Source organism: Alligator mississippiensis, chromosome 10 (assembly GCF_030867095.1).
Source record: "Alligator mississippiensis isolate rAllMis1 chromosome 10, rAllMis1, whole genome shotgun sequence".
Taxonomy (NCBI): domain Eukaryota; kingdom Metazoa; phylum Chordata; order Crocodylia; family Alligatoridae; genus Alligator; species Alligator mississippiensis.
In genome coordinates this window covers 49,868,794-49,940,882 of record NC_081833.1, presented here as the reverse complement: position 1 = coordinate 49,940,882, position 72,089 = coordinate 49,868,794, and the positions used below count along the sequence as shown (strand labels likewise).

Genomic DNA, 72,089 nt, shown 5'->3' with positions numbered 1-72,089 from the left:
CCAGGAAATAGGAATGTCTACAGGCATTTGAATGAAGTGAAGAAAATTATAGTTACTAAAGAGGATCATACTGTCTTTAGAAGAGTGCAAGTGAGTCACAGTGATATAAGGAATATATCAAAGAGATCTGGGAAGAGCTTGGCAATACTGAATAAACATGCTGTACATGATTATAACCAAAAGGGTTAAAAATGTGTAATCTTGCAACTGTATGAAAAAAACTTGAACATATACTGAGGAACTGAGTAAGGATGCTCAGGTAGGTTGATGATAAATGTCTTCTCAGTCAAATGCTTTGTACATTTTATTGTAATGTCTGAAATTTTAAAATTACCCAACTATAAAACTTCAACAAATACAGAGTTCACTATATTTGAAATCTATATAAAAATACAAAACTTCCACCCATAATCAGCAAAATTATGAACAAAATGTATTCAGATGAACCATTTTCATTCAAAAAGAATACACAGGGAGTTATGCCACTCTGAATAATTTTTATTCAAATAAGTATTTGATCTGAATATTAAAGTTACAATGTATTACTGTGTATAACCAGCTGCAAATTGCATATTAACTTAGTATTTATTGCAGCATACATCTTCAAAAAAAATTCTGTTTATTCCCATGGCTTCATGCTATAGGTCTTTGTTAAAATAATACCAGAAACTGAAGTCTGATTGCAATCTCATTTATTAAAGACCCAAAAGTGAACCCCTTATTCACACTGAGGAAGTTAATGACACATTTAAGTCAGGATCTGGCCTGGTTGCTTGAAAAATTCATAGATATATGCATACAATTGCTACAAATTCTAGCCCTAGGGTTTGCAACCCTGGTGGCATCAAAGACATTAATATACTTTGTTCATGTTGTCATTAAATATGAAAGTGCTTTTTTTACATATATATTTCTTTGGCAAGAATGATCAAATATTTAAGAACAAGCAAACCTGTGAGAAGGAACTACACATCACAACTATTATACTAGATCACACTGAATATTAGGAGGACACAATTCATTTTCACCCTCCAGGTTATTTAGTTCTTGCTCTAGGGTATGGGGTTTTGGTTTGTTTTTTGATGGAACACAGGCACCCTCCTAAATATACCAGCCAAAATCCCCAACAGGATAGATTTTCTATTTATGAATATGTAAGGTACCCATCAAGAAAATAGGAAAGAAACCAAGAACCAAGTTAACTTGTCATGATTGTTTCATGGCAAATTCCACTATTGGCTCTTGTAGATGCAACACCTCCTTGGATGACCTGCTAGCAGGAACTGAATCTTGGACTTCCACATAGAAGCATATGAGCTTCTACTGTGACAGTTAAAGGTCACTAGCTCAACAGCAGCAGATTCATAAGCTTCTTTTTAACATGATCCACTAGGGGGAGAAGAGAGCTACACTGTTATAATACAAGTTGCATGAACAATGGAGAATAGCCTCTTCATTGTCTTGGAGAATGTACTTATAGTTATTGAAATCAAAATTGAGACTTTAATTTTTAGCCTAGGAAGAAGCTTATAACATTCTTCCTTGACAACTCTTTCCTTTGCTGAGGCCAGATTCTATTCTCTGTTTCCAAAGAAAAAGAGTCCTAGATGCCAACAGTCTGAAGCAGCGTGATCGTTAAGTACACTAATATCTTCCAAACCTTGGGTTAGAATCATGACAGAGATACATAAACCAAATATCACAAAGGAGGCCACCTGGCTATCTCTGTTTATTTTCCCTACATCCAAGAGCAAGGGGAGACAGTGACTTAAAACAAATAGAAATAAATGCTAGTTATCTATAAATAATCTGTGACAGTCATTCTTAGGGGATAGGATTCAGGTCAGAAGAATAAAGGCATTCAGAAAAGAAGTGTATAACTAAATGCATAATGTAGACATATATGGGGCCATACTTTCTATTTGTTTAAGGATTACTATGTGTAAAAATCCATACATTAACAAGAATAACTCATGCTGAAATCAAGTGATTCTTTGGAGAATCCCAGCTTATATTTGATTTTTTTTCTGACCCTCGTGGTTGTAGAGAAAAGCTTGCAAATGTGAAGAGTGCACCCCAGAGGCTCTGAAATCATAGTAAAAAAGAGCCCAAAACATGTATTATTCTAAAAACACCTCAGAATATTGGAGGGCCTGAGTAATGATTTTTGAATTCTTGGTGGTGGCAATACTACATCATCTCTTTGTTTCCCATGAGATCAATCCTGCAGGTGCCGAGCCCTCTGGCCTTAGTCCAGCAACATGCTTGAGTGGTTTGCTGGATCAAAACCAAAGACTTCAGCATCTTGCAGGATTGAATCCTATGTTGTTATATATATAGTTATTATTCTTTTTGTATATATCATAATAAATAATAGATCATTAAGGTGCCCTTTCCAAACTTCTAGGGAGCTTTATAATAGAGCACATACAAACTAACAGAAACATAATGAAATATCAGTCCCTTAAAATACAAAAATAAAAGAACAGTACATGAGGGGCTGATTTTAAAACAGGAATGTTAGGTACCGAAAATAAATGCAATAAATGTAGATTATATAATTTTCAGTCTAAAAATACTTTGGAAAGGAAAAATAGTGTGTGGAGTGGAAGGCATGGTGGGACTGTGGTTGGAAGTTGGAGTTATTTTTTTTTATGTAGGGAGATAAATTTTACTAAGAGAAAAGACTGCATTTGACCACTGAATTGCAGCAGAAGTACAACTGACTAGCGGCTTAATAATAGAAGGAGCCTTTCAAGGAGGACAGCATAAGTGCACAGGGACCCAACAGCATAACTCCATGAACAGATACTGAGTCTGCCCAAGTCCAACATCACAATCAAGTCAATCTCAAATGAAAGTATATGTTTATTTAATTTAGCCACAAAACCTGAACATTTTTCTATTTCTGTTCAACCTGAACCAATTGGGGGTGTTGTTTGTTTATCTGATGGGGGTTTTTTTGGTGTTTTGTTTTGCTTTTGTTTAGGCATTAAATCAAAAAACAAACTATTCACCAAGCTGTACATGTTTTGAAGAAGGTGAAAATAATAGGACAACATTAAAAATAGAGAATTAAGATAATCAAGCCTCTCTGAATATGGCACTATTGCTAGAGCATTATGGGATAAAGTCAGAGCCAGTGGAAATCATACAAATGAAGAAAAAATGCTATTTACTATTAGCATTCAAGTAAAGGTCACTTTGTGTCTCTTACTTTGAAGCTTTCCTGCTAACAAGAATCTTAGAGAAACCTGGTACCCTGGTTCATATTTTTTATGAAATTAAAATATTCTCATTCCAAAACTTATTCCTCTAAAATCTTCCACCAAATATCTTGGTAAACACAGACTCTCCTTGAAGACTGATAGATTGCCTGGGACAGAAGCAGCTACATCTTCCAAGTAGAGTTTCACTTATCCTGAACAAATACTATTTAATCAAACTTTATGACACTGTGATCAGAAACCATTCCCAAGTCTCTCCAAAGAATTACCACAATCAGCATACAAGAACATACCCTAAAGTGTTTGTTTTCTTCCAGTTATTACTGTATTACAGCCTTTGCCATTATCTTAGTCTAATACTCCTGCTCTTGTATTTTGTTTGGCTTTCTATCCTTTTAGTCCATTTTTCAGGTACAGCTGTAAATAAAAAACACCAAAGATAGCTGTGTTTGTAGCGTGAATAAGAGATGAGTTCCTTGCTTGTATTTCTGGTGGTGGCTGTCCACAAGGATCATCGTGTTGGTGGAGAGGGAAAACTGCAAAAGGCATAGGCTACATCTGAGAGTATTTTTTATGTGATAAGACCAGCCTCAGAAATAATGAAAGCTGGTAAACCTTGATAGTTTACTCCAAAACGAAAATTAGTACTGTTTTAAAAAATAAAATAAAAATGAGATGTAAAAGAAGCCCACTGACTCATTCTTACCTCAAAGAAGACATTATTTTAAAGATATAAAATTCAAAATTCAATGTTCAATGTAAAACTCAATGTTTTTTCAATGTAAAACTTCAATTACCCAGACATAGATTGGGAGGAACACTCGGCTAGGTCAGATCGGTCATGTAGTTTCTTAACTGTAAGCAAGGAGCTCTTTCTGACCTAGGAAGTGCAAGGGCCAACCAGAGGTACCACTCTCCTAGACTTGGTCTTTGCCAAAGGCAATGATCTGGTGTGTGGCTTGAACATTGAGGGTAGCCTGGGTTATAGCAAACATGAGCTCATCAGGTTCACTGTCCACTGCAAGGTTGACAAATCAACTAGCAGGACTGAAGTCCTGGACTTCAAAAATGCTGACTTCAACAGGCTCAGGGCATTAGTAAGGGGAGGTGATGTGGGACCAGGGACAGAAGGTGAATGGGGTGCATGAAGAGTGGTCATTCCTCAAGGATACAGTCCTCAAAGCACAAAAGAAAACTGTTCCCATGAAGAAGAAAGGTAGCAGAAGGGCTGGCAAGCCCTCCTGGCTCAATAGGGACATTGCGGTCCTCTTGAAAAAGAAAAAAGAGGTGTACACAAGTGGTCTGCGCTTGTAGAAAAATTATTAGGAAAGCTAAGGTGGAAACTCAGTTTAACTTAGCCAAGGGAGTCAAGAACAATAAGAGTTCCTTCTTTAGGTACATAGGGAGCAGAAGGAAAACAAACGGAAGCATGAGGCCCCTGCTTAACACCTTGGGACAGCTGGTAATGGACATTCAGGAAAAAAAAATGAACTCCTGAATGTCCACTTCGCTTTGGTATTTCACTGGACAAAGGGGAAAGACTAGCGAGATAAGAATTACAGGGGGCATGTTGGGAATAATAGCCTTCCCACTGTGGATGCTGAGCTTGTGCAAAACCAACTAGAAAAGCTAGACATTTATAAGTCAGCAGGATGAACTTCACCCGAGAGTACTGATGGAACTGGCTGAGGTCATTGAAGAACCCCTAGCAAAACTCTTTCAGAAATCATGGCACACTTGGGAGATCCCTGAGGATTGGAAGAGGGCCAACATTGTGACCATCTTCAAGAAGGGGAAGAGGGAGGGTCCAGGCAAATATAAACCAATCACCCTAACCTCCATCCCAGGGAAAATCCTGGAAAAACTCATTAAAGAATCTATGTACGATACACTCATTGAGGGTAAGATTCTGAACAACAGCCAGCATGGCATCGTCGTGGGTAGGTCTTGTCTTACCAATCTCATCCCCTTCTTTGAACAGGTCTCTCACCACCTGGACACAGGAGAGAAGGTCAACATTATATACCTAGACTTAAAAAAGGTTTTTGATTTAGTATCCTATGATATTCTTGTGGAAAAATTGGAAGATTATGGGCTTAACTGCTCAACAGTTCAGTGGGTAGAAAACTGACTGCATGGTAGGACCCAGAGAGTTCTCACAAATGTATCTGTGTTGTCCTGGGGAGAAGTGGCCAGTGTTGTCCCTCAAGGGTCTATGCTTAAACTGGTGCTTTTCAACATCTCTATCAATGATTTGGATGTGGGGGTGAAAAACTCACTGGCCAAGTTTGTGGATGACACCAAGTTATGGAGGAGTGTGGTCATGCCAGAAGATAGGTTGCAGGTACAAGTGGACCTGGACAGGCTGGAGAGCCGGGCAAACCAGAACCAGATGAAATTCAAAACTCAGAAGTGTAAGGTGCTCCATCTGCGGGCAAACAATCCCCAACATACCTACAGGCTCGGTGGTGATAATTTAACTTGTACCACGGCTGAAAAGGACCTAGGGGTAGTGATCAACCATTGCATGAACATGAGCCAGCAGTGAGATGCTGTAGCCAACAGGGCAAACAATACGCTGGCATGCATTAACCATTGTATTTCATGCAAAACTAAGGAAGTGATACTCCCACTGTACTCCACACTGGTGAGAATGCAGCTGGAGTACTGCATTCAGTTCTGGGTGCTGCACTTCAACAAAGACATGGAAAAACTTGGGAAGGTCCAGAGAAGAACCATCCGTATGATCAGGGACTTGCAAGACAAGTGATATGAGGAGAGGCTGAGGGACTCAGGCTTCTTCAGTCTACAGAAGAGAAGTCTGAGAGGGGACTTGGTAGTGGCTTACCCCTACATGAGGGGAGTACATCAAAAACTTGGTGAACAGCAGTTTACAAGGGTACCCCTGGGGAAGACTAGGAGCAATGGATACAAACTCCTGGAAGGCTGCTTCAGGCTCAATTCCAGGAAAAAGTCTTTCAAGTCAGGGTGTCCAGACTCCCTCCAGTGGTGGTGCAGTCACCTACCCTGGAAATCCTCTAAAGGAGAATGGACAGTCACCTCACTGGGGTCATTTGACCCCAGTTGTCTTTTCCTGCCTAGTGCAGAGGAACTGGACCCAATGATCTACAAGGTCCCTTCCAGCCCCTAACAATCTATGAATCTATGAATATTCTGGGAGGGAAGTCAGGCTCAGCTACCTTGCTATACAACAGAACACAATATAACAGAAAAAATACAACAGAATAAACACAAAATGCAATACAGGTAATATGAAAAGAAGGGTATCCAGAGGCTCCACACAAAATGCACATTAGTCCTGATAAAATGGGAATAAGCTGGTGTGGGTCACACAAACTGAGAGAGCATAGTATACATTTTTCCTCTCCTCTAATGTAGACTGCAGATAATCTTTCCATGCCACCCTTTTTGGACTGTTCCAGCTCAGGTACTTCATAAAGAGCTGCAGAAGGGATAGCTGAGTCAACCCCCCTCTTGTTCCTTACCAGACAGCAATTTGAGTTAAGAATGGATAGATATATGGGAAGCTGTATTATAAACTCTCACCCGCACTACTGTTGTCCCAGGTAGACCTCTCACCAGGGTCCTGAGCCCTGGTTTGTGCTGTTGGAAGCCAATGTAATCCAAGGGTGAATTCAGACCATCAAGAAAAGTGTTTTTAGCATCAAAACATCAGATACAGTAAATGAACTGCTACTGGAAACTTACAGACAGAATCTGATCAGCAAGCCTCTATGAATAAATCTACACAGAATCAACTAAAAAGCTGTAAAGGGTCATAATGTACATCAAGTATGCCCTTTCATAAGGGCACTAGAGATGACCTGGAACAAATATCCACTATTCAAATATAACCACTGGCAGTGGAAAAATACTGGCTTCTCATGTATAATCTGACTTTGTAATTGCTATTCCAGGTAGCAATCATTAAACAAGCAAAATAGCCAACCCACAGTATAGAGATAAATATCTATCATACACAGTACACAAATACATATAATGATATACGGTGTATTATCAGTCATATGCCCTTCAGCAGGGTCAAACATCCTAGAAACTTCTAGTCCAACAGGATCTTAAAGAAATTATCATTTGCAGTCCTAAATGTGGTCACATTATTTTTGACGAGTGTCAGTTTTACTTGGCAATATTGCATTTTCTAACATTTAGTTTTCTAGCATTTTTCCATGACTATCTGTGTAGATTAGAAAGGTTCTTAACTGTTATCTGTAATAGATTTTGCCTGTAGCAAAATTCATGCAGGCATAATAGAAGAACAAAGTGTACTCTGATGAAATTGCAACCATAATTTCCAGATGCCTGACATTTATTGCTTATTGCTATTAGAATTCAAGTGCCTATTTGTTTTGTACTTTGCTTTTATTCTTGCATCACAAATGTATAATGGAAAAAAGATATTTTAAATGCTGGGTTAAGTATCACAGATCAACACCAGGCACCAGCATAATCAATATTACTTAAACACACTCCTAGGCAATTAATTTTTAAGGAATCAAATTGTTGTACCACATCAAAATTTACAACAATACAATAAAGGTTGTTACATTCTTTATTGTTTAATTAAAAGCAACATTTAGCACTCATGCAGCTAACTGTTGAGACATTATGACATAAAATGTCCTGTTTATCAGTTTGAGATATACAAACAGCATTTACAGTACATTTTATATTACACAATTGTAATTAGACTTTATTAAATTTCATATGCTTATCAAATTATCGAGCATAATACTTCAAAACCCCAGAGAATGTACTGTAATGCATCCAACTGTAACCTAAGCATCCATAATTGCTTCAGCATTTCTATTTAATACAAAATTAAGTTCCATATACTGTACTCTAGTGAACTAAATGTAGAATCACTGATAAGCTACATACAGTTTAAGAGAAGGGTCCCTACAGAAGGATCAAATATATATCTTTCATTACCTTTGGAACTAAGGGCCAAGTTCTTTCCTAGTGTAAGTGAGGTTGCAACCTCTTATATGAGCTTTGAATTGGGCTCTGAGCACCTCCTGCCATAAAGCTATTGCCAAGATATCACAGACAATTACCGTATAAAAGGAACAAAACCATGAGAACAAGCATACAAAATAAGTGTGCACCAATCAAACTATAATATGTAAATATGCAAGTGAAGAACTGAGGGGAATACAATATAGCGTGGAGTAGTTGGCAACAATATATAATGCCTAGAACTTTTCACCACCTGTATTTCCAATACACTACCTTTTGTTAACACTCCCTTCTGATTTTCACCTCCTTAATCAAATCTAGCAGTACTGGTTTTTCACAAAGAAAGGTAGTCTGGGCCTCAAATTCTGGCTGTACCTCAAATTTCCTGTGTTCCTAGGGCAAGCCATTCCTCTACCTCTGTGCCTTAGTTTCCTATCTGTAAAATGGAGATGGTGATAATGCTTAGGACTGACACATCACATGGGAGCAGCATGTGCCACCCATGATCTGGCTACCAGACAAGCCCTGAGTAGCAAGATTGCCATGGCTGCAGCTCCCTGAGGCCTCAAGGCTCCCAGGTAAGACTTCTGGGGCCAGCACAGTTGCTGGCCTCAGCCACCCCTGCCCCACCCAGGGTAACTTCCCACATACCAGAAGGCACTTTGCACAGGTGTTTCCTGGGGACAAGTAGCAGCAGCACAAGGTGTGTCTCTACCTCTTGTCCCCAGGGACTCATTAGTATAAGACCCCATTCTGGCTGGGCTCTTCAGGCAGTTCAGGTACAAAAACTAGTGCTTCTAGTTACAAGATAATCCTACAATTTAATATGGTATTTTCAGTATTTTCATCTTTTTAGAACAAGAAATATTGCAAAAACTATTGTATATGTTGCTTTGTTAATGATTTCCAGTTTATGGAAAATTATATTGTCAAATATTTACTAACACCTTAAACACAAGCAGTCTTCATAGATTTCATAGATATTAGGACTGGAAGGGACCTCGTGAGATCATCTGGTCCAGCCCCCTGCCCAAGGGGCAGGAAGTCAGCTGAGGTCAGATCACCCCAGCAAGATAAGTAGCCAAGCATTTCTTAACGGTATCCAGAGTAGGTGCTTGCACCACTTCCGGGGGAAATCTGTTCCAGACCCTGGAGACTTGAACAGTAAAAAAGTTTTCCCTTATGTACAGTCTAAAACGGTCTTCCAGAAGTGTGTGACCATTAGACCTTGTCTTTCCTTGGGGTGCTCTGGTGAACAGACATTCTCACAGATCCTGATGCACACCCCTTATATACTTATAGGCTGCCACCAAGTCATCCCTGAGCCTTCTCTTCTCCAGGCTGAATAGTCCCATGCCTCTCTGCCTCTCCTCATAAGGCTTGCTCTCTTGACCTCTAATTATGCGCATGGCTCTCCTCTGGACTCTCTCAATCTTCTCCACATCCTTTCTAAAGAGCAGAGTCTTTTATTGTAGGAAGCAACTGTGTTGTATTTGAATTAAAATATATTAAAATAAAAACAAAACAAAATCTGACCTGAATTGTAGTTTATTTAAGATCACGCTAACTAAGAAAACCAAGTGAATGACTTTGAAAGCAGTTAATGCAACTGATTAAACAATAGGGTTAAAATGTTAAAAGCAATTTCTAGATACATTTTAGAATATGTAAACTGTGTAAGATTTTCAATTGTGTCTCTTTTATATTGTCTGTTAAAAGGAATGTACTTGCATATACACAGTACGTCACAAGAAATAGATCTTGCAAAATCTATCACATTACGTATGCAAGTGTTATAATATGTATGCATTTGCTTTTATTGTAGAATATAATTCACTTTTCTGCCAGCTTACATTACATACTGGAATACATAATTGTTATCATCTCCTTTATAAGCATCTATCCAATATCAATAGAACTCCAATTCAAAGCAAAAGGTTTGGGGTTTTTATTTCCTTTTTTATTTCCCTAGCTAATGTTATTCAGCTAATGTTATTCAGCAATTCAGAGTTTCAGAGGTAGAAGTCACCTCCTCTCAGTACCTGAAAAATGTTTTAGAGGGGTTACAAACTTTATAAGATCTCAGATCTGAACCATGCATGCCTACCCTTCTGAGCTGGAAGTCTCGTAAGAACAATTTCCCTTGTATGACATTGGGTATTTCCTGTTTGCAGCTGAACTAGAAATACTGCAGGAATAGTATACCTCTTTTGTGCCCCTCTTTTAGAACTGGGGCATGCAGCAAAGTGAAACAAATGAAAATGATGTATCTTTTAAAAGTGACTTCATGCTTTAGGAGCCCTAACAAAGCTTGAGTTTGGCTTCAGATTTCTGATCTGGGCTTCAGTTTGTCTTGTCTCTGACCCATGGTGGAGATACACATAGCTCCAATCTTACTTTTCAGCAAACTACACAAATGCATATATTTATGCACAAATACCCCGTTTCACAGCAAAACATATTCTCTATGGACAGTACCATGACTTCCCAGTATCCACTTAAGATGTGGAAAAGATGAAGGTAGAAACGTTCCTTTCTGTTGAACTGCATCAGAAACAAAGCCTACCCAACATATCACCTTGTGCACGCTAGACAGAGCATGGTCTACTGACCACTTATTTCCTGCTGGGAATAACTCACCAGAGGAGAAGCAAGGAATAGGTAGAGGTAAAGCCTGTCTCATTATACCTCTATGAGCTATAGTTGTAGAACTATGCCTTAAAGGATATAGCAGTTTGTGAGTTTGCCTTACAGAATGTGAGAAGCTCCTGGAATCATTTTTCTCTCTCTTAGATACCCTGAAGCAAAGTCACACTGTTTCTTACTCTATGCTTAGAAGGCAGAGTTTAGGGTTTTAGGAAATAATTAAATGACAAAGACATCTCAAGAGTATTCAGTAAATCAGTCGAGAAGTGGAGTGTTTGCAAAAATGAAATGCTTTAGTGGCCAGATCCTCAGCTGGTGTCAATATGGGTCACTACAGGGTACACTGAAGTGACTTCAAATAGCACTATGATGATTTTCACCAATCAACAACCCAGCTCATGTCTTCTGAAGCATACTTACTCAGTGAATATTCAAAATGGATATTGCTTAAAATGAAGTTTCTTAGTCCTTTGAGTAGCTTGATATTGATTTTTCATCCTTTTGCCTTCAGAGCTTATTTAGGAATGTTTGATGAAAGTAACGTATACAGCATACTAGCAAACAAAGTGCACTCCTCAGAAAATGGGCCTTCTAACACAGAAATGTACCAAACAAGAAGAAAGGAGACAAAAGTTTCCCCCATAGGTCTTTATGTTTCTTTCTTCCTTTCAAAGCCCCTTTGATCATCCTTTTTGTCATGCCACCAGTGTTTTGCTGATGATGTAATATTGGCCTCTCACAAGCAGCAGCAAAATGTGCATTGATCGTTACTTATTAGGAAAGGTTTTTAAACAAGGAAAACAGTTTCTCATACTTATTTATTACTTGTTGAACTGAGTACATATTCAAACAACAGTAAGTAACATTCCCAGATACAATATCATAATCATTCAAAAAAAGACAAGGCTGTGTAGATACAGTAGGCACTAACTTATGCATTCCTAGAATACCTGAATTATTACCAGACCATTGGGCATATCTCTGTTCAATGTACTCTTTGTCTACTCTCTCTTTGTAAAGGGAAACTAGAAACAACCCTATGCTCACTGCATCTATCAGTGATGTGGGGGTGTATCATGGGAGCAAATCTGAAATCCCAATCTGAATCTTTCTCTCCAGAGTTCTGGTATTGTTTCTCATACCAAGGGTCTTCTAGTTTGTGTTGAATTCCATTAAGGGTGTAGAATGTGAATCCCTTTACACAAAATCATGTCTTTTTTATGAGAAAACTTGTCCCAGTTTATTTTGCTTTCTGAGTTGCTACTCTAAAAATTTTACATAGCCCATATTTGAGAAAAAGTCCCACTTAGATCAAAAGGATCCTTCTCTGTGTAACTACTTTCGCTAGAGAGAGATATTGTCTACTGCTAACAAGTGAAATAGCACATCAATTTAGGGAGAAACAGCAATAATAAAATAAATTGTGGAAGTCAACCAGTTTCAGTGGATGAACTTTTAAAAAAAGAGCTTTTCTTCAATTTTGAAATTCCTTCTGTTTGAAAGATATGCTTTATATAATGTAGGATATAATCCCTAGCTGCCTCTCCAGAAGAAATAGAATAGAAAGCATAAATAAAGGAGCAGAGAAGGGAAAGGGGGGCTGTTACTGTATGCCCTCTAAATACTGAGCTCCTGCAGGGACTGAAGCAGCCACCACAAAATAAAGAAACTCTCAGCTATTCTAATTAATGCAGAATGTTACTTTAGGTCTGTGTTACATAATAGTGGGCATGTCTACATGAGACACTTAACTGTGCAATAGTTTACTGCACAGTAAGCACATGTATCTACATGTGTGCACACTTACTGCACAGTAAAATTACCCTAATCATGAGTAAATGCAAATGCAGGTATCAAATTTAGTCATGATTAGTTACTGCACAGTAACGCACATGTAGACATGACCTGGGAGCAAATCTATTCCAAGGTCAGCCCTACCACTAGGGGACCAGCCTTACGCTAGCCCCAGGGTTCTGGGCTGTGAGCCTCTCCTACCCCAGGGCTGGGCTACCTCTATGGCAGCCCCTGCCTCAGGCCTTTAAAAGCCTGCAGGCATTTTGAGCCCTGGGGCACACCAGCAGGCAGCCTAAGGGCACTCCAGACCACGTCCGATTAGCAGGCTGCAGGCTAGCCTCTCCAGCCTGCCTGCACCCTGGCACTGCTGCCTGGTATTGCAGTACTGCACAGCTGCCAAACCCACACCATCAGGCCCACAACTCCAGCCAGGCCTGCCAGCCCTCAGGCCCAGCTGCAGGCAACCTCTGGCTGCCGGGGCCAGATCCACCTGCCTGCAGCCCACCCCCAGGAGCCTTCCTTGAGCTTGCAGATGCTGCAGGGAATTTCCTCAGCCATGCACCTGCCAGTCCCATGCCAGGTCCTTGCACTGGGCACTACAGGCAGCTGCCCAGGCCTAGCAGCACAGGGACAGCCACAGAGAGGCCTGGAGAGCAACTGCAGGACCCACAATGGCCTCATCATTGCTGATGCCCATTCCCACACCCATGCCCACCACCCAAGGCCCCAAATGGTTCCTGCAGGAGACTGGTGACTTCCTGGTGCTGTGGGGTGAAGTGGAGGTGCAGCACCAATTCAAGCAGGGTGGGTGCTCCAACGCCTACATCTATGAGGGGCTGTCAGACAAGATGTGGTAGTGTGGGCACAAGTGGCCAATGCAGCAATGCCACATAGAGGTTAAAGTCTTATGGGCACAGTGGACTGCCATCACTGACCACAACTGTTGGTCAGGGTGTGCCTGTAAGTCCATGCCCTTTATGTGGCAACTGACAGACATTCTCATGCCCCAGGACCCAGGCTGCAACCATGCTATGTACAGCAGCATAGGCAGCCTGCCTGAGCCCCCACCCCAGCCTAGCACCCATGGTGACATGTCACTGGGGGGGAGTGCCCTCAGGCCTGCAGTTGATCATCCCACTAAGCTCCCAGGCTGCACACTCCACTAGCAGCTTGAGGAACCCAGGACAGTGCCTGCCGTACCCCCATCTTCCCCACAGGGGTCTTCTCTGGGGAGGCACCCTGAAGCCAGCCCCCTCACAGGCCACTGCTGCGCCCCGAGCATTCCCCTGCTATATGTGCCCCAGGCAGTGTACAAGGAGCTGTTTGCATGGCCTGAGGGGTGCCCAACCCATTATGCCCTGCTGCTGCTGATGGCCATGGGACCCTGGGTGCACCTGAGCACCTGGCATGAGACCCTGAGCTTTGACAGCACAGGGGCAAACCCAGGCTCCCTTGCAACCTCTGTTGCCACCTGGAGGGCTGCCTGAGGCTGCACTACATGTCCCTAACTTCTGTAGCTGAGGAGGACATCACTGCCAACATCACCACATTCTTTGGTGTGTGAGAGGTTTATGTCCACTGAGCTGCATGGGCACAGACTGCTCAATAAAGTTTGGACTGTCTCACAACTCCATAAATGCTGTGGGGGTGTGGAACCTGGGGCCAGGGGAGTGCAGCCAGGCCAGGAGGGGATTGTTGGCAGGGGCAGGAGCGTGGAAAGCCCTCACCCCAATGCAGGCCTTACCAAATGGCTGGGGCTGGTGTGGCTGGTTGCTTCATGCAGTCATGGCTGTTGGTGATAGTGTACGGCTCCAGGAGGTATCCTCAGATGTCAGTGTGCCATGGGCAAAGACCAGGCTGGGGGCCCCCCTGAGGAGGAGCTGGCACTGCTGGTTGGTGGCGGTGTCATGGCTGGCTGCACCTCATGGCGGGGACTGAGGCTGTGGAGCTGGCACAGCAGTTACTGGCCCAGGGGGCATGGGTGGCACCAGCCCTGGGTTGGAAGCTGGGCCAAGGGCTCCTGGCTGCTGGAAGTGGTGCAGGACCTACTCCCAGGACCAGGTGGGAGCCTGCTATTGGGTGGCAAATGGCTGCCAGGGGGCAGGCAGGGCTAGAGTCTGGGACCAGGCAGCAGGCAGCACAAAGGTGACCACCAAGGCCAGAATGGTGTCTGGCACCTGGCAATCATTGTCCATGGCCTGCACTCCCCAGGTCCAGATGCCCTTCTGCTCCTGCAGTGCCTCCACCTGCTCATGCTTCAGGGCCAGGATGTGTGCCTGGAACTCCCTGTCCACTCAGGCCCATGCCTCCTTGTGCTAGTCCTGCATGTCCTCATGGGCGACGTCCTCCACCTGCCACATGTCTTGGCAGCCCACATCCTCTGTTTGCCAGGCCTGAGCATCCATCAGCCAGTCCTCCAACACTGTGACCAGGCAATCCAGGAGGAGAATCCTGTCCAAGGTCCTCCTCTGGCAGAACTGGTGTATCCACAGGGTCCAGGCTGTGGGTAGTGGTGACCCTGAGGCTGCATCTCAGCTGCCAAGTGTGGCCCCTCCCCTACATGCAGCTGTAGACCCTATAGAGCTATGAGAAAGAAGCTGTTTCTGTGAGTTCACAACATTTCTCAGATAAGAGCCTCTGTATTATGGGGCATGTGGTACCTGGCCTCAGATCAAGGATTGGGCCTCCACAGGTGCCCAAGGACCATGGTAATTTGGCCAGGCATGGCCAGGCCCAGGCATCCACTGGCCAAGCCCTTGTCCCTGCTTGCTCTCCTTGGGCCACCAGGCCACTGGGAGCTGGCCGCAGGCAGTCTGCCTCCCCCACCCTGTTCCTAGGGCAGGACAGGTTAGGCTTTTGGCAGCACCTGCTACCACAGCTCCAGATCCCACTTCCCTGCCTCTTCCTCCAGGCCAACCACTCTGCTGCACTGCCACCCAGCCCATGGTGTCCAGGCCCAGGACATGTGGGACCCATCCATGGGCCACACTCACCACATGAGCGGGAAACCCCTTTGGAATCTGAAGTTGGTACTAAGGAAGGGCGACTTGAGACCCTCTGGGTCAAGATATAGAGGGGAACATGGTGAAACGTGGGAGACACAGTGACCTAACTGTAGGAATATATTACAGACCTCTAAATCAAAATGAGGAACTAGATCTGCAATTCTCCAGAGAACTGGAAGAGACCATGAGACCATGGGTTATGGTCATCATGAGCGACTTTAACTACCCTGACATTTCCTGGGAAGAACACTCAGCCAGATCTGACCCAACGCATAGATTCCTGACTTGTATCAATGAGCTTTACCTGTCTCAGGAATTATACGGGCTGACCAGAGGAAATGTACTCCTAGATTTAGTTTTGGCAAAGGGGGATGACCTGGTGAGTGATCTGATGATAGGGGGCAACCTAGGTGACAGTAACCATGACACTATTACTTTCACTGGGCTGGGAAATCTGTAAGGTACAAATTCTTGTCTTTAAAAAAGTCGACTTTAGTCAGCTAAGGACTTTAGTGAGTAATGCCCTACAAGATCACAGACCACAGGGGAAGAGTGTGGATAAAAAGTGGTCATTCCTCAAGGACACAATCCTTGGTACACATAAGTTGTCCATACCTGTATGCAAAGTAGTTGGCACAGGGGCCCAGAGGCCATCTTGGCTCAATAGGGAAGTTGTAGATCTTCTGAAAAAGAAAAGGTAGGCTTACTAATGATGGAAGCTAGTACTAGATCTCAAGGAAAACTACATAAGATTGGCCCACATCTGTAGGGGGCAGATTAGAAAAGCAAAGGCAGTTACCAAATTCAGGTTAGCAACTGAAATCAAGGACAATAAGAAGTCCTTCTATAGGTATGTAGGTAACAAGAGGAAAACCAGTAGAAACATGGGACCACTGCTCAATGCATCTGGCCATCTGATCACCAACACCAAGGAGAGAACTAAATGCCTGAACAAGTATTTCACATCTATATTCCACCAGCGTAAGAGTGATCACCTGCCAAATGCAAATATGACACAGAAAGTCACAGTAGAGATGATCACCTACCAACAGTCAATGTAGAGATGATGAAAGAACAGCTAGACAGGTTGAATGTCTATATGTCAACAGGACTGGATGAACTCTATCAGAGAGTTCTTAGTGAACTAGCCAAAGTCATTGGAGGACCACTGACAAGCCTGTCTGAAAATTTGCAGCTCTAAGAAGGGATCCCAGAAGACTAGAAGAGGGCCAATGTTGTGCCTATCTTCAAGAAGGGGAGCAGAGAGGACCCAGGGAACCATAAGCTGATCAGACTGACCCCAATCCCAGGAAAAATCCTCAAAAAAATTCTCAGAGTCCATATGCAATAAGCTAGTAGAAGGCAAAATTATGAACAGCAGCACCAGTTTTGTTCTGGGTAGGTCATGTCTGACCATGACCAGGTTATATTTTTCTATAACTAAGTTACTCACCACCTGGATAAGGGAGATGAGTTTGACATCATTTTCTTGGACTGGGAAGGCCTTTGACTTGGTGTCTTTGCCCCAGTGACCTGCCCGAGGGCCAGGGAGGCCAGGGCTATCTCAAAGAGTCCCAGCAGGTACCTTTGACTTGGTGTCCCATGAGGCTGTCAAGGTAAAAATAGGGGACTATGGAAACTAGGGAAACTAGGGAAACTGGCTGCGTGGCTGGACCCAGAGACTACTAATAGATGGAACCATTTGTGATGCATAGGGGGTGCACGTGCACCCCCTACGCTTGGCAGTGCACCCCCTGCAAAAAGTGCCACTGACACTGCCAGTGATTGCCTTTGGGCAGTTGCCGCTTGCCACCCCTTACCACTGACACCACCAGTGACATCAGCAGGCGGTCCCTGATCACCACTGGCTGCTGCTGACACTGCCAGTGGCATCTGCAGGTGGTCACCAACCACCAGTCAGCACTCACCACCCCTGCCCCCCACCATCAACACCACCACAGGCACCTGCAAGAGCTCCCTGATCGCTGCCACCACACCCCCACCACTACCACCGCTGCTGCCACTTATGGGCAAGTGCCATCCCCCTCCCCCCCCCCGCCCCAGCCTCCAGGGGCATACGGTATTCATGGATGGATCTGTGTCAGCCTGACAGAAGGTAGGTAGTGGGATCCCCCAGGGTTCAGTACTTCTACCAGTGTTTTTCAACATCTTCATGTTGATCTATATGTGGGGATGAAAATCACACTGGCAAAGTTCACCAATGGCACTAAACTGTGGAGAAGTGCACCCATGCCTCAGGGTAGGCTGATGATCCAGGCAGACCTAGACAGATTAGTTAGATGGGCAGACCAGAACCAGATGCTGTTCAACACTGAGAAGTGTAAAGTGCTTCATCTGGGGAGGAAAAATCCGTGACAAACTTATAGCCTCAGTGGTGCTATGCCAGCTAGCACCACATCCAAAAGGGACCTGGGGGTCATAATTGACCATAAAATGAATATGAGCTACCAGTGTGATGCTACAGTTAGCAGAACAAGCAATATGCTGGAATGCATCAACCAATGCATCTCAAGCAAAACTAAGGAAGTTATCCTTCAACTCTACTTGGCATTGGTGAGGCCACAGCTGGAGTACTGCATCCCTTTCTGGGTGCCACACTTCAAGAAGGATGTGGAGAAGCTTGAGAGAGTCCAGAAAAGAGACACTCATATGATTAAAAGCCTGAAGAGCAAGCCAGATGAGGAAAGGCTGATAGATATGGGACTTTTCAGCCTAGAAAAGAGAAGACTTTGTGGGTATTTGGTAGCAGCTTACAAATATATCAGGGGTGAGCATCAGGGGCTAGGCGAACAACTATTCACCAAGGCACCCTAGGGGAGAATGAGGAGCAATAGTCATAAGCTCCTGGAAGAAGGTTTCAGACTGGATATAAAATTTCATAGATTTCATAGACATTAGGGCTGGAAGGGACCTCGGAAGATCATCGAGTCCAGCCCCCTGCCCAATAGGGCAGGAAGTCATATGGGGTCATAGGATCCCAGCAAGATAAGCATCCAATTTTTTCTTGAAGGTGTTCAATGTAGGTGATTGAACCACCTCTGATGGCAGGCTATTCCAGACCTCGGGGGCTCGGACAGTAAAGAAATTCTTCCTCATGTCCAGCCTGAAATGGTCTTGCAGTAATTTATAACCGTTCAACCTCATCATCCCTTGGGGTGCTCTGGTGAACAAACGTTCCCTGAGATACTGATAGTCTCCCCTGATAAGCTTATAGGTGGCCATCAGATCACCCCTGAGCCTGCACTTTTCCAGGCTAAAGAGCCCCATAGCTCTCAGCCTGCTGTCTTAAGGTCTGTTTTCCTGACCTCTGATCATGCGCGTGGCTCTTCTCTGGACTCTCTCAAGCTTCTCCACATCCTTTTTGAATTGTGGGGCCCAAAACTGGACGCAGTACTCCAGCTGCAACCTCACCAAGGCTGAGTACAAGGGGAGAATGACATCCAGGGATTTGCTTGAGAAGCATCTATGGATGCAAGCCAGCATTTTGGTCGCTTTACTAGCCGCAGCATCACACTGCAGGCTCATGTTCATCTTGTGGTCAATAATGACCCCTAAGTCTCTTTCTTCCATAGTGCTAGCCAGTGTAGCACTGCCAAGCCTATAAGGATGCTGCAGGTTTTTCCTCCCAAGGTGGAGAACCTTGCATTTTTCAGTGTTAAACACCATCAGGTTCTCATCCACCCATTTGCTGAGCCTGTCCAGGTCAGCCTGGATTGCCGTCCTGTCTTCAGGTATGGATGCTTTGCCCCAGAGTTTGGTGTCATCGGTGAACTTGACCAGTCCGCTTCTGAATCGAATGTCCACATCATTAATGAAGATGTTGAACAATATGGGTCCAAGGACAGAGCCTTGGGAGACCCCACTGGTCACAGGGCACCATGATGATTGACTTCCAGAAATTATCACCCTCTGGGTCCGACCACGGAGCCAATTTCCCAGCCAGAGGATCGTGGTGGACCCAAGGCCACAATTGGCCAGTTTCGCCAAAAGGTGATCATGGCATACCAGATTGAAGGCTTTTTTGAATTCAAGATACATGACATCAATCTCTTCTCCTTTGTCAAGGTGATAGGTCACCTGGTCATAAAAGGAAATGAGATTGGTCAAGCGAGACCTGCCCGCAACAAACCCATGCTGGCTATCCCTCAGGATGTTGGTGTTGGCCAGTCCACTAAGGATGGCCTCTTTAAAAAACTTTTCTAAGACCTTCCCTAGGATAGAGGTCAGGCTGATGGGCCTGTAGTTTGCTGGATCCACTTTCCTCCCTTTCTTGAAGATAGGCACCACATTGGCCTTCTTCCAGTGTTTGGGCACTACACCAGAGTGCCAGAAGCTCTCAAAGATCCATTCCAGAGGCTGGGCTATGATGCTCACCAGTTCCTTTAGTATCCTGGGGTGTAGATTGTCAGGGCCTGCTGACTTGAAGGTATCCAGGCTCTCAAGGTGTTCCTTCATCAGGTGAGCATTGATGGAGGGCAGGGAATCTCCCTCATCCGGACCTCCCTGTCCTGGAGTGGGCATGGACATCCCATGGGACTGATGAAAAACCAATGCAAAGTACCCATTTAATAGGTTGACTTTTTCCTGGGCGTCAGTTGTCAGTTGTCCTATCTGGTTCAGCAGGGGTCCAATGTTTTCCTTGCTTTTCCTCTGGCTCCCCACATAGCTGAAAAAGGATTTTTTATTGTCCTAGATACTCAAAGCTAGTTGGAGTTCAGTTGCAGCCTTGGCTTTCCTCATTTGCTCCCTGCAGAACCGGACCAGTGCAGAATATTCCTCCATGGAGGTGAATCCCATCCTCCATCCTTTGACGGCCTTTCTTTTTAGCCTCAGGAGGTCTGCTAGATCCCTGGAGAGCCAGGGGGGCTGCTGTGCCCTCTTGCTGCCTTTCCTCCGAGATAGAATAGAATTAGCTTGTACATTGAGGATCGCTCCCTTGAGGAGCAACCACTCTTCCTGAACTCCCTTCCCCCTGAGGTCATGGTCCCTTAGGGCCTCACTGACAAGCCTCCTGAGCTTGTCAAAGTTGGCTTTCCTGAAGTCAAGGACTTCAGTGTTGCTGACTGACTTGCCAGCTTTGCAGTGGATGGTGAAGGTGATCAGCTCATGGTTACTGTCACCCAACTTCCCATCGATCACTAGGTCACTGATTAGGTCATCCCCAGTAGCCAGTACCAGGTCGAGCAGCGCTTTACCTTTCATTGGCCCATAGAGTCCTTGAGTCTCTAGAGGTAATCCACACATGATAGGAAGCTTTGCGACTGCTCGGATTTTGCTGAGTGATCCTCCCACGAGATGTCTGGGTAGTTGAAGTCACCCATGACAACCATAGTCCTGGAGCATGCAGCCTCAGCCAGTTCCCGGGAAAACTCCTGGTCAAGCTCTTGACTTTGGGTGGGAGGTCTGTAGTAGACTCCCACCATTGCGTCCCCTGTGCCATGTTCCCCACAGATTTTAACACAGAGGGTCTCCAGTCATCCACCCTAGTCACCAACATCAGTTTGCAGGGACACATAGGTTTCCTTAACATAGAGAGGTACACCCCCACCCCTTTTATCTACTCAATCTCTCCTTTATAGGGTATAGCCATCTATACCCATGGTCTAGTCATGGATGGAGTCCCACCAGGTCTCCATTATCCCTATGACATTATAATTATTTGTGTTAAGCAGGAGGATGAGTTCCTTCTGCTTATTCCCCAAGCTCCTGGCATTTGTGTATAGGCAGGCAAGTGTCCCCTTGGGGGCTCTTGCCCACAGATTGTACCAGGGATGGAGCAGGGGTGGACTCCCTTAAGTGCCTTGGCCTGCTGACTTTGCAAGGGTTGCTCAGTGGGCCAGCAGTGGAGATAGTTCCCACTTCTCCCAGTGGGTTAAGTTGAAAGCCCGATGGAGCAGGTCAGCCAGTCTGGCTGAGAAGAGCCTCCTCCCCAGTGGAGAGAGGTGGGGGCCATCCCTTCCCAGCAGCTCGCTGCCTCTCTCACTGAAGAGCAGGCTATGGAAGAAATACTTTTCATGGAAGAAAAACTTCACAGTTCATATGACCAGACTCTGGAATAGATTCCAAGTGCAGGTACCAACCCTAGAGATCTTTAAAAGGACACTGGACACACACCTTGCTGGCAGCATTTCCTCTAAGCTGTGCAGTGTGTGCAACCATGCAGGTGCACTCAGGCTGCACTGCCAGGTGTGCCTACATGGCTGTGCATGCCATGCAGCTTAGAGAGAACACTGCTTGCTGGGGTTATTTGACCTCAGCAGTCTTTCCTGCCCAGAGCAGGGGGGCTAGTCCTGACAATCTCACAAAGTACCTTCCAGCCCTAAACTTCTGTGAATCTGTGAATATGTGTGCACACCCATAGAGGAATGGCCAGAGGCCAGAGTGCTGGTCTCCTGTCCCTGGGCTTTGCCCCTAAGGCACCCCCACTCCACTGCCTCCCATCCCGGGACAGCACACAAAGGACATTGTACATAGTTTTCTTGGGGAAGAAGATGTTTTATTGTTGGTGGGTGGGGTGGATGGTGAAGGGACTCTGTTTGTTGGGGAGGGATGGGGGATGTGGGTTCTGTTTGTTGGGAAAGGGGGGGAAGGGGGCTCTTTTTGTTGGGGAGGGAGAGGGAGGGCAGCTCTGGTTGATATGAGGGGAATAAAAATTTGATATGTCTCTGCAGTGAGCATGGTGCTAGTGGTGGGCAGGGGGATGAGGGGTACATGGACAGTGATGCAGGTGAGATAGAGAGAGGAGTGCTGAGGAGGTGGTCTGGCAGCACCTCCCAAACCTAGTGCCCTTGACCCTGTTGGTGGGTGCACGGCTCTCCTGGGACCTCAGGTGGGGTGGGGTGCTGCCACTGCCACCATAGGTGGTGCTCCCACTGCCAGGTATCATCTGCCAGATATCATCTGCTGTGCCTCCTCTACTGGGCCTCATGGAAGAGCTTCCCCCAGGCCTCACAGATGTTATTCAGTATGCAGGGTGCAACAGTGACCCAGAGGAGGTTGTCCTCAGTGAACTCAAGGTGGGTGATGAGGGTGCGCCAGTGGCCCTTGAGGCAGCCAAAGGCACACTCCACCAGGGTGCAGGTCCAGTCCAGGCAGTGGTTAAAATGGGTCTGATGGGGGTCCAGGTGACCACTGTAGGGCTGCATTAGCCAGGGCAGCAGTGAGTAGGTGTAGTCTGTGATGAGGAGGAGTGGGACAGCCATGGTGCCCAGCTGCAAGTCCAGCACCCCTGGCATGAAGCACCCACTCTCCACCAGGCCCAGCAGGCCAGAGTTCCTGAAGATGTGGGCATCATAGATGCTGCCTACCTAGCCAGTACTAACATGCATGAAGAGATCTTGGTGGTTCATGATGACCTGGAGCACCATGGAGTAAAAGCCACTCTGGCTGTAATAGGGGCAGTCTCCATGGGGCAGGTAGGTGACAGGGATGTGGGTCCCGTTCAGGGTCCCAAAGCACTGGGGGAATCCTAGGGCATGGAACCCCACCACCACCACCACTAAGGGGTCATGCACACAGGGGACAGTGTCCCCTAGCATGTCGTGGAGGGTGCCACACAGCTTCAGGATGGCATCCCCAACCATGGCCTTGCCCATTCCAAACAGGGGGCTGACATACCACAGGATGGCAGGCATGGTCAGCTTCAGTGGGCAAGGGCCAGGCAAGTGTCCATGGAGAGAGGTGGTGTCCTGCTCCAGGAGATCCATAAAGGTGTCCTGGGCCATCCTGAAGGCCTCCAACCACTGCTCGGTGCCCCAGGTGTGTTGGATGACATGCCACCACCAGGCCTGGCTGGCCCTGCAGGCCCAGAGGTGACAGGTCTGGAGGCCCAGGAGAGCAACCATAGCCACAGCGGTGGCATCCTGGATCCTGTCATTGGCGTCCCTGCCAAGGTCTGGCCAGGTGGATGGGGATGAGAAGGCAGATACACCCCGGTAGCCATGGGACTGCACACAGTGGGATGGCAAGCAGTTGCTACATGTGGAGAAGTTGGGAGGGCCCAGACAGCTATGGTACAGGTGGTGGCTGGCATGGCAGGCCAGCAGGGCCAGTGCAGCAGCCAGCAGGATCATGGTCATCACTGCCAGGCACTGGTCATCACTGCCAGGGGCAGGGGCTGGAGCATCCATAACATAAGAAGGCACAGGCTGTTGCGTGCTGTTCCTGCACTGGGCACACTGCTTCTGGCCATGGAAGGGACTCACCAGAGAGTAGCGAGTGGGGTTGCCTTTTGAAGAGGGCTGCCAGCTACTGGCAGTTGCAGTCAGAACCTGGAGTTCCCCACAGGGGTGGCAGGAGCTCATGGCAGCAACCTAGGAAGTGGGAACAGATTGGCAGCAAATCTGCTCCCACTTCCCTGCACATGGAGACACTTGCCTGGCACCATTTACTCATGAGTAAATTACTCATGAGTGAGCTGGTGCTGCAACACATGCACGTGTAGATGTGCCCACTATAGATGACCTGCATTCAACAGACTTTTCCAGATACAATGACTCCTGCCCATGCTAGGCCTTAGGGACAGCTGAAGACCCCTGTAAGTGGCCCTACACTGTACCTACACAAGGGTTATTTTATCTTGCCTCTAAGATGAGTTTTGACAGCCCATGTGCATCACCAAAAGAACTGGAACAGGAACAAAGCCTGGTAGGAATATTGCTCGAACCAGTAAATAATGTCAGACTTATCTACCTTGCTTCCTTTACCTTTTCTCTTTTTTGTTTTGTTTTGATTTATTGCTTTAATTATTTTGGAGTACACAAGGCCCTGCTACTCTGTACATATGCACAAGGAGACCTCTGAACACCCCTGCACAGCACTGAGACATCTGTATCTCTCAGGTCCAGGAAGCAGTGATACTGCTCCCAATAAATGTACCTGTAATTTACTGTGCCATTCCTTGGGTGATCATATAATCTTCTCAGCACGGCTGACTGTTTTGGTGCCCTTCCAGGAGGATAGCTTGGTGTGCTATTTCTAGCTTCTGAGGGTACCACATGTTCCCACACGCTACAACTTGATGTTTCAAATTTTGTTAAGGGAGGGTGATCTCATGCCCTTCAGCTTCAGCCCTCAGCCAGACCTGGCACTGTTCCTTGGGGCTCCACCTCCCCTACACCCTGCCTATCACCAACCTGATGTTGAAGCTCCTCATTTGGTAAGTTGAGGCAAATAACCTCCTAAAAAATCTCTATCCAAAATACTCCAAAAGAACAAACACAATGTCCCAAAACAAAACTGTAAATGAACAATCTTTCCACTGCGGTCAAGCGTATACTTTTATACATGTTGTCCACCCTCTGTGGGGCAGTTAGGGGACTGAGCAGACAACTACCATGCTCAGGACTCCATTTATTCATGGTTCTGATACTCTTCTACTCTTTGTCTCTGGGCTTCTCGTCATCCTGGATCCAGCCAACCAGTCCTGACTGCCAGGCCAACACTCCTGGTAAGTTTCCTGACTCCTCCAAGCCAATGTTTCGGAGTTGCCACTGCTGACTGGGCTCCCATCAATTGCCCCTGACAGGGCACACTGTGCCTGTGCTTCCTTCCCTTCTGTACTGGAAACTAACTTCCAGTTGCCTGGTTGTCTCCTTCTAGGCCATTCTTATCTCTCAACTTGGGTTCCACCCAATCAATCAGTGTTGGCACGTGCTCATAAAGCATGTCCATGCCAGGGCCAGAGTTTCTCCCACAGAAGTTGATATTGCTGGTGCTGCCTCCAGCCACTGTGTGGACAGCTTAGTTTCGTAGTTTCATAGTTGTTAGTGTCAGAAGGGACCTGAGCAGATCATCAAGTCCAACCCCCTACCATAGGCAGGAATGAATGCTGGGATCAAATGACCCCAGCTACGTGATTATCTAGCCTCCTTTTGAAGGCCCCCAAGGTAGGAGTGAGCACCACTTCCCTTGGAAGTGCAGTGCCCAGACCCTCCAGGTCCTAGTTGCCCTGACTGTGAAGTAGTGCCTCCTGATGTCCAGCCTGAACCTACTCTCAATCAACTTGTGGCCGTTATTCCTAGTTACTCTGGGTAGTGCTCAGGGGACCAGGGTCTCTCCCATTCCCCGCTGGTCCCCCCTGGTAAGTATACAGATAGCCATGAGATCCCCTCTCAGCCTTCTCTTGTGGAGGCTGAACAGGTTCAGGTCTTGTAGCCTCTCCTTGTAGGGCCTGCCCTGCTGCTCCCTGCTCTGGACCCTCTCAATGCTGGCTACATCCCTCCTGAAGTGCAGCACCCAGAATTGGACAAAGGACTCCAACTGCAGCCTGGCCAATGTCACATAGAGGGGAAGGATCACCTCCCTGGACCTGCTCGTGATGCGTCTATGGATGCATGACAAGGTGCAGTTAGCCTTACTGACCACATCCTCACATTGGCAGCCCAAATTCATCTTGGAATCAATAATGACTCCAAGATCTCTTTCTGCCTGTATGCTGATGAGAAGGGAGTTGCCCAACCTATAGGTATGCTTCTGGTTCTTTCTCCCTAGGAGCAGTACCCTGCACTTGTCAGTATTGAATCACATGCTATTCTCATCCACCCACCTCTGTAACCTGTCCAGATCTAGTTGTAGCCTGTCCCTCCCTTCTAGTGTACCCACCTCTCCCCACATCTTAGTGTTATCAATGAATTGGAACAAGGTGCTTTTCACCCCCTCATCCAAGTCACTGATAAAGCTGTTAAACAGTATGGGCCTTAGGACTGAGTCCTGGGTGACTCCACTGCCCACATCCCTCTAGGTTGAAAATGACCCATCCACCACCACTCTCTGGGTCGCAGCCCTCTAGCCAATTTCGTACCCATCTGACTGTGTAGGCATCAATGCCACAGTCACCTAGGTTTTTTTTTTAATGAGAATGGGGTGATAGACAGTGTCAAAGGCCTTCCTAAAGTCCAGAAAGACTACGTTCACCACAACACCAGCGTCCAAGGATTTTGTGACCTGATCGTAAAAGGCAACCAGGTTGGTCTGACAGGACCTGCCTCTAATGAACCCATGTTGGTTTCCTCTGGTTGCTTGGTGTCTTCCAGCAAATACCTTCTAGTGGCAAGTGTCTTTTCCCTACCACAAGCATGTGTATCATTAGGGCATACATCACTGATTCTCAACCAGGGTGCCGCAGCACCCAGGGGAACTGTAAGATCTTTTTAAGAGTGTCAAGCAAGATGATTCACAAGATAAACCAAAAGATTTCAAATAGGATCCCATAATGTCAAAATATTCTGTTCTGTTCTGCACTTTCTGAGTTCTCTGAACGTAATTATTCTATTTTTCAGAAGTCCAAAAATAGTGAAAAACAGAGAGCTAGAGTTATCCAAGAGATGTCTTGAGTCTAGTGAGAGGTGTCTTGATCCTAAAAAGGTTGAAAACTGGTGGCATGAACCAAAGGGGTTAAGATAGCACTGGATGGACCAGGCACTTTAAGCCAGTAATAAATTACATGCACACACATAGGAATTTCATGTATTCCTCACAAAAGGAAAGAGTGTGGTTCCATCTACGTGGTTAGGTAGGAAGACTAATGGTAAATAGGTGATTCCTCAATGCTCTGAATTAGCTACTCATATAATTGAACAAAGAAAGAGATGAGGAAGCAAGTTTTTGCACAGAGAAATAGGAAATATGTTGTTACCTCAACCTCAGCTATTTAGTGCCAGCACAGCATTCCCTACTCTCCATGTTTCTGTAAAGGTCCAGCTTCTGTAGTCCTATGATTACATGATAATCTTGGCTTTTTCAAAAGGAAAGTTCTAACCCTAATTATTGCAGGGAAAAAAAATACTTTAATATGAACCCTAAACTCCAAAACACCAGAAGGAAAGTAAAAAGAGGACTCTCATATTAAATCATGCAAAATAATTATTTCTGAAACACATATGCTTTGAACACCAGTTTCATGGTAAGGGATCCAGGTTTTCCATTTCCCATGGAAAAACAGAGAAAACCACAGATTTCCCAGTGTAATTGGAGAAAATGTGGATTTTCCCTTTAAGCAGAGAAACCCGGGGATTTTTGCAATCTTTTGTAAAGAGCTCTGCATGCTGGTTGATTTCCAGCTTGCAAGAGCTGGTTGCAAAAGGGGTGGGAAAGCCCCAACCCTGCCCGCAGGGGGAGGGAGAGAGGGAAAGGTTGGGACCCAATGCTTTCACTTACCGGAGGCTGCCTTAGGATTGGTCTTCTTTATTCCTGGAAGTAAGTGAGGCTTGGGGGTTGTGGGGCAGGGCTGGGAGGGAATCTGGCTGGGGGCTGAGGGAGTGAGGATAACGTGGAGTGTCTGTTGGCTGGCAGGCACTCCCAGTGGGGCTTTCCCAAACACTTTTCCCTCCCTCAGCCCGGGCAGGTGGGTGAGCAGGCGGGGTGCGGGGGTGCAGTGGCGGTGGGGTGAGGGGTACTGCCAGTCCCCCACCTCAGCTCATTTTGTGCCCACTCCCAGCAGCAGAGATGGGGGGTGAGGGCAACAGTGCCCCTCTGTGGGCCACACATGCACCACTTGGCCAGGGAGAACAGGAAGCTCGCACACAGTAGCCACCACCACCATTGTACCCTCACTGCCAGACCTTGCGCCTCTTGCATGCAGCTGGTGCTGGAAAAGCTGTATGGGATGTGGGGCACAATGGTGTGGTGGCAGCCGCTGCATGCGAGCCCCCTCCCCACAGCTGAGCAGACATATGAGGCCCACAGAGGGGCACTGCTGCCCTCACCCCTGCTCTGGGCAAGCAGCATGGGGCATGGTGGCAGCAGTGCAGTGGTGCTGGTGACCACTGTCACATGTTAGTGGAGGTGCCGTGTGGGGGCAACTGCCGGCAGGAGTGCGGTGGCGGCCGCCAGTGGCAGCAGCAGTGTGGTGGTGATGATGACCACCGCATGCCAGCACCACTGCACCATCATTGCCGTGCTGTGCCATGCCCCACACCACTTGCCCGGAGCAAGGCCAGGCGGGTGAGGGCAGCAGTGTCCCTCTATGAACTGCACATGCCTGCCCGGCCAGAAGGAGCAGGGACTCACACGCAACAGGCACCACTGCACCACCACATCCCATGTGGCTTTCCCGCCGCCAGCTGCGGGAAAGTGGTGTGAGATGCAGTTGCAACGGTGCAGTGGTGGTGGTGGTGGTAGCTGCTGCATGCATCCTCCCCCTGGCTGGGCAGTGTGTGTGAGGCCCACAGAGGGGCTCCCTGCCCTCACCCCACCAGCCCTGCTCCTCAGAGTGGGCAGAGAGTGGGGTGAGGTGGAGGGCTGAGGGGCACTGCAGTGTGCCATGTGGGGCTGGCAGTGCCACTTGCCCTCCACTGGCATGCCCTGGGTTGTGCTCTGCCCCCCCCCCCCAGCCTGTTCACCTGCCCAGGCTGAGGGAGGGGAAGGTGTTGGGGAAAACCCCACCAGGAGTGCCCACTGGCCGGCAGGCACTCCATGTCTTCCCCCAACACATCCTCGCTCCATCAGCCCTCAGCCAGTTTCCCCCCCAAGTGGTGGTGGTGTGGTGGCAGCTGCTGCACGCAAGCTTCCCCCCTCCCCAGCTGGGTGGCACATGTGTGGCCCACAGAGGGGCACTGCTGCCCTTGCCCCCTTCCCTCCTGGGATCAGGCACAGAGATGCACTCGTCTACCCCCATTCTCAATCTGCCCCCTCAGCCCCTTCCTTTCCCCCCATCCTTCCACACACACCTACCTGCTGGGGTGTGTATGTATGTCAGTCTGTGCCTGCATGTGTGGGGCTGGGGGGCTGTTGTGGGGGGAGTAAGGTGCATGCATGAGCAGGACTGAGGAGGCTATGGGGGGCTGAGGGGCACTAGCAGGGCTGGCAGGGTAGGGGGAGGCTTTAATTTTGTTCACACATAATTTGTGCACATGCTATAGAGAGGTAAGCTTCAGTTCTGTCTATTTCTTCACTATAAAGGACAGATAAGATTTACCTGTTTACCTGCAATGATTTACCTGTTTACCCGCAATTTAATAAAGTGAAATGCTTTGAGGAGAAATCTAAGGGCAGTTACAGACATGGTCCAGGAGGTGAGGTGGGTGTGTGTGTTTGTGTGAGTGGGGGTCTTTAATTAGCACAGCACTGAGAGCTGTACTAATTAAAATGCCTGGAGCATCGCATACACCATTATCCCCATGCTGAAAAATGGTGGCAGGATGCTTTGAACTAAAGCTCAAACAAGCTTTAGTTTAAAGCTCCCCACCACCACTTTTCAGTGCAGGGGCACTGCTACACATGACTCTGGAGTCTGCTGGAACACGATAATTACCAGCACATCAGAGCAGCCTCCCTGCACGTGTATAGGAGCCCAAAGTCCTTGGTAATAGCAATAGATTTCTCCTTCTATATATCATGTTTTTTATTCCTATTAGTTTGTTTATGTGGTTGTTTTTAATTTTTTTTTTTTTTTGGCTTTTGCCCATATTTATCTAAGAATGTCACTGTCTGAAGCTAAGGTTATGGCTTCTTTCCCTTTACCAAGGCATAAAACTCAATGAAATCCAACTGCAAAAGCCCCAAAGAAAATTCTCCTGTCAGAGGGGAACTCCTTGCCAGCAAATCTGTGCTGCAGGCAGGCCTAGACAATTATAGAATAGTATGGTTGGAAGGGACCTCAGGAGGTCATGTAGCTTAAGTCCCCGCTCAAGTTGTTCTTGACTAAATCATCCCAGTCAAGTGCCTGTCTAACCTGCACTTAAAAATGTCCAAAGATGGAGATTCCACAACATCTCTAGGGGAGTGCTTAACTACTCACAGGGGGGCAAATTTCTTCCTATCATTCAGCCTAAAGTTCCCGCTCTCATTGCTCCTTGTCCTGACTCCTGCAGCCAGAGGATAGCCTAACTCAGGGGCAGGTAAAGTCCAGCCTGTGGGCCAGATCTGGCCTGCAGTGGATTTCATTTCCCAGCAGCCCCTGCCATCTTTTTCTATGGGGTCCAAAACTGGATACTGTACTCCAAATGAGGCCTCACCAGTGCCAAGAAGAGCAAAACAAATCACTGTCTTTGATCTGGAAGTGATGCTTCAAATAATATAATCCAATATGCTGTTGGTCATTTTTACAAAATGAGTACACTGTGACTCATGTTCAGCTTGCATGCAATCCATAGGTCCTTAAGTTGCAGTACTGCATCTTACCCAGTTATTTTATAGTCTATATTTGTGCATGTGATTGTTGCCTCAATTGCAGGACTTTGCACTTGTCCTTGTTGAATTTCAACTAATTGATTTGATTTTGGATCATTTCTCCAGTTAATCAAGATCAGGGGCGATGCGCAGGGGGTGCATGCAGGTGCACATGCACCCCTGAGTGTGGCGGTTCACCCCCTACAAAAAGGCACCACCAACACCTGCCGCCAACACTGTTTGTGGTATCTGCAGGTGGTCACCGACCCCTGGTCAGCGCTTGCCACCCCCCTCGTCCCCCCAACCCCAACCACCAGGTGGCGTCTCTGGGAGCTCCACTGCTTACCGCCACCATGCTCCCGCCACTGTGTTCCCGCTACTGCCGTGCCCCCCCAGCCACCAGGGGCATGTGTCACTCTTGATCAAGATTGTTTGGAATCTATCCTCAAGAGTATCTGCTAGTCCCAGCCCCCTAAGATATGTATTTTATCCACATAATATACCCAGTATATCAAGCAAACAACCTAAGGGAACATGTTTGGTAACATTTGATTATTCAGTTATATTTTCTGTAAATTGTTTATTTTTTATATATTCAGTTACCAAAAATCAAATTGCCATAATTAGCATTTTATTTGTTACTTTGGGTCCTCCCCCCTCTCCCCACCTCTCCCCAACTTCTCTTGATTAAAAAGAGACTTCTGTGACTGGTGAAGCATAGTTATTAAACCATGATGTCTTTCTTTAAAGCCAATTTAAAACTAAGGATCATGTAATGCTGCCACTTATGCAAGGTTGCTCATAATTGCTCCATGCAATGCTTTGATTAATTAAATCACACTAGAGATTGTTTCTTAGTAACACACCTGGTATGGTCTTTGTTGTTGGCATTCATTAAAACACTGTGTTTCATGCTGCTTTGCAGCAGGAAAGGATATTAATCAGCTAAATTGCCATTAAGAGTCATATCAATATTTGCTGCACACTGATTGTTTTTCTTAATCTTCAACAAAGGACATTTCATTGAAATCTCTGGTTGGTAACTAACCATATGACAGTGAAATCAAATTAAGATGTTTTATTTTCTATCTGGCTAAAAAAAAATCAAAGTGCATAAAGAAATAAAATCACTGCTGTGTTTTTCTTGTCTGCTACTTTAAGCAAAGGAGTGGAATGCTGAACAAACTAAAGTGCAGAAAATGAGAAAAAATTAGTAGATCTCATTAATGTCTCTACTGCTCCCCAAGCAGAAAAAGCTTCACTTTGTAATGCAACACTGGTAATTAGGCTGAGTATCAGAGCCTCAGCTGAAAAAATGCCCAGGGAATCAAATGTTACTTTTCATTGTTTAAGTGAATGAGAACATGTTTCTAAATATTTCCAGCTCCTAGCTACTTTCTATTTGTATATGAACACAAAAGGTGCCTTATGCATTGATAGTTTTGAAGGTGAGTAGCTAAAGGTATTTACTAAAAGGATCCCTAGTTCTGACTTTTTTCATGGCACATACCTGCTAGTTTCCTACTTCATTCATGTCCTACGTGCCAGTTAAAAGTGTATCTGTAGGGCAACACAAATGCCTCTTCTGTGCTACATATTTTTGTTCTATAGCACTATACATGCAACTAATTCCACTTAAAATCTTCAGTACACAACAATGGTAAGTTTACAGATCTAGATCACACTGTTTCTGGAGATGGCTCTTGGCAATGAGATAGGACTGTAGTAGATTTATGATTTCTACTGAACTGGCATGGACCATTGATGATCAGAAGCAAACTATGGTAACAAAAATTTGTTCCAAAGCATTTCCTCCCAGTATTGTTAAATTTAAGAAAAAGAAAATCTGTTGGTGAGCCTGTCTATTGAAGTAGATCAGTTATTCAGCAATGGCTAGCTTGTGATCCAAAGGTCTGGTCTTTACCCTGTCCAAAATCTATTAAAAACACTGCATCCCAACAATGGAGAGTTTATTGTATAAAATAGAAAGTTGTGCAAATACTCAATTGTAAATATATTTTCAGTTTCATTTATTTATTTTTGTTTATGTTTTACAGTGAATAAGTCATTAAACTTAACAATATAATTGCTGAAAAATTGCTAAGAATAATTCTTAGAAATCATGGATATACGGAAAAGTCCATTAAGAGCACCTTAGAGTTAACATTTAGTGCTTGAAATTTAAACTGCCATAGTTAATTTTGCACACGCCATATGGTCTTGTTATAATGCTTTGCATAAATCTTAGAAAAAGTTGCAAATGCCAATTTAAAAGTAAAAAAAAATTCTCATTAATGTTTTCTTCTCATTTGCTCGTATGACTTTATTTGTAAGAACTCCTGACTATATACTAGTTTTGTGATTGTAGGATGATCATTCTATTTCACTGCACCTTTTGAGGTTTCAAAATCTGAGAACATTGCAAGAAAAACAACACCATTCAGAAATGGGATTTTTTTTTATAGAAATGTTACATGGATTCTGGACTCTTCTTTTTTCTGTCAGAAGTGCAAGGTCAAGCAGATGGTCCTTCAATTTAGAGCAAGAGTTCATCTCCGATTACTATGAAACTGGTCAATCTCCCAACAACCAGGTTTTATGCTCCCATTCAGGGGGACACTGGGGAGCCAGGCAGGTTCTCATTTTCGACCTGGAGGGATGTGAGCAGTGGGGTCCCCCAGGGCTTGGTCCTTGGGCCCGCACTGTTCAACGTCTTCATCAGCGACTTGGACGAGGGGATGAAAAACACCTTGTTCAAATTCGCAGGTGACACTAAGATGTGGGGAGAAGTGGGCATGCTAGAAGGGAGAGACAGGCTGCAATTGGATCTGGACAGGTTACAAGGGTGGGCGGATGAGAATAAGATGGGATTCAATACTGACAAGTGCAGGGTACTGTACCTAGGGAGAAAGAACCAGCAGCAGACCTACAGGCTGGGGAACTGCTTTCTCATCAGCACAGAGGCAGAAAAGGATCTTGGAGTCATCATAGACTCCAAGATGAACATGGGCTGCCTATGTGGGGATGCAGTCAGGAAGGATAACTGCACCTTGTCATGCATGCATCACAAGCAGGTCCAAGGAGGTGATCCTCCCCCTCTATATGACATTGGCCAAGCCACAGTTGGAGTACTGCATCCAATTCTGTGCACTGCACTTCAGAAGGGATGTGGACAACATCAAGAGGGTCCAGAGGAGGGCCACTTGCATGATTGGGGGCAGTAGGGCAGGCCCTACAAGGAGAGGCTACAAGACCTGAACCTGTCCAGCCTCCACAAGAGAAGGCTGAGAGGGGATCTGGTGGCCATCTATAAACTGGCCAAGGGATACCAGCAGGCAATGGGAGAGTCCCTGTTCCCCCGAGCACTACTGGGAGTAACAAGGAATAATGGCCATAAGTTGACAGAGAGTAGATTCAAGCTAGATATCAGGAGGCACTACTTCACAGTCAGGGTGGCTAGGATCTGGAACCAACTTCCCAGGGAAGCGGTACTCACTTCTACCCTGGAGGTTTTTAAAAGGAGGCTAAATAGACACCTAGCCGGGGTCGTTTGCCCCCAGCATCCCTTCCTGCCCATGGCAGGGGGTTGGACTTGATGATCTGCTCAGGTCCCTTCTGACCCTACCAACTGTGAAACTATGAAACACCCTCTGCTACTGACCTCTCTGCTGCTGCCTGCTTTGGCAGACACCAATCTGATTTACTAACCCTCACAGAATTTTGCCAGGTTCATCTGTTTTCTCTCTTTCTTGAGGGTGTCAGAAAGGTCAATAATCCACCCAAGTTTAACAACCCATATGGCTAGCATGCTAACTTAAAAAAAGCATGCAAATTTTAACAACTAATTGCATATGGGCTTTACATTCAGTCCTCTTTAACTCCTTATCTCAAAAGATAAGGTAACCATTTATAGTAGGGGCAGCCTTCAGCACAATTCTAGAGTAGAACTTGAACTTATGGAGCTATATCAAGATATATTCACTGCACTGCTCTATATCCTTTTCTTAAGGGTGTGTACTGAGGGAAACAGTCTAACTGGTTAACCTAGACTATTGTTTTGCTGGGTAATTTATAGTAAGGTTATGGGCAAGTAAACAGATTCTGGAAAATGGATTCATTTTTAAGTTTTTAAAATAACTGAGCAAACTTCCCATATATCTTTTGCAATTAAAATGTACAGAAAGAAGGAGTGACAGGGGTGCCACAAGAACTTGATATGTAAACAATGTGAAAAATATGCATCTTTATAGCACTTTCTGTTGTTCTTCAACGGCACAGGTCATTTCATTCCGTTTAGTTGTTTGCATCAGGAACATAAAAACTAGATGTTGGGGCATGCTTCAATTAGAACTTGTAATTTTTCCTATTGAAAACTGTGATTGTGTCTGTGACATTTATGAATTTCAATAAGCACTGTAAATTTACCCTAAATGCAAATTTATTCTAAGGGCTTGTGGCTACTGTTCCTGGAAAACATTTCAGAATATTCACTGTTAATAGAATACCTGTATCTGTCACATATCTATTATAGCCAGGGGAAAAACACTCTTTTATAGAGATGTGTGGAAATGATTTAGTAATCATTTTTGTTCCTTGGAACATGAGGGTGCCCACTTGTAGATAAATAAGCCTATTTCTACCCAGTACCAGATTCATGTTTCAGTCATCTACTCTGATCTTAATCATTTCACAAGTACCACCAGGTATTATTTATATTTCGATTGAATCTAGCAACGAGTAAGCACCTCATGCACACCTGCTCAGCATACCCATAATAAATGTTGCAGTTCTCAAGAGTATTCTCTCTTTGGAGGCATTATTTCTGGCCATAAAGCTGAAACAAACAGTAAGGCCTCAATGAAGCAGTATCTTGAGCGATGTGGTACTTGGCTATACGTAGATACATGCCATATATTCCATGGTAGACAACATTCAGTTTTGTTGCAAGAGCATTTCTCAAGGAGACTGTCAGTGATGGCTCTGCTTGGATCTTCTTCATCAAGCCTATTATCAACACACATAGAAATGAGCCAAATAATCTGCTGCTATTGACTTCAGTGGAGGTATGCTGGGAATGATTTTGGCAAATCTACACTTAACTGAACCCATGATATAAGACCATTGGAGACTACAGATATTATAAGAGCTAACCTCTTGTTCTTCTTGTATCTAGCATGTGCTCAGATTTCAAACCACTGGCAACAGCTGTAATGCAATTCCAGGAAGTACCAACAATTACAATAAATGAAGCTTAGCCTTTAAGGATAGGTAAAAACACAGATATCTAAATGCTCAGTACTCACTGCACACAATTGCTAATGGGCAAGCCCGAGTTGGAACTAAATACCTCAAATTTCTCTGGATTCTCATATCTTAGCTTCAAACATTGGTCCCTATTTATAATAAATAAAGAGAAGAAAAGTAAAAGTAAACCATTCAGAATACATGTTGATTGTAGAAGAAATTTGCAAAAGCATCTGAGTGAGTCAGACATCCAATTCCCAGTGAAAGTTAAAGGGAGTCATGTCTTTCAAGTGCTTTTGAAAAGCTCACCTTAGATTCCTTTAATGATAGTATTCAGAGAAGCCTGCCTTTCAAAACTCCTGCATCTCATTCAACTTCTCCATTATGTATGACATACAATTGCATTTGTTACTGGTTTAACTGGTTAATATATGTCACTAATGATTTATCAGCTAAGTCTCAGGGTTTGGGAAAACCACATTTAAAAATATGAATTGAACAAAAAAGGAAAAAAAAGCTTTCAAATGCTTCAACCTTTATTTATTTATGACACTAAACTGTCCAAGGCTGCTAATCCCCATTATAAAGAACCAATGTCTTGCATTTATTGACAGAGAGATTATTGCTCCTAGTGTTTCTTATTATCCTCCATATCACAAATGAGTAAATCACACTGTCAGGCAAACCAAGGTTAAATGAAGAAGATGCATTTTAACAAGATTCTATAAAAATTAAAAAGAAAAACCCTCCATCTATGGAAAAGAGTTGTTAATTCATTGAATTTTGTGGATTCCATGAAATGATAAGCTCTGCAGCTCAGGCATCTCTGAAATTAAATTAGGTTTCAGAAATGAATATTTCATCTTTAAGATACTGTTGCTTGGAGACCTAGGAAAGGAAGGGTGATTTAACACAAAGACATGATAGTTGCAAGGGGCATTGTTTTCCACACCAAGAGGCTCTGGAACATACCACAAAATGCCCAGGACAAAACGCTGTTCTGAATGTAAAAGAACGTTCACTGTACACATTTATTCAGAATGTCTTCAATTTAACCTATTGGATTCAAGCTCAAACAACTTATTCTAAGACAAAATAAAAATATATTAAAGGAGGCAATGGATGATTAATTACAGTATTGAAGTCAAACTTCTATTACAACAACTTCTGTAACAAAATCTCTCCAGGTATAGAATATCATAACCCTTCCCATTCCTTCCATTCATTTTGCATCTGATTTGTCTGTTCTGCCTTCTTGCCAGATCTCATTTTAAAATGTTCTGACATTATAGTATGTTTAGTTTACATAGATTAACATCTTTCATTCTCCTCCCCACCCCAACCCAACCCCACTGTAATGAAAGCATTGCAGTTCAAGTTCAATATTTTAAGTATGTCCATACTAAGTTAAAATCTTTCTGTGAACAAGATAAAAATACCTAGAAGGATCAGATATTATTGGCATCATCCCATACTCTGGGAAATAAATGTGCATGGAATACCCAGGCTTTGTCGCCAGCATTAAACTTGAGTCTTCCAGCTAGTGACCCTTACAATTCAGCTGTAATTTTGTTTCTGGTTTGCAGAATACAATAGCTCATTTTATATAGAGCTAGGCACATAAGAGACAGTTACTTCCCTGTGAATAATTTGCACTCAGCGTATAATGTTGAGGGTAACCACCTTTTCAAAAAAAAATGAGAGAAAAAAAAAGAAAACCAAAAAGAATTACAGTTCTTTCCTGTACATGTGAATGTTATATGAGAGATTGATAAGCTATCTATTCGCAAAGTGAGTGCCATCTTATTGACTGGGTTTCATTATAGAATCAATCTTAGCCATCTAACTACATCATTTAAAAAAAGAAATTGAAGAAGAGGAATAGGAAAGGATAGGCAAGCACTTTTAAATGTAGAGTAGTGTGCTTCAGGAATCTTATGGAGATAGAAGTGAATGTCTGCACTAATGGAGAATACGTTGTTTCCATATTGCAAATGCAGTAAACTGATCACATAAAATAAAGCAGTTTCTGAGAATAAATTATAAATAGTCATTTTTCCTAGCAGAAGAGAATTTAATTTTTACAAAATAAGAATTCAAGCTAAAGAAAATTCAGAGCCCATTAATGATGTGTGTGTTTCCATGAACATTAGAAATCTTACCATATTTTTAAAAAATGTATTGAAGTTTTTCTGAGAATATGGTCATTTTCCCAGTCTGGTATTTTCCCCCAGATTACAGTCCAATACCTCCTCCTCTCCCCATATTATGCCTAATTGTTTCAAACTGTGTGCTGTGTTTTATTCACCCTCTGTATCTGCATCTGTTATGCTTCACACTCATTGATATTTTTATCAGAATATTTGATTTTTCCTTATGAGTACCTATCAGTTGTAACCATATTAAGAAATATATGTCTGCTTTAGACATAGGAAATATGATATATCCAAAATATTTCCTATAACTCAAAAATGCAAAGATAGAAAAAAAAAAGAGAAGAATTCATGATCTACGAAGATGTGATTTTTACGTATTGGGGACAGTACTATCCTATGGCAGAGTAACTTACTCCACTGAAATGCACGTGTAGATAGTGACAGGGGCTGTCTGGGGCACAAGGGTGTTAAAGTGTAGGACACCACCACCCAGGGCTGTTCCACTCCAGCTCAAACTGCTGTGGTCCCAGGTACACATGTAAACGCTGCACCCAGGAACAGCTGACTCCGGTGCAAACTATGCCAGAGTTTATCACATTGCCTAATGGCACATGTAGATGCACCCATTGAATATTTCCTTATTCCACAGGTTGTCCCACTGAAGCCAAGTGGACTCATGTAGTGAGATACCATTCTTTGGTATTTGCACAGGGGGTATTAAACTGGCCTTTATCCCACATGGGCATTATCCCTGAAATCCCTATATCTTTATAGACTCATAAAGAATATACCTGATGTAAAAACTTTTAGATCAAACCCCTAAAGGGCCAATTTAAAACCACAGCAGCAGCTGCCGCCACCACCTCACCACACAAATTTCCTGCTTTCTTATCCTATCCAAGTGGTATATTACCCCCCAAAAGGAGTTAAATTAGTTATTTTGTATATCTACACTCCCTGGGAGATACTTAAAACTGCTGCCACAAAATAAGTGCTACCCTCCACACCTGCTTTGAACACTCCAAACCAGAACTGAGCCAGTAGAGACACTCAGTGAATGCCCTGGCACCTGCTGTCAAGACCTCTATCTCTGGGTGCCAAGGGGCAGTACAGAGCACCTCCAAAGCATTGCCCCTCCACACCACTACTGTGTTTGGAACATGTGGAGCAAGAAAAGGTGGGCAGAGCTTGTTTTTCCCAGCATCAAGAGCAGCAAAGATCTAGTGTTGCTATGCCCCTTATTGGGTCTTGACTGTTTCAAGCAAGGTGGTGTTGGGAGTGAAAGACAGGGGAGAGGAGAAGGGGTTTGCACATGTTCTCCAACAACACATCTGAAGTTCCAGTTTTTAGTTTAGCTCACAAGCAACACTGTTGATAAGATACCATAGACTCAGTCTGTTCTAAAGTTGTAATCTTACACCATAAACTCTTGCAATATGTCAACACAAGCAACTGAGAGCTGCAACTCTAGCAGCTAAAACATAGAAACTGTATTAAAACCAGCTGTCGCATACAGCTCAGATGAGATCTGTCAGTGTTTCATTCACATTCTTCTCTTTCGCTGCAAACTGATAGTCCACCCTAGGCAAACTGACCTCACATAGTACTACCCAGCCTCCAATATGAAAAAGCTATCAAATCAAATTAAGTCACTTACACTTTCATAAACTTCAAATTTCATGACCAATTGTTAAATAAAAATGTGTGTTAGTACACAAATATATATGTATTTTTAATCCTGTGGTAATTCTTGTTAGTTCTCACTCTTTTTTTCCTCTAGATATAATATATTTCATTAATCATGATAGGATTTTAATATAAATAATAACCTAGGCAAGAAAGTCCATTATTGGGGCTCCTAATATTCATCTTTCTTTGCCATGAACCATTGAAGCCACTAAAAATTACTGTAAGTAGTCAGTATTCTGCCTTACTGCAATATCACCCTAGGGGATGTTCAGTAGCATAATGGCTTGCAACTCTTCTGTCTGATATGTCTTTATAATTGGAGATTTGACAGTGTAACTATTTCACAGCACATTTTTACTACCACACTATGCTTACTTGTAGCAGTGTGTGAATGACGTACTGTACATCTTATTATATTCAGAGTAACTTCATCTCATAGAAACAAGCTGTAACTACTGTGCTAGATGAGAAAATAATTTAGGAATTTATGCACTCATTTACACAGTCCAAGGTATTTTACTAAGAGCCAATTTGAAATGTACATTCAAGTATGCATTCAGGCTAAATCCCACTCCAAATTCAGAACCCAGCAGCATATTCTCATAGGATCTGCTCATGCTGCAATAGAAACCAATAACAAAACTCTCAATGACTTAAATGGAGCATGATCAGACTTATATAAGTTATAAGTTGGTTAAGAGTTATACAAAAGCATACACAATGGTTTGCAGTATACATGGAGTGGTTTATTTAAAAATATAGGGTCCAGTTCCACCTACATCTATGAAAAAGTTCTTGCACAGAACAAAAGGTAACATTGAACTTATCTTATCAACTCCCTGAAATGCAACAATGGACATAAGAAACATAAGAGTTACATCACAAGAATGTTGTTTTCTCATAATAAAACAATTGTTAACTGCTTTCCATTACTCCAGCTATCACTTACCATTCATAATGAAGGCAACTATAACAACAGGACCTGCTGGATCAGACCAGTGATCCTTCTAGACGAACATCCTGTCTCCAAGGGTAGCTGCAATAGGTGTTTCAGATAAAAATGAGAAGACAAGTAGTTATGGAATATCTTGCCTACAGATTAAATATATCTATATATACACACATTTGATTTTTTAAAACCTCTATACACCTGATGAAAAACTTTTGGGCAAATTTTCTGTAATCGTTGAAGACTGGCAATTTGTCCAGACAATGAATTTGCATAAACTTTAGTTTTACCAGGGTATTTTCTTGGCTCCAGGAAAAAAATTCTGGTTGGAAATAATTCCACCAGAAAACAACAAGATCTTGGTAGTACAGGCATTTACCTGAGAAAACCCAGGTTCAAGGCACTGAATAAGACCAAGTATTTCAAGCTGGGCCTACCCTATCTGAGTGCTCTAATAACCACACTACTAGTTATGCTGTGGTGGGGAACTTTGTCACCCTCTATAGTTTAGATGAGAAATTTCATACTGAACCCAAGACACTTTTACTGATGAAAGCTATGTGAAAATCTCCAGTGCAATTGTGTTCACCCAGTTCTGAGCAGAGACTTGATACATTTACAACAGTGCAGGTTAATGACAGAATCACAGGAGTAGTCTCTTTTTCTGTTTTGTTAATTATGGATATCACAGGGTACTGAAAAGATTTTGTTTTAAATACCCTGGTCTATGGGCAGTCTGCCTAGCTCTCACCCACCACATCTTGATGTAAGTTATATACAGAGTGTGGGAGGCTGCCCTGGTCTTATTATCATGATCACCCAGATTCTGGTCTTGGCCTTGTGGGTCAATTGCATGGCTCCATACCTTCCCTACACCATGCCCCATGCCTTGCTGATGACATCCTTCAGATGGTTCAACCAATTGCTGGTACAGCCCCTCACTGGGTCTTCCAACCCCTCGGTCTCTCTCAACCACACTCTGGGCCTCAGACTCCTTGGTCTCTTTGCATAGCCCCTTCCTAGGCTGCCAGACCCCTCGGTCTCCCCCACAGTCCAACTCAAGATGCCAAAGCCCTTGGTCTCTCTTCTAGCCCCTCTCAGGGCCCTCAGTCTCATACAACCAGACACTGGGCTACCAGGCCCCTCTCTGGGCTGTCAGCCCCTCTTGATCCCTGAGCTGGACCCTTTTAGTTCTCCAGGCCCCTTGTAGCAAAACCCCCAGTTTTTCTTTTTTTATTTTAAAATGCATTCCCCTCCTCTTTCCCCAACAATTTCTGACCTTTTCTCTCCCTCTTTATTCCCTATAGATAAGTATAAGTGAGCTCAGACTTAGGATAAGCTTTAAACATTTTTATTTTGGTAGCAAGTTCTTGGTTTTGGATATCCACCATTTAATATTGTATTATTATTAGGTTTGTATTGATTTTTACTGTTGTATATTGTATTATTATAATTTTCATATTGATTGTTATTGTTTCATATGGATGTTGTATGGTTTAGGCTTGTGTTCGTAAGAGAACCAAATTTGTGTCAAGTTTCCATTTTTTTATGCCTCCATCTTCTGTCATCCGCCTGGGCATCCCATGTTGCAACTGTATGAGTCACATACCCCTCCCATGTAAATTGGTTCCCAGATGAATGAGTCTGATTGGGAATGATTGAAATACAATGGTAGCAGGCCTCTACTGAATGGCCTGTAATGACTGGGCCATCACCTCGCATTGATACACCCAGGAACCACAGACCAAACCCAGGAACAGAGACAAGACCAGCATTTGAAAGACAAAGGACCCTGCAAAACCAGCAACTCTCACCTTTACAGACACCTGAAACTGCACATCCCTGAATGAAGTGAAAATGTTCAGTACACCAGGGGCTGACCCTTGCCTGGGCACGCCTCCTGTCACTAGGGTCACACAAGGTCTGCCCCTATAAAAAGGGGCAGTGAAGATGGACGCAGTGGGAACGCCATTTCCATATGGACCAGCACCATGCCACACCACCCATCCACCCAGAGGCCCTACCGGCGACCCCCTCTGGACAACACCTACTGGACAAGGATCCCTTCCAGCCTGGATAGGTAGATATTACCTGCACACCTCCTTCTACAATTTGGACTCTCTCTCTCTCTGTCTCTCTCTCTCTCTCCTCCTGGACTTCAGTGGACCTCTCTAACCCCTGCTGCCAGTGTGTGTGTGTGTGCGCGCGCGCGCATGCACACATGCACACATGCACCAGGGAACCAATTTGGCATTGTGTCACCCTCTCCCCTGTTCAATAAAACCACTGTCATTTGCAACCCCGAGTTGGGTCATGTTTTACTGAATCCCAGTCCCTTCCCTGTCTTGAATTCCAGCCTCATTCTCTTTCTGTCTCTCACTCAGCTCCAGTTCCCACCCTCTCTGCTAGTTTCCCAATCTCTTCCCATTTCCATCTCCCCTTTTCTGCCACCTCTCAGCCTCTCCTTGCTTTCCTGCTGTCCCTGCTGCCTGCTGCTTTCCTGTGAGTTTCTGCTGTCCCTCTCTCTGTTTTCAGGCTTCCCCCTCACCTTCTGTAATCCCCCCCGCCCACAGCTTCCCAGTTCCACTTAGCTGTGTTGCAGTTTGCTCCAGCAGCTGGAGCCTTGCTCCAGCTTCCAGCTCCTACTACTTCTCTAGCTGCCCCAGAGCCATCCTCTGGCTCCCCACACCCAGAGCCCCTCTTTAACACCCACACTTTCCCTTAGTCCCATTTTCCCTGTCCCCATCTACCTTTTCAGCTTCCCCATAGCTCTGGCTCCAGACCCAGCCTCTGTGCCAGCATGCTTCCCTGTTCTGCAGGCCTTGGGTGTTGTCTTTTAATCAAGTAAGATCAATTAACCTAAAGATACACCCGAGCCTCAGTTCTTCAGTCCAGGCTCCTGTAGTCTACCGGTTCTAATCCCAGTCCCACTGACTTTCATTTCCAGTAACTTTAACTCCCTACACTTCTACTTTCTTACCTTAACCTTTCCCCAGGTATCCCAAGTACACCAAGCATATACATACATACACATCACAACACCCAACTTAGGAACTCACTTGTGTGTATGTGTAGGTGAGTGGTATGTGTGAATTAGTGAATATACATATATATACATATATAGATATCATCGTGTGTGTGTGGGGGGGGGGGGGGTATATGAATTAGTAATCCATGTATGTGTATTGGATGTGCAGGTGTTGGTAACTGGTAACTGATTCTGTCTAAATGTGGTGTGTGTAGCGTGTATGGGTTTAAACTGGTGATAGGTGTGCATGAACCTAGACTGGTTATTTTGAATGTGTGTGTATCTGAGTTGCTAGTGTGAGTGTGTGCATGTATGTATGTGTGTATATATATATATATATATATATATATATATCATTGTGTGCATGATATACGAATTAGTGATCTGTGTCTAACTTTTGGGGTGTATAATGTATGTGCTTGAATTGGTGATAAGTATGCATGTGCCTAGGCTGGTTTGGATGTGTATGTGCCTAAGCTGATAGTGTTGGTGTGTGTATGCACCTAATTGTTTTGTGTGTGTTTTGTATATGTGCAATTGTGTCACACCCTCCTTTCTAACAGCGCAATATTGAGATCCTGAGAGTTGGCCTGACCCCCCAGGGCAACACCCTTGCTGGGCCTCACTAACCCAGGCCATCAGACCCATCTGATCCTGCACTCTATTCTCTGGCCCCTCACTGGGCTGCTGGACCCATGTGGTCCTGGTCTGCCCTGGCCCCTCGCTGGGCCACAGAACCCATGTGGTCTTCTTTGCCAAGTGCTTTTCTGTTGGTGAGTGCTTCTCTTGCTTTAACCCTCCACCAGGTAATCCACAATGTAGTGGAAGATGAGGCTTTTCAGTGCCCCATTCTCACCTTTCCCTGGAGTGGCCCATTCATGGCATTTCATGGAGGCTGCCCCACCACACTAACCAGCCCCAGTAGGGTGAAGTTTTAGGTCTTACCCAGGACAAGTCCTCAGGCCTACCTGATCTTACTTGTACCTCTGAGGGCTCCCCCTTAGATGTCCAACACTCTTCCTGGGCTGCTAACAACCAAGCCCCCCTGGCCCTGACTCTATCTCCCACCTGATTCCTCCATCACTGGCTCCCAGCTCACTTTTGGACCACTTTCCTAGATCCCTCCTCATCAGAAGGCCTAGCAGCAGCCATAGTCATGCCAGGCCACACAAGCACCTTTTGCTTCTCCTAAGCTCTGGCCCCACCTCAGGCCAGTGAAGAAATCCAGGGTCTCCCAGCTCTGGCAGTTTCTGATGTGGTCTCTTTCACCCGTCGGCCTCTCCTAGACCCTGGACCCACAAAGGCCAGTTGACAGTCTCATAGTCAGTCCTCTGTCTGTCAGCCCCCTTGCTTCCATGGGTCTGTCCTCTCAGGCCCCTCCATAGATCACTCACTCTGGTATCACCTGGAGCCCTCCCTAGGTCTTCTCTAATGCAGCCCCTTCCTTCTCTGGACCCCTCAATAGGCCCCTGTGGTCTGCCCCACTCACTGGGTTCACCCAGACCAGCCCTGCTCTTAGGGTCTGGGCTTATACCTAGTTTAAGCCTATCCTTCCTCCAATCAGGTGACTTCCTTGATCACGCTCACCCTCACCTGCCAGCCCCCTGGGTCTGTTGAGCTGTCGGTGGCTCAGCAGGCTGCCTGACCGCTCAAAGTGGCAGGCACATCAAATGCTCTGCCACAGTGGGGATTTTTTAATGAAAACCTTCAAAACATCTTGACTTCATTTTGTGTTGAAGAGGAACCAAATGAAATTTTACAAAGAACAAAATTCATATTTTTCAAAAAGCCACAAATATAACTATGCATGTGCTCAGATACATATTAGGAAGGGAGGAAATGAGGAAATTCCATAAGAATGTTTGAAATTTCAAAAGAAAAATAGGAACTGGAAATATTGCTCATTGTTAATAACCTGCCAGAATAAATCCAATTTAAAAATGCATATTAACACTTGAGTTCTCTCAGTGGGAACAAATATCCATCACAAACAATTTAGCTTCAGTATTAAAATGTAAAGCATTATAAAGCAGCTAATTAGTAGCTAAATAGAGTTCATCTACTTTGGATCATAGGGATTATAGCTTTACAGTGTCTGGAAAGTCCTCTTTCTAAGGGATGTGAAGGGTCTTTGTTGCTGAGAAGTAGCCTCATTTTGGGAAAAGAATAGATTTAATTTTGGGGTTTTTTTTAAAGTAACTGAATTGACAAAAGTCTTTATGGGTTTTTCATATAGGAATTGTAAGTTCTGCTCAGTAGTTTATTATGCTGCTATATACAATAATATAATTATGTAGAATTACCATGTATGCCCACTCAGGAACTCCAGTAAAGCAGGAAAATAGATTCACTCTTTATTTTTATTATTTCCTGTTCATGTTATTCTTCAACATACCTTTACAATATGACCTCCCACCACACTTTGCACTGATCCAAATAGTCACTAAAAACAAAAAAGAATCTCACTTTCTTTTCCTTCAAAACACCCAGAAAAGTTTCTCTTATCTTTACTGCTGCTTTAAATTATATAAAATGCTTTGTTTTGTTTTTATTGACCAATTTTCATGCCTGTGACATTTATCCTACAGCAAGCCTTCATATTTGTGAAATATAACTAAGATGTATGGACAAAAAAAATTAAGCATCAGATCAAGATTGAACATTTGTGTTAATCATAGAATCATAGAAATTAAGGGCTGCAAGGGATCTCAAAAGATCATTGAGTCCACTCCCACTGTTCTAGGCAGGAATACTGCTGAGATCAAATCTCTACCCTGCCCCCCTCCGCGGGCAAGGTGCCTGTCCAGTCTCCTCTTGACGACTTCCAAGGTCAGGGACTGCACCCCCTCCTTGGGAAGTCTATTTCAGAGTCTGGTCACCCTTACCATAAAGAAGTTCTTCTTTACATACAACTTGAAACCACCCTCTAATAGTTTATGGCCATTGCTCCTTGCCCTCCCCTGGGATGCCCTAGTGAAGTTTTTCTTCCAGTCCCTGATATTCACTTACATATTTATAGGCAGCCAAGTCCACCCTCAGTCTTCTATTCCCAAGATTCCTTAGTCTTTCCTCACAAGGTTTGTCCTCCAGGTTTTTAATCATTCTTGTGGCCCTTCTTTGGGCTCTTTCAAGATTCCCCACATCTTTTTTGAAGCACAGCATCCAGAACTGGAGACAGTACTCCAGCTGGGGTCTCACCAGCACTGAGTAGAGAGGAAGAATCACTTCCTTATCCCTGCTCATGACACATCGGCTAATGCATCCCAGTATGCGACTAGCTCTGTTGAATATAGCATCACACTGGTAGATCATGTTCATCCTGTTGATCAACCATAAGCAGCACTCTATCAGGCCAAACTATATTTTAAGCATTTTCCTATCTTGATGCATCCTATATTTAAGCATTTTCACCTGAGGTTATGGGGCCAACTCTTTGCTGCTTTTTACATGCAGAAGAGCAAACAGATTAAAGTAGAATTTAAACTGTGCATTAGTAGGGACTGCTTTGGTCTAACCTTGACTCTACAGAACATAGTTAGAGAACCAGCTAAAAACTGGCTTTTTGGAATATGCAGTCTTTGCTGTAGTGAAACAGTTGGCAAGATGAAAAACCTGTGTAATGTGAATGTACTGTAATGTGTGTAACAGCAGGAGGAACCCAGGGGCAGTCTGCAGAGCTGTTCTTACTGGGCACATCTACACATGCTCCCAACTGTACAGTTGTTAATACACAGTCATTTAATACTTGCTTTAACAAGTATTAAATAACTGCACAGTAACTGCTGTTACTGCACAGTCCCCTACACAGTAACTGCTGTTATGCGCAGTCCCAGTGGCACATGGGTCATTTCTGATCCTACCGCGCATTAGCGTTGGCATCACAGTTCATGCCTGCTGACACTATATTGCCGTAACTCATTGCTACAGTGAAGTAGAGTCTTGTATAGACACACCACTGTTAATTTGGACTACAACTCCCAGAAACCCACAGGGGCTGGGGGGCAAAGGGAAAAGGGAGAGGAAGCTTGAGGCTGGAGTAAGGAGAAGAGAGAGCAGCCTGCACATGGAACCTTGTCAGCCCTACACAGACGAGTGTACAGTGGAGCCAGAGATCTCACTGGCTTAGACTGCCAGGACCATGAACTGAAGGAGCTGGACTCAGACTTGGAGGCAGCTGCAGGCTGCTGTTTGATTCCTCTAGGGACTAACAGCTGATTTGGGAACACCTCTGAAGGTGTAAAGGCTAGGGTGGAAATTAAAGTGCTGAGTATATGTTACCATAGTGTTGATATCTTGTTACCTTTTACCTTTTCCCTCCCTTTGGCCCATTGGCTTGTGACTCCAACCCCTACAATTTTCTATATAAACATGGGTATGCCCCTTTGATTCTTGTGCCAGTTTCTGGGGCTGCAAGTTTGGCACACCTGTTATGTACTTCCAATATGGCAGGGTCAGGGTCATGTACCACATTTTCTGAAAAAAGCTTCAAAGGTATATACACCTCTAAAGATAATCATATTCAAATTAAATTGACTATTTTCAGTCATTACTTCCCCTCGCATCCTCTCTATCTCCAAAAAAAGGATACTCTAAGTTTGGTGATAAGGGACACTCTTTAACTGCCTCTTCTTGTATGTTCAAGAAATGTTTTTCAGACTCATATTTCAGTAAATCCTTAGAGACCAGTGAATTCATAGGAATACCTAATGTAACATAATGCAGCATGACTGATGAAACATGGCATGCTGCAATACAACCCACTATCTAGCTTTCTAAAAACTGCTCTAAAATGAATCACTTTGTTCAGAAAGTTAAAGCAACAAACACACTTAATGAAAACAAAACTTGGTTGTACTTATCTAATTTTCTCAACTACTTCAGGTTTGCATACACTAGGAATGCCAAATGCATGGTCCACACAGCCATGTAATCTGGCCTGAAAATTTGAGGGGTATGTTGGGGGGTGTGACATGCCACCAAAAAACAGCATACAGAGCACCATTGGGAACATATGTTGATGAAGGAGGTAAGTGACAGCTGCACTAACCCCTGCAGCTAGGCCCCGCTACTGAAAGTGGGTCTAGATGCAGCCCATTGGGATCTTCACTGTCCTAATCCAACCTAGTGGTTCAAACCAGTTTGATTCCCCTGGTCTATACTATATAAACACTGCTACTGTAGATATGCCAGAAATCCCATGTAGTGGTGATGTAGCATATGCTAACACAGGGACTTTTCCCATCATTGCCACACCACATCCCAGAAATACATAAATTAAAGCCAATAAAGGAGTGCTGTTGTCACTATAGCTGTGCCAGCACCCAAGGTTTCGCTCACATGCAGCTGGGAAGTACTATTTCTTCAAATTCCTAGCTAACATAATTTGGCTAGCAAAATGATAGTGTAAAGTAGGATCTAGCAAATTAGATTAACAGGTACCAGTATCTGGTAATGGTGGATTCACAGAACTCTACATTTAGGACTCAAAATTAATTTTCCATGTGGTACAAAATGCCCTGTTAATATAGATGACAGCTTCCTATGCAGCATTTCTTAGCACTCTATGATGTGCACTTTAAGGTGCATAAGAATGACAGAAGCCCAGTTTTCAATATTTGGACTGAGATTATTCCAAACATCCTTACATTTGGGGAGCATTTGGGTTGTGAGTTCATTCTAAAAGGGAGGAAAGATGCAACGAAAAAAAAATAACATAGTTTGCTTATTATCTTAACGCCAATACCCACTTAGAATATTAAAAACTGAACACGTGAAAAAACATCCTTTTCAGATTCTATGCCCTTTGTGTATTCATTCATATCCCACACTTTGGAAGACGACAATCAATTAAATTATTTTTCCCTTATATGTAGCCAGTTGTACCTTCAGATTCATGGTTATAAAACATGTGGGTTGTAAACTACATAGAAACGTTTCTATGGGTGCGTCAAGCTGCTGTAGTTACAGCACATCAGAGCAGATTCGATTGAGTCTGCTGGAGCGTGGTAATTACCGCGCTTCAGCAGCCTCCTGCATCTCGTGTATCAGAGTCCCTGTGCTTCGAAATGGCAGCAGGGGCACTTGAACTGAAGCTCACATTTTGAAGTGCAGGGATGCTGATACATGAGATGCTGCAGCACTTTAATTAGAGCAGCTATCTCCTCCACCCTCCCCCACCCCCAGAACACATGTAACAGTGCCCTATATTCCTATGCAGATGTTTAATGAGAGTATGTTTTTTTTTTTTAATATCATAGAAATATTCTATTGATTTTATGGCTTTGTAAAAAACTTTTTAAAATTCTAAATTAGTGGATAAATTCAATGTGACAGAGTCCCTTCAAAGACAGAATAGTATTTTTCACAGTTGCAATACAGAATAATCCATGTTTAAATCTTACTCTTTACCCTTTAAAGGCTATGTTTTCTATATATGGGTATGTTATGAGTTTAGTCCAACTCCCACTGAAGTCAGTATAGGCTTGGTCTAGTTCCCAGGGAAGGCAATGGAAGGCCTTATTTAGGGGTAGCATCATTTGTATACCAATAACTAGGAAATGTATGCCTCAATGAACCTGCTCCTGCATTTAAAGCAGGAACAGATTTTCACAGGTAATTTTGCTTATCAGAAAAGGGGGATGGAAACTAGGGCTAACTACATTTGGGATCTTAGTGAATGAGAAAACATGCAGACAATTACAAATCTACATGCATAATTCTAGACATATTAAACACATGACTATGCAGTTATTAAGGCTGATTTATGATGCTTAATTTGGAGTTTAAAAAGCAGAGGACATCTTGTGACACTAGGAAAAAAAATTGCTATGCAACTGAAGAGGAGAAGATTTAAAGGGATTTAACCATCTAACAGGATTTGCCTTAGATCCAACAGAGGAATGGGTTTTTCATAGTTACTGAGTTGACAAACAAACTTTATTTAATCTCTTTGAGAAACATATATGGGACTGAAGCAGTGATGGCTGAAGCCTATTCCTGAACCATCCAAGATATTTTGTAATACAAATCTGACTGGTCTACATGCACTAAGTCCTTCATCTGTTTCTGCCTATTTTTTCTCCTCACAGTCCTATCCAGAGTGTGCAGAGCCCATCGGTATCCTGGTGTTACTACACTGCACCTAGACTGGTTTTTATGTTCAAGCTTTGCATTTCTTTCAATTGACTTCAGTGATCTTTGGATCAGGCTCCAAGTATAAATCCTGAAAAAATATAAAGCTCCAACTCAGCTTGGTATCTAGGCACATTTTTTAAGTGTACATATACTCCAAATGAATAGAATGGGAACACGTACTTTCAGCACTTTGCATGTGTTTAAACTTACGTACATTATACCTTGCTGAATCAGGAATAAAAATTGGCATCCGTTTCTTCTGGCACTATTCAACTGCCAGATAGGATATTCATTTTGCTGCCAATCACAATGGGGGCAGGAGCCAGGAAAGGGTGGGTGGGTGGGTTGGGGGTATATTTTCAATGTTTCCAGCCTTCAAGATAAACCTCTCGACTTTGCTTTGACATTAATTTGTGATAAATGCCTCAGGTTTACCTTGGCATTTAACAAAGCAGCAGGAGACCATTATCCTGTGACAACATTCTATTCCACTGATACTATCTCTTAATTGGAGAAAATTTCTCTTCATCTGAAAATGTTTGGCAAGGTTCCCCATAAAAACTATGGTGTATCTAAGTTGTAAGCTTTAATAAGATAGGGAATAAAATACCCAGAGCAGATGTAAATCAAATCTTTTCCATCAAGTTGCAGAAAACAAGCCCATTGTTGCAGACATCACTGTGTGAACCCCAGCTTTTAATTACTTATACAAACCACTTACATTATAGGATACTCAGAAGGATGGTGAGTGGTATACATAATATGAAACAAAAACAAATAGAAAAACCAAGCAAATGAAAGATAAAGTAGTTATAGACAGAAAGGTAAAAAAAAAAAAAAAAGGAATAAAACTTGTAACAATAAGAATAGAAGATAGGTTTGGATCACAAGAGATTTGTACTCTGGGTCCCAGTCTCAATCTATCTAGTCCCCAACCTGCTAAGAATTTAAGCATGCACTTAACTTTAAAATTCTTGAACAGCCCCAGATGGTCTTTCCTCATATGCTTAAGAGATTTGCTGGACCCAGGACTTTGCTGATGTCTGAACTTCTGAACTTCCAAAACTCTAGAGATTATCAGGCTTGACTGAAGTTTACCCAAATAATCTAGGTTTCTTTTGGCTTGGAAATCAGACCATAAATCTCTAAAGTTAGACTTCCTCATGAGTAAGCGGTCTACTTAAATCACAGGGGTACTTACTGTGGTGGGCCAGTAGGGGGCACTCTTGTGCTGAGCCACCCACCTCACTGTGCCCAGCCAAAAACCAAGCTTTGAGTGCCTCCCCTGGGGTGCCTACATCTGGCCAACCATCTTCCTAGAGCACACCCACCAGCCTGGGGTAACCGCTGCCACCACCCAGGGTCTGGTCTTTGTCTGGGTTCTGTGTCCTCTGGGGTACACAAGCCTTGTAGACCTTCTTAACCCACCATGAGATCTTGGGGTGCTTCTGAAGCACACAAAGTAGCCTCCCTTAGCCAGCCAAGCAAAAGGAGCAAAAAGGCTTGCCCAATCCCTCTTTACTGCAAGGCTTGCTATGATGGATAGATTTATTGAGTGGGGAGAAAGGGCATAGGGAAGGAATAGAAGCCAAAAGGAACCTTGAAGGGAAACAGCCTTGAGCAAAACAGAATAAGAGGCTCATTGGCCTTTTCAGCACGCATCTAGAACACTTAGGTCTAAATTACTGAGTACAATTCAGATACTTTACTCACAACAACATCCAGAGGATTCTGAAGTTACACAGCTTCAGCCTGATTCAGTGACCAAAAGATGCCTCTCTCCAACCCTCTCCCAAGATGGAGTGACACTATTTATAACCTTTCTGACCTCACTACCTGGACTCAACCAAAATCAGGTATTTTCTCAGCATTACTGATGCTGACCAGTGGGTTTGAGTAACATCAGCTTTCACCTTAGGACCGCCCTCCCAAGCCAAAGGCGGGAAGTTTAACAATAGACCTGGCCACAGGGAGAAGGAAATCTCCCCTCCCTAGGGAATCTCCTAGGCAACCAGGTGGTTGCCTAGCAACCAGCTGATAGACACAGGGGCAGAGAGAGAGAGAGAAGGGGAAATCAGACAACCCAAAAAGAGAGGGGGCTGAGATGGAGTTATTACACACTTACCAATTTTCACAAGTTGATAACATTCAAATTCTGCTGACATTTTACAGTGGCTCCATGCTCGGTGCCGATTGATGGAGAGGTCTACCGGTCGGGCGGGGGGGGGGCAAAGGGGGCAGGTACCATCTTAGAATCATATAAAATTATGGTTGGAAAGGAGCTTAGGAGGTCATCTAGTCCAACCCCCTGCTCAAAGCAGGACCAGTCCCAACTACATCATCCTAGCCAAGGCTTTCTCTAGCCAGGTCTTAAAACCTTCCAAGAACAGAGAATCTACAACATCTCTGGGTTTCTGAAATCTTGATGGCTGGCTGCCCTTCATGCGGCCCTATCCCTCAGCGCTGATTGGTAGAGAGGCCTGGCAGGGAGTAGGCATGAGGGAGCAGCTACTATCGTGATTGCTGGCTGCTCTGTGTGGCCCCACCCCCCAACACTGCTTGGCAGAGAAGCCCTAAGATGGGAGGAGGGACAAAGGAGTAGTGGCCATCTGTTCTGCTGCCCATTGTGCTGCTCTGCCAGCTAGCACCTTCCAGTCCCAGCAGTGAGGACCACTGGCTCCCACTAGAGAGCAAGCTTTTTTTTTGTTAATTTCACGGATTTTACAGACAATCCTGGATTTTGCATTTTCTGCAAGAGCCATGAAACCACAAATTAAGTACGTCTCTACTCACGAGACTTACAATACACACTTCCAGCTACTCTTTTATTACTTCATAAGAACATAAAACCATAAGGACACCATGAGTCATCAGGTCCTTTTTGCTGTACTATCATAGACAACATCATCTAATCACTTTTACAAAATTATCTAGGTTTATCTTAAAACCCATTGAGTTTTTTGCCCCCCGTCATTGCTACTTGGAAGCTATTCTAGGATCTCACTCATTCAATGGTTAGAAATCTTCTCTTTTCCACTCTACATTTTATTCATGGCTAGTTTAAACTCATTTGTTCTTGTGCCAGCATTGTCTTTTAGCTTCAAAAGCTCTCTTTTCTCCCTTACAGCATATTTATCAAGGCCTTCATATCCTCTCTGGGCGTGTCCTGACAAGTGCACATATGTAGGGGTGCATATTTCCCACAGCACAAATAGCAGCGGCACAAATATGTGCCACTGCTATTTGTCCCCAGGCACAGCCCTGCATGTGTGCTCCAGCACATAGCAACATAACCAAGGTGGGATAGGGAAGGCTGAGGCCAGGACCTGTGCTGGCCCCAGCAGTCTTACTTGGGGTCCTGTGTGCAGCAGTGATGCTGAACAGGCCACTTGGAGTCTGTCCAGAAGCCAGAGCATGGTTCTGGCCAGCCAGGCTCTGGTTTCTGGCAGCACACACTGCTGCCATATGTGCTGCACCACTTTTTTTAGCAATTTTTTTTTGACACCAGGATCTCCTCATGTCAAAAAACCCACCAACCCACAAATTAGCAGTGCAGCAAATGGGTGCACATACACTGCAAGTGGTTTGTGGCACCTTAAATGGGTTTGAGGCACTGCAGACTTCACATGCATACTCATCAGGATGTGCCTTCTCAGGCTTTCCTTTGCTAAGCTAAACATGAAAAGCTTTTTAGTATCTACTTGTTCTCCAGTCCCTAATAGCCCTCTGTACACCTATTCCAGTATGAAGTAATCTTTCTTGAACATGAGTCCAAAGCTACATACACTATTCCAGTTGAGATCTCACCATCCATTTACACAGTGGCATTAATACTTCCATATCTCAACTAAGAAATATTTCACCTGATACACCTTACAATCCCACTGGCCTTTTTCTTTAACCTGTGCCCCACCTCACTGAATCATTGTCAACCTGTGATTGACTGAAAATCACAGGTCTTTCTCCTTTTTGTCATTTCTAGTTTAACAGAAACTCTCATTAGCTCCTTAGTGTTTGCCCTTACACTATGTACTATCAAATTTCATCCTATTTCAATTCCTTTATTCCTGAAAATGATTCAGTTTTTCCTGTACAATCTTTTCTGTGTTTATAATGCCTCCCAAATGTGTGCCATCAAACTTCATTAACAGTCCAAAGACCGTATTGGAAATACTGTGCCAAAGTCTGTATTGGAAATATTAAGTATAATTGGTCCAAAGTCTTCTCTTTGTGGAAGTCCACTAGTAACTAGGTCTTTGCAAATAGGAAAGGTTTTGATTCAGATTTGGAATTGGCTGATTCAGAGGACAGTGATTTTATTAGGAGATATGGATCACTCTACCAAGTCAATTCAGCTGAATCAGCTTTGGAAGATTCGGCACTTATTCCAAGAGATTCGGTGATTCAGCCATAGACTATAGTGGGGAATCACTGAAATATCAATAACTTTGTCATTTTTTGGCAGATTTGGATGAAAATAGCAGGGATGGTAGCCCTTTCTGGGAGCACGAAACCTGATAAGTTTCAAGGAGCTAGATACAGGGGTTTCTGGGAAACTGTGCCTCAAACTGCTAAAAGCAAAACTTGTGTCACATGCGTGTGTTAATGAAAATAGCAGGGATGGTAGCCTGGAACAGGGGCCTTCCTGGTGTCAGTTAGATCTCCACCGACCCACCTCTTTCTGGGCTAGCTGCCTGCCCCTTCTCAGGCAGAAACAGCTCACAAAAGGGAGAGAAAGGCTGCAGACAGTGTCTTATATGTTTCCACATCCCTCCTCCAGAGCACTGTGATTGGAAGTGGATTCAGGGAAAGATCACAGTCACTGGCCAGCTACAGATGTCAGTCTTTCCCCCTGCTCCCCCTCCCTCTTCTCAGTTTCTGTTCCTCTGAAAGACTGCCTTCCAAATCTTTTTCTGAATTGATTCAGAGGGGGTTTTGTGGTCTCCTGATTCGGTGATTCTACCTCTGAATTGGGCTGAAACTTCTCCAAATTGAATCGGTGACTGAAGCTTCATACATCTCTACTAGTAACTCTCTCCAGCACCCTAGTACCCTTTATAATACAACCTATTAACACAATAGAACCTAAAGTTGTTTCTACTTTAGCTACTTCCTTATTCATCTTATAGTTCTTGTACTAATCCCAATTTTCTCCTGTTTAATTAATAATTTTTCATGTGATGTCTTATCAAGAGGGATCCTGTTTTTCTCCAATTTAAAACAACAAAAACAATTTTTGGGTTTAAAAAAGTAACCCCAGATCCACATTTTTCTGTGATTGAAATGAAACACCACTAGATATAGATCTATTAATGGTGCCATTTTAATTACAGAAAAATGTGGATCTGGGGTTATTTTTTTTAACCAAAAGTTGGGTTTGTTTAAATCAGAGAAAACCAGGATCCCTGCTTTTCAAATATTTTACTGAAGTCTAGATAAATTAGATCTACCATTTTCCCTTTGTCTAGATAATCAATTATATTCAAGAATAGTTTGTCTTGCATTACATTTAGGGAGTACAATTTCATCAGAACTCAGAAGTTACTTGGGACATACTTCTATGAAATCTCCCTCAAACAAGGAAAATTAAGGAACTTCAAGTTAGAAAATTGGGGATTATTAAGTGCCACTACTCCCTCTGAATCTGTGTTGGATCAGTTCCTCAGTACTGGACTGAGAGCATCTCTTAGTTTTTGAAAATTCAGCTTTTTTTTTTCACCAGGACTTTGGGCCAAATTTCATTTTTCTCAAATCAAATAATTTGGTTAGCTATATTGCTTTCCTGTCACAAACACTTCTACTGTAGTCCTGCTGTTCCCTGCTGATGAGGTGTTGAATATCACTCAAATGTGGCTACTTTGCAGCAGCAAATTAAGATGAAGAATATGTTCCCAAAACATTCTCCCAGGAAATAAAAAAGAATATGGTGTCACATTCCTCCTATGGAACAATATTTTGCTATAACTTTTAAAGCCTTTTAAAGTTATTTCTACTACATCTACACACTGCTTATTTTTCTGTTTCCCAAGCCTTGACTCCATTTATATACAGAGAGGTTGAGAAAAATGGGGAAAATGTCCATTTTGGGGGGATTCTCTGCCATTTACAAAAGCAAGCCTCCTGCCAACTACTCCCAACTGTCAACCAGCACTTTCCAGAGAGAATAATAGGATAGAAGGGGAGGAGTTCAACGACAGCTATACAACAACATGTGTTGCAGCTCCCCTGCCATTTCACATGTGAAAGCAGTTACATGTTTGGCCCTATGCGCAAAATTAAGTGGATGGGGTAATAGGCTTCTGCCACCCCAACTCATGAGGTACAGCTATAGGGAGGAGGTTAAAAGTGAAAAAGAATATCTCTGTGGCTATGGTACAATGGTGCATGGCACTATACAGGGGAGTCCAGCACTACAGTACAAGGGCTTTGACTGGGGTATTTTTATACAATGTAGCTTCATGTTCTTTGCTTCATTTGAATATGACATTGAATCTACAACACTGATCATTGTAACTGTCTCTCTATAGTAGTTCTGACTCAGTGGTTTTACTCCAAGAGAAGACAAATAATGACAGGGGTGGATCCAGTGGAGCATGTGGTAGCACAGACATACCCCCCGCCCCCCTTTGAACCAATCTGGGAACAGTAGCAGGGATTGTTTTTTAATTCCCCAAATCAGGTAACAATCCTGTCCCTCATTCACTCATGCTCAGCACCCCTTCTCTTGCCCTCAGTCCTCAGCAGCACAAGCACCCCACCACTTTTGCTGTCCCCACTGATCCCACTGTCCCCTGACAGCTTAACCTGCTGAGTGCAGCAGTTCTAAAGCCCCTCTTCACTGTAAAATGAATTGGCAGAGTTGTGGTTTGAGAGGTCTGTGTGGGGAGGGAGCCACCCCTACACCCTGCTTCACAAAATCCTGGATCTCCCCATGGATAATGATCACCTAACTTTAGAGTTGGTCAGCTCCCTCCCTCCTCCATCCCATCCCTGCTGAATGGTGATCCTGCTTACAAACAAGTTCATTAAAAAAGCTTACTATAAGTCACTAAAGCTTATCAGAAGGAATTAGACTGAAAAATAGGAAAGTGAGGAGGAATATCATGTTTCCATTTACTCCTAAATTCAGCTCACACTTCTTCCTCTAGATTGACTATATTTTAGACTATAACATTTAGCAATATCTATGCTACCTTAAAATGTACAATAATGTTACACTTTGAGTGCCATGGCCACAGTGATTTATAATGAATGGATTGTATTCGTAGGCTAGAGTCTGATCACATTTTTCTATTTCAGTTACATTTAACAATCTGGTTTTGTTAATGCTCATATTTCAGCAATGCTGAAAATGAAAAACACACTCCATTTTACAGAATTGCCAAGAATTTATTTTTTTTAATAGCTTGTCTTTAAAATCTCAGGGGGGGGAAATTAAAAATCCATCTATCCACCAACTTAAAACAACCCTAAACTTGTGACATTACTGATGTTGTAGATTTATACAATCTAAATGTAAACATAATAAATCCATGTAGCTTCTGTAGGTATATGCAGCAAACATCTTATCTAGACCAAAGTTTGTCGACTGAATCAGTTCCTTAGCACATTGTACTTGATGCTGTGTGTCACCTGTCTCTTGTTTGTCTATAGATTAGCACAAAAATGTCATTGCAAACTAAGTGAATAGGGCACAGACTAAGCACCTGCCACTTTTAAAACTCTTTAAAAGACTCTCTTGTTTATTTTGTAAGCACCCAGGGGTGCAGTTAAATAACTGTATTGAGACAGACAATACTGGTGATGATTAAGGAGGCTTTTCACATGAAAATTCACTTCAGAAAAAATGTTTTGCAGATGTACTGAAGAAAACTGTATCACCAAGAGCCACTCAAAATACTTTGGTGGACCAAAACACCTTTATTTTTCTCTTGGCAATCTGCCAAGTTCACTGTCGGCTTGAAAGGAATTCTATAGCTGGAGGCTAAAGCAGAAACTGCAATGATTTAAAAGAGAATTGGCTACAGTAAGAATGATAATGCACCATATCGTTAAAATGCAACTGGCATCTTAGGCTCCCTACAGCTCTTGAAAATGTGCTTACTCTTCAACTATTTACCAAGAAAAAAACAGAAACAATTGAAATCACACAATATAAAAAAAAATTGTTTAAAGAACTTAGAAAAGAAGTACACACAGAATAATTTGCTAGTAGCGCTGTCAAAATAACGATACATTATACATGGCTAGATTACAAAGAAATGCACATGGAAATACACAACTACATAGCACACATTCCTTTATCTCAATTAAACATATACCAAATGAATTAATAATGAAGGCCTGCTTACTTTAAAGACTTATTTGAGGTTCACAGATTAAACACACATCTAAATGTTGTAGGCCTGATAATGGTCACATTTTAACACTTGCAGTGTCATTAACTATTTTCTAAATTGCACAGGAAATTGGACTTAAAAAAATCTTTGTATCAAAGCCTTGCACAGTGGTCTCCCTGGAAGGCTGTTCTACAAGAGTATTGCAGAATGTAACTGTGATTTTGTAATGAAGAGTTTATAATGACCTTCAGTGATTAAAGAGTTTATCATTCAGATGTAGCCTTCTCTAAATAGATAGTAAAATGGTGCTTCACTCAGAATACGGTATAATTGTGCTTTATAGGTTTACAATTTAAAAAACAATCATCCAAAAACTGGATGCCTAAATTGCATGCTCTGTAACTAAGACTGCACATACAAATACTCGTCTAATAAATTTAGACAAGTAGCTATGACTGTTGTTTCAAGTTTTAAAACTAAATGTCCTGACAATATTTTTTCACATACTTAGAACTGATATCAGGTGCCCCAGCAACATACTTTTAAGTTTTCATCAATTTGTAGAACTGCGTATATAATGGCTAGTGAAAAATTCACAAGACAAAATTAGTCTCTTCTTCTGCTTATAGCCTGTCTACGAGCAGAATAATTTTTCCTTAAATGTATCCATTATTTGAATTGGGTGGAGACCACTGACATGTCCCACAATGAAATCTTTCATGAATTACAACTTCACATGCAGACACATGGAAATTATGGAATAATCTCTTTTAAATGCTTCAAAATTATATATGCTCCTGATCAGAAAACCCCACCGCTCAAGGGGTTTCTGGCCCTTGTTACTAAAATTACTGAGTGATAGTGAAAACTGGTTAAATGTCACAAGACTAGGATTTTCAGAGAAAGGTAACTCAAGCAAGTGCTCAGCTCCAGCTGAATTTTAATAACACTTGATGCCTAACTGTCTTAAAAATCCCAGCTGCAAACTAGAAAATACAGCACCTCTCACTGCTTTTGCTGGGAAAATGCCTTTCCCCCCATCCTCAACAGCACAAATCACATGATCAGACACACCATATTTCTAATATTCCAGTCTCATGGAACTAACATTTTCTTTGGCCTAAGAAGACTATTGAAAGAGCAAGGATGGTATTAAAATAATAATCACAGTGCATGAGAACAGAACAACATTAAAAACTTTTAGTGACAATTACAAGTCTGAAGCCCTCAAATTTTACCTTTTTTGCAGGTAGTCAAGTGTCCTTTAAACAGAAGCTCAGTGTTATTCAATGGGATCTGTCTTGCAGGACTGGAGGAACCAGAATACTTCAGGCCTGAAAGTTCTGAGGGCAAGTTCCAGTTTCATAAGCACTAGAAAGAGGTGAGACAATATAAAAATTGTGATTAGAACTAGAACCTCTACAGGCAATTCTGTTAACCACAAAACAAGAGGGAGAAAAATCAATAAGATTTCTCCTTTTCTATCCTTAGCCTTAAAAAATTATCTGGATAATTCTAAAAAAAAATAAGAATTTTTGTCAACAAGCTAAATCAACCTGCAGAGCTACAAACTGAAAAGTTTATACATTCTAAAATCTATGTTAAATAAAGAGCATCTACGTGTCCAGTATTCCATGCAATCATAAGCATGCTTTAGTGTAAGTGAAAAATACTGCAATATGAAAGAATTGCAGTGTTAAACTTGGCAGACCTAAAAACAGATCCAGTATCTTTATTTTGTTTGACGGGCATGTTTGTGTGTGTTACACAGTAATCGTTTCATCCTCCAATAGACAGAAACCAAGAGCCTTTTATTACTGGCTGTTGATGGAGATTCTTCAGCTCAAGCATTAAAGCTACTCATTGGCATTCAAGAGTCATAACTCAAGACCCAGCTGGCAAATACTCCTCACAACATGGGCATAGTTTTTACAAAATAGGTATACATTTGATGCCTCCCCTCATTCTACTCGTCTATTCTGGTCTGGTTAGTAGGCAGAAAATTGACTGTCTCCCAAGCTGTTTGGTGTTGTGATTTGCCTAGTGAAATAATCGGCACTGCTTGCAGCCATTCCTTTGAAATGCCACCTTTTCTCCAATAGGAGCACTGCCCATACATCAGTAATAGCACAACATAGAAAAGTTATGGCAGGCTTGTTAAAACCACTAGGACCATTATTGAAAAGGTTCAATCCAAGGCTAAGCTGCCAACCCCAGCTAAGTATGCAGTTGTTAATTACATACTCACCTTGAAACCTTCAACCCCTTGCTAACATTTATCATTGGGTCTGTCCGTCTGTGGGACTTCTTTGGCCTCCATCCCTACAGCAGCCGAGCATCTCATGTTCTGTAATGAATTTGTCTGCATGTCAACACTGTAATGCAGGGAAGTGCTGTTCTCCCTATTCTGTAGCTGCTAAATGAGGCAGAGAGACTAAATGATTTGCCCAAGTTTGTGGCAGAGCGGAATATTGAACACCATTAAGATGGAGCCAAGCTTAAGACACATAGGGCACATCTACATTTGCCATTATGGCAGCGTGCTATTGTGCCATGATTTAGTACTTCCTTTGCAAGTATTAAATCACAGTGCAGTAACAGCCTGTACCGCGCCATGTGCATTGTGCACAATTATTTTTAGCAGCTACTTTGCTGTAGTGATGTACTATAACAGGGGAGTGCATCACAATGGCGAAATAGCTGCTGATCATATGTAGACTCCCACAGACACAATGTCACTGTAATACATTGCTACGGCAACGTAGCATCATGTGCAGATGTGCCAATAGGAAGGTAAATAGAAAAAAAAACCTGTTGGCCAACTGCAGGTATACTTGGATTCCAAAGATGTCTTTGATTTCTATACATCTGGGACCTGACAAAGGCACTGAATGAATCTGCGCTGATAGATACCAAAGGTTTAAAGTTGACTCTGATAAAATTTCCACACTGATTTTTAAAGTTTTCTGCAGCTTTCGATTCCAATGATCAGTTAAGTCAACTATTGATGTCACTGATATCATAAACCTTTGGACAGCACTAGTCATGCCATTAACTCTCACCAGTGACTACAAGTCTTTGAAACTTTTATCATCCTGCTTTTGAGATCTACCAGGAGTTCTGCAAGTGATGTCTTTCTCTCACTAATAACCCAAAGGGTAGTTCCAGACTTACTATTCCTCCCTGTGGGCCTTGGACACATGGCCACAGAGGGCTCCATCTTATCACTCCAGCTCAGTGTGTATTAGCTACTAAGAGAGATTGCCAGACATTTCACTGATGATACTCACTTCTATATCTTCTTTATATTAAACCTGGATTCTATCATCTGATTGCTTTGCCATTGTCTGACAGAGATAGGAATCTGGATGAAAATGAACTGTCTCTGACTCAGCCTGGATAAAACAAAAGTAAGTTGCCAGGAGGAAGCATTTAAAGGGAGAGCTGCAGTTTACCAGTCTTATATGTTCTGCTGCTACTTCTGGACTCTCAGGAATGAGAATGAAAACAAAAATGAGCTGTGCCCCACCATGGTCTTTATCATCCGCAGTTAGATCAGAGATTTTAGCCATGTTTTCCTAACCAGCCTTCACAATGGTCATCTGCTCTTGCATCACGTGTGAGCTTTCCCATTAAGCCTGCCACTTAGAACTACCCATATATTTTACCCAGGAGCTGAAGCTGTTGCCGAATATAGCTAAGCACTTACTTCAACAGTGCAAGCCAAAATGAACACAACATACCTGTGTACCAGAGTGTTCACTGGCTTTCTACTTGCTTTCAGTTGGGAAAAATGAAAGCATTGATGGATGCCTGAATGGTCTGCAAAAAGACTCTCAAACCATGATAACAGTTGTGATCTACTGGGAAACTCTTTGTTGAACACTGCTTCTACAGTACAAGGCTGGCACTGGTGAACCCAGGTAATTTGCTCCTGCTGGCAGCCCATCAGAATCCCAAATCCTAAAAGCTCCAGGAAACAATGCATGTAGCCTTTTTAGTGGTGGATTAATTGTATTTGTTTTTGTTCTCCGTGTTTGTTTTTACAAGTAGCAAATGTAATTTCTGTTCCAGACTTTGGAATTTTAGTGCTTTGTTACCACAGCAATTAGATATTAGAGAGCTGAAATTAGCAAATAGACAAATGTAAGTTACAAAATGTTAAAATGACTTGCATCTTAAAACTGAACTGAGTTCTTTGCCTCAGTGTTCCTAAGCAAGAGGCATGACAAGTCTCTCACTGGGGTTGTAGAGAGGCAGCAGCAAGGCACCAGACTTCCATGCGTAGACCCTGAGATGGTGCAGAGTCACTTGGAAGAACTGGATGCCTTTAAGTCAGCAGGCCCGGATGAGCTCCATCCGAGGGTGCTGAAGGCACTGGCCAACATCATTGCAGAGACACTGGCAGGAATATTTGAAAGCTCATGGCGCACGGGCCAAGTCCCGGAGGACTGGAAAAGGGCCAACGTGGTCCCCATTTTCAAAAAGAGGAGGAAGGAGGACCCGGGCAACTATAGGCCAGTCAGTCTCACCTCCATCCTTGGCAAAGTCTTTGAAAAAATTATCAAGGCTCACATTTGTGAGAGCCCAGCAGGACAAATTATGCTGAGGGGAAACCAGCACGGGTTCGTGGCAGGCAGATCGTGCCTGACCAATCTAGTCTCTTTTTATGACCAGGTTATGAAACGCCTGGACACAGGAGAAGGGGTGGATGTCGTATACTTAGACTTCAGGAAGGACTTCGATACAGTATCCCACCCCATACTGGTGAACAAGTTAAGAGGCTGTGACTTGGATGACTACACAGTCCGGTGGGTGGCAAATTGGCTGGAGGGTCGCACCCAGAGAGTCGTGGTAGATGGGTCGGTTTCGACCTGGAAGGGTGTGGGCAGTGGGGTCCCGCAGGGCTCGGTCCTTGGACCGATACTCTTTAATGTCTTCATCAGTGACTTGGACGAGGGAGTGAAATGTACTCTGTCCAAGTTTGCAGATGACACAAAGCTATGGGGAGAAGTGGATATGCCGGAGGGCAGGGAACAGCTGCAAGCAGACCTGGACAGGTTGGACAAGTGGGCAGAAAACAACAGAATGCAGTTCAACAAGGAGAAATGCAAAGTGCTGCACCTAGGGAGGAAAAATGTCCAGCACACCTACAGCCTAGGGAATGACCTGCTGGGTGGCACGGAAGTGGAAAGGGATCTTGGAGTCCTAGTGGACTCCAAGATGAACATGAGTCGGCAGTGTGACGAAGCCATCAAAAAAGCCAATGGCACTTTATCGTGCATCAGCAGATGCATGACGAATAGGTCCAAGGAGGTGATACTTCCCCTCTATCGGGCGCTGGTCAGACCGCAGTTGGAGTACTGCGTGCAATTCTGGGCGCCACACTTCAAGAAGGATGCGGATAACCTGGAGAGGGTCCAGAGAAGGGCCACTCGTATGGTCAAGGGCCTGCAGACCAAGCCCTACAAGGAGAGACTAGAGAAACTGGACCTTTTCAGCCTCCGCAAGAGAAGGTTGAGAGGCAACCTTGTGGCTGCCTATAAGTTCATCACGGGGGCACAGAAGGGAATAGGTGAGTATTTATTCACCAAGGTGCCCCCGGGGGTTACAAGAAACAATGGCCACAAGCTAGCAGAGAGTAGATTTAGATTGGACATTAGGAAGAACTTCTTCACAGTTCGAGTGGCCAAGGTCTGGAACGGGCTCCCAAGGGAGGTGGTGCTCTCCCCTACCCTGGGGGTCTTCAAGAGGAGGTTAGATGAGCATCTAGCTGGGGTCATCTAGACCCAGCACTCTTTCCTGCTTATGCAGGGGGTCGGACTCGATGATCTATTGAGGTCCCTTCCGATCCTAACATCTATGAATCTATGAACACAAAGGGTGTGTCTCAATTTCTGATAGACAGACTTACCCCAAAATAAATTTGGGCTTCTGCAAAAAACATAGCCACATTAGATTTCTTAAATACAATCTCATCTCTCATTATTGTTATTGGCAATCCCTTAATTCAGGGATGATCTCCATCATGATTCATTGATGGATTTTTTCCAATCCTTGAGGCACAGACCCTGTTGGCACTGGGTTTACAAACCAATCCTAATACCTTGTTCTGGGTGGGCCCAATCTTTCTAAATTTGATGGACCATAACAGCTATGCTTGATAAAAGGAAAATTTTATTGATACACAGTAATAGCAAATACAATTAATGCAAGTAAAGCAAGCAAAATGACTACATAGTCTTACTCATTTACCAGTCCTAGGGTTTCACAAGAAGATGGTACATCTAGCAGGTACAGGAACACCACCTTGTGGTTTGTGCTTGAATCAGGATGTCAGCAACCTTGGAGGTTGGGGGTCATGCCCAATTGCTGCCCTGAAGATCCCTTCTTTTGTATTCTTTTTCTCCTGATGAATCTTCATTTTCAGATACCATTGATTGGTTTTCCTGTGGTCGCCATTCTGTCTACATTCTGCCCTATCAGCCTAATCCCTGGTCTCTTTAAACATATCACATGCACACATCTTAACTTGGTCATTCCTGGTCTCCTATTTTGGTCATTCCACCAAAGCTGGAGATTTCTTGCCAAGTTACAGCTGGTCGTTGTGACTTGATGTTAATTCTGCATGTTCCTATCTTGTTATGGGTTCTAAGGGATCAAAGTTCTTGTTTTGTTGCTTCATGTTTTCAATTTCCCAGGATTTTTGTGCCCATCTGTCTGCTAGCTTTGGTGCCTTGGATGTTAAAACGCTGAGAACATGACTCTTCACCACAAACAGACTTGAGAAACCAATTAAGCCTTGCCATTCCCCTGGACCATTGTTCTAATGCAATCCAATTTCTAAAAGCAAATTTCTAAATATCATTCTCTAGTCATCAGACCCATCCACAGAAGTTGCCGGCTTTTCCACAGGGGAGAGTAGACCATAGGACAGCATTATTCTCCTTTTTCTTCCTTCACTCTCTCTTCTCTGCTTCACTGTAATTACTACTCTCCAGCAGACTCACTTAATCGAGCCTGCTCTGATGCACTGTAATTACAGCATCTTGGAGCAGCTTTGTTGCTCATGTATAGGTGCCCACATTGGACAACCCCCCAAAACCTCCTGGTGCATCACGTCTAGTCCCAAGGACTTGGATATGTCTAGCTTTTCTAAATAGTTCCTAACCTGTTTTTTCACCACTGTAGACTGCTTACCTCCTTCCCAAACTGTACTGCCAGAGGCAGTAGTCCGGAAGATGACTGTCTTGGAATGAACTGCTGGGTTCAGAAGATTCCCCGCACTTAAACAGAGGATGTACTTACAGTCGTTCTCACTCTTGCAAAGCTTTAAGGATACTCACAGAGGCAGCCAATAGGACAAAGCAGAGAGGATGATCACTTCACATCACTCTAAGCAGCAGCCACCACCCCGCATAGTTCCCCTGGCCCCGGAGTGTCCCGATCCCGAAGATGCGATAGCCTGCGCCGGGCTCTGCACAAGTCAGGATTCTTGCCAGAGTTTGAAGAAGTACCCGTAACTTAAGAATGTACAGTTTATATAGTCTGAAGTAAATAATGTTATCTCAAACTAGGGATTTGGTTATTTCAAGCTAAGAATTTGGGGATGAGTTGTGAACCAACACACCTGGTGTTTATCCCATTCCACTGTATTACAACATTCTACTATCTAGGTTCATGGTTTGGTCACTCTCACAGAGCAAAAAGCTACATGCTATAATATCGGCCTACTGTGGAGTCAGCATACAAAACTCTTGCTATGAGCATTAAGCAAAGCCTAAGGGCTTATTACAGTCCACCCCTCAATTGCGAGACAGACCACCAAAAATGTTGAGGTCTAACTCGCAATCGTCCTAAGCAGTTCGCATATGCTGAATGTTATACAGATGGGCGAGGGAGCGAATGCACAGATACAAAAAGCACATCCATAATAACAAGCATACAGCTACAATACAAATAACAATAGGATGCAATAGAAGATTCAATACAACATTTGCTTTAGGGGACCACCCTTTAAAAATGTCCCATCAATGATGCCCCGTAGGGTCATGCCACCCACCCGTCGGCTCATGCCCGCCCGCCCACCCGTCGGAGCACATGCTACCTCCAGTCACCACGCTGAGTCAGGACTCCGGTTCAGGCAATGGTGGTAGCTAGCTTCTGGAGCTGGCGAGTGATTTCTTCATGCTGGTCAAGTAGCTGCTGAAGCTGTGTAAAAGAAATCTTAACAGGTATCACACACAGAGGAATGGGGAGGGTAGAGTGCATGGCTTCATAAGAGACATTAAGGAAGGGGAAGCTCTCCTTGGTACATAGGTTGGCAATAATCTTCACCTGATGGCGGCACTCACACACAGGAGGTGAGGACACCTTGTCCCCATTCCACTGAATTGGGTTAGGAGAAAATACACAAGCTGCCCATTCCTTAAGTCATATGTGAGGGTCTCTTGTAAACACCAGCGTTCCCACCTACAATGACTTGGGTCACGACTGTAGGTACATGGCTCATACAAATGGTTACAAGCCGGGCACACCCATCCCTCCGGCCAATTCTCACAATCATCTATGCGATGAGTCCTATTCATTAAATCAATGTAGGAACCCTCAAATGTGGGGACCCACCATTGATCTCCACACAACTGGGGGGATATCTGCATTTCACACCACATGGCCAGGTCTGATTGATGGCTAGTTTAAACTCCACGGTGCAAGCTGAGGTATTACATTGGGTGTACTGAGGAAGGGGTTGCAGCCACCCCTCAAACTGTATCCCCAGGGCCTTTCGGCATTCTGACCCTGTGGATCCTCGTATGACAGCTCTTAAATTATGATATTGCTGATATGCTTGCAATTGCCAAGCATACACAAGGTCGCATTCTGAAAGGTGGATTGCTTCTTCAAGATGCCAGTTATTTCAAGAGCAGTCTGGTTAACCCATCGCCAAAGATGATAAGTACCAACTAAATGAGTCCTGGTCAACCAAGGCAATAAGGGTCCCCAGGAGCCTATTAATTTTAGGGCCTGTCCATCAAGTGAGCCCAGTTTACTCAATTTATTCACTAGGGTTTCAATGTCAAAGCTACTGACCACCCCTGTGCCTGCTCCAATTCCCCCTCGGATAGTATCACTTATGTCTCTCTTAACTCACAATGTATGTTCCAACCAGGGAGCACATTCCTTTTTTGATTTTCGAAGATCTACCCTGGTTATATTGATGGTATACTGAACATGATGGATGCGAGGTCCTTGCCACACGGTGTGACAGGTTGACCTAACCCTAGCTATGTGGGGTTTCCAGGTGGGCACACTAGGCTGGTGCCTAACGTCAAGCAGTTGAACCCACCATCCCCTCCCTGTTATGATGCTTGTATTATAACAAATCAGGGTGGAGTTTGAAGAAACTTGGGTCATCGGGACTTTACCCCCGGATCCACTATCCCAACTTCCAGTTAAGTTTTTCAGCCTCTGCTGAACCTTTCTCTTTGTCAGCTATAGTTGCTTGATTGTGGTACATTTAATGGGAGGGCCTCCAACAGCAAAGGAAAAGTTTACTGTAACTGTCTCATTACAATACAAAGTCCCCCACCCTTTCCCAAGTGATGGTCCTATCTTACATGAGGTGCTATCAACACTTAAATTTAAAAAGAGACAGGAGCGCAAATCAGGGGGGCATGTATAATTGCTGGAAATACAATTTCGAGTTGCACCTACCCATCCCCCGTGGTATTGGTAGGTAGCTGCAAAGACTGCGTCTCTGCAGAGATACAAGCAAGACAAACACACAAAACAGTACATGACAATGTTAAAGTGATGCATAGCAAAAACAGGTTTCTTCCAAACAGGCTCTGTCGTATAGCGTGTACCAGTCCGATTAATGTTGTCAGTCTGGAGAAGGTGGCCACTAGCCAAGCAGTCCACCCAACAGCTTCTCCAATGTCCCACTGGGCCGTGATCTGGATTGAGTGCTAAGGGTTATAATCCCCTTGCTTTCAATTGGTCCCTAGGTCTCAAATGGTATCGATTCCCACCCCTAGGTGCTACCCAATAAGTATTAACTTCTCCTTTGGCTATGAGTTCAGCAGGTATAGGGTCCTTCCCAGGTTGGGTTACCCACACCCGTTGTCCTGTAGACTCAGAGCTATCCTGATGCTGCACCTTTGAAGAACTTGATATCTGACCATTAACAGACACAAGGGGAGCAGGTAGATAGCAATAGTTGAGCTATTTGATCCCCTTTTTCCCAGGTAAAAGGGGTTTCCCCCTGATTGTACAGTATGACCTTCACTTCCCCTGGTAGTCTGGGTCAATCACACCTCCCTCGGTCATCACCCCTCGAGCCGCAAGCCCCAACTAAGATTGTATTTGCTCAAACCAGCCAGGAGGTAAATCCACAGACCAATTCAAAGGTACTACTGCCGTCTGTCCCACATCCAATGTACCTGCTTCAGGTGCTGCAAAATCCATACCCACTGAGCCAACAGTCATGGGGGCAGGAAGAAAAAAAGGTTTTTGGCTCGGTCACTGTCACAGAGCAAAAAGCTACATGCTATAATACCAGCCTACTATGGAGTCAGCATACAAAACTCTTGCTACAAGCATTAAGCAAAGCCCTTACTGTTACAATGACCTTGCCTGTGAAGACTAAAGGAAAAAAGGCATTGAGTACTTCAGCCTTTCTACATCATCTGTCACTAGGTTGCCTCCCCCATTCAGTTAGGAACCTACACTTTCCATGATCTTCCTCTTGCTGCTGACCTATCTGTAGAAACCCTTCTTGTTATCTGTCATGTCCTCTGCTAGCTTCAACTCTAATTGTGCTTTGGCATTCCTGATTTTATCCCTGCATGCCTGAGCAGCTTTCTTATACTCCTCCCTAGTTGTTAGTCTAAGTTTCCACTTCTAGTAAGCTTCCTTTTTGTGTTTTAGCTTACTGAAGAATCATAGAATCATATAAAATTAGGGTTGGAAGGGACCTCAGGAGATCATCTAGCCCAAATTCCTGCTCAAAGCAGGACCATCCCCAGCTATATCATCCCAGCCAAGGCTTGATCTAGCTAGGCCTTTAAAACCTCCAAAGATGGAGATTCCACAACCTCTCTAGGTAACATGTTCCAGTGTTTTACTTCCATCCTAGTGAGAAAGTTTTTCCTACTGTCTAACCTAAACTTCGCTTGGTGCAACTTAAAACCATTGCTCCTTTTTCTGTCATCTGCCATCACTGAAAAGAGCTCCCTGCTAAACCAAGTTGGTATTTTGCCATACTTGTAAGTTTTCCTGTGCACTGGGATGATTAACTCCTGAGCCCGCAGTAAGGTTTCTTTAGAATATAGCCAGCTGTCCTGGACTCCTTTCCCCCTCCAACTGGCCTCCCAGGGGTTCCTGCTCATCAGTTCCCTGAGTGAGTCGAAGTCTGCTTTTCTGAAATCCAAAGTCCTTAATTCTGCTTCTCACCTTCCTTCCCTTTCTCAGGATCCTGAACTTAGTCATCTCATTGTTGCTGCTGCCTTAATTGCCATGCATTTTTACATTCCTCACCAACATCAATTCTTCCCTCTTTATAAGCAGCCAGTCAAGAAGAGCACAGCCCCTACTTGGTTTCTCCAACATTTACACCAGGTTTCCCCCAACACTTTCCCAAAACTTTCTGGATTGCCCATGCACTGCTGTTTTCAATGTTTCCTTTAAGCTGTGTGGCATGTGCGGCCACATAGGCACGCTCATGCTGTGCTGCCAGGCATGCCTGTGTGGCCATGCACAACACACAGCTTAGAGGGAACACTGGCTGTATTGTCCTCCCACCATGTCAGGGTGGATGAAATCCCCCACAAGAGCTAGGGACAGTGATCAGGAAACTTCCATTAGCCATTTGAAGAAAGCTTCATCTACCTCATCCTCATGGTCTGGTGGTCTATAACACACACCCACCACAATACCACCCTTGTTGCTCTCCCCTCTGACCCTACCCCAGAGACTTTTGAGAGCCCTATCCCTAGTTTCATATTGAAGATCTGAGCAATCATACAGCTCTTGTACATACAGTGCAACTCCTCCTCCTCCTCTTCTCCCCTGCTGGAACAGTTTGTACCCATCCATGACAGTGCTCCAGTCCTGCAAGGTATCCCACAAAGTCTTTGTTATTCCAATCATGTCATAGTTCCATGATTGTGCAAGGACTTCCAGTTCTTCCTGCTTGTTTCCCAGGCTCTGTGCATTCATGTACAGACACCTGAGGTAACTAGCTGATTGACTTACTTTCTCAGAAAGAATGAGAAGGTCTGCCCTGCTGCCCCCTCCTGTTTGTTCTTCCTCCAGGTCATCCACTTCCCCACTTACCTCAGGGCTTTGGTCTCCATCCCCCAGCAAATCTAATTTAAAGCCCTCCTCACTAGGTTAGTGAGACTGTCTGTGAAGATGCTCTTCCCTCTCTTTGTCAGGTGGATCACATCTCTTCCAAGCAATCCTTCTTGGACCAACATCCTATGGTCAAAGAACCCAAATCCCTGCTGGCAACACCATCTGCACAGCCAAGCGTTGATCTGCAGAATGTATTCACTCCAGCCCAGGCCCTTCCCCTTGACTGGAAGGACCAAGAAGAACACCACTAGACCCCCTGTCCCCTTCCCCCTTGCACCCAGAACCCTGTAGTCACTTTTGATCTGCTCAGAGTCACTCCTGCAAGTGTCATGGATACCCCACATCCATGAACATCATGGGGTAGTAGTCAGAACTGGATAAGTCTCAGTAATCC

The 72,089-nt window shown here is 43.9% G+C and overlaps 1 long non-coding RNA gene across 1 annotated transcript; it reads right to left on the bottom strand.

Annotated features, from left to right (window-relative positions):
* Nucleotides 1-11,672: 11,672 nt before the first annotated feature.
* LOC109285675 (uncharacterized) lies at nucleotides 11,673-60,801 on the bottom strand. The gene is made up of 4 exons (XR_002093486.2): nucleotides 60,577-60,801; nucleotides 40,838-40,924; nucleotides 16,286-16,353; nucleotides 11,673-15,248 (listed from the first exon to the last, which is right to left on the bottom strand). It is a non-coding gene; the product is annotated as an uncharacterized LOC109285675 (long non-coding RNA).
* Between the last annotated feature and the right edge of the window lie 11,288 nt (nucleotides 60,802-72,089).